Source organism: Lathyrus oleraceus, chromosome 7, assembly GCF_024323335.1.
Source record: "Lathyrus oleraceus cultivar Zhongwan6 chromosome 7, CAAS_Psat_ZW6_1.0, whole genome shotgun sequence".
NCBI classification, from domain to species: Eukaryota; Viridiplantae; Streptophyta; class Magnoliopsida; order Fabales; family Fabaceae; genus Lathyrus; species Lathyrus oleraceus.
This window is the reverse complement of record NC_066585.1, coordinates 34,660,233-34,731,177: the sequence shown is the minus strand read 5'-3', so window position 1 is coordinate 34,731,177 and position 70,945 is coordinate 34,660,233. Positions and strand designations below refer to the sequence as shown.

The 70,945-nt window shown below is 37.2% G+C and overlaps 4 protein-coding genes across 12 annotated transcripts; 1 reads left to right on the top strand and 3 right to left on the bottom strand.

Moving 5' to 3' along the window:
* Positions 1–33,545: 33,545 nt before the first annotated feature.
* On the bottom strand, positions 33,546–40,892 carry LOC127108438 (cytidine deaminase 1). The gene is made up of 6 exons (XM_051045907.1): positions 39,757–40,892; positions 34,920–35,452; positions 34,487–34,842; positions 34,248–34,306; positions 34,094–34,150; positions 33,546–33,996 (listed from the first exon to the last, which is right to left on the bottom strand). The coding sequence occupies exon 1, from the start codon at positions 40,834–40,836 to the stop codon at positions 39,934–39,936; it is 903 nt and encodes a 300-aa protein (XP_050901864.1). The 5' UTR covers positions 40,837–40,892; the 3' UTR covers positions 33,546–33,996; positions 34,094–34,150; positions 34,248–34,306; positions 34,487–34,842; positions 34,920–35,452; positions 39,757–39,933.
* On the bottom strand, positions 33,546–59,934 carry LOC127108436 (vacuolar cation/proton exchanger 3). 8 transcript variants are annotated; one of them, XM_051045904.1, is made up of 18 exons: positions 59,786–59,934; positions 59,510–59,681; positions 59,199–59,288; positions 59,006–59,115; positions 58,593–58,925; positions 58,305–58,510; positions 58,175–58,203; positions 57,888–58,084; positions 57,600–57,812; positions 57,378–57,512; positions 57,009–57,125; positions 56,808–56,861; positions 34,920–35,452; positions 34,730–34,842; positions 34,487–34,638; positions 34,248–34,306; positions 34,094–34,150; positions 33,546–33,996 (listed from the first exon to the last, which is right to left on the bottom strand). In XM_051045904.1, the coding sequence occupies exons 2-13, from the start codon at positions 59,583–59,585 to the stop codon at positions 35,429–35,431; spliced, it is 1,584 nt and encodes a 527-aa protein (XP_050901861.1). In that variant the 5' UTR covers positions 59,586–59,681; positions 59,786–59,934; the 3' UTR covers positions 33,546–33,996; positions 34,094–34,150; positions 34,248–34,306; positions 34,487–34,638; positions 34,730–34,842; positions 34,920–35,428. The 8 variants fall into 8 exon arrangements, with proteins under 8 accessions (XP_050901861.1, XP_050901860.1, XP_050901859.1 ...); XM_051045903.1 differs by having other exon boundaries at positions 34,487–34,842; positions 34,920–35,071; positions 35,225–35,452; XM_051045902.1 differs by having other exon boundaries at positions 34,487–34,842; positions 34,920–35,071; positions 35,229–35,452.
* LOC127101874 (heat shock 70 kDa protein 14) lies at positions 33,883–34,452 on the top strand. The gene is made up of 2 exons (XM_051039307.1): positions 33,883–34,014; positions 34,264–34,452. The coding sequence occupies exons 1-2, from the start codon at positions 33,883–33,885 to the stop codon at positions 34,450–34,452; spliced, it is 321 nt and encodes a 106-aa protein (XP_050895264.1).
* A 328-nt stretch (positions 59,935–60,262) lies between the features above and the next one.
* LOC127108439 (uncharacterized) lies at positions 60,263–61,399 on the bottom strand. 2 transcript variants are annotated; one of them, XM_051045910.1, is made up of 2 exons: positions 60,759–61,399; positions 60,263–60,410 (listed from the first exon to the last, which is right to left on the bottom strand). In XM_051045910.1, exons 1-2 carry the CDS (start codon positions 61,246–61,248, stop codon positions 60,406–60,408), a joined length of 495 nt encoding a protein of 164 aa, XP_050901867.1. In that variant the 5' UTR covers positions 61,249–61,399; the 3' UTR covers positions 60,263–60,405. The 2 variants fall into 2 exon arrangements, with proteins under 2 accessions (XP_050901867.1, XP_050901866.1); XM_051045909.1 differs by lacking the exon at positions 60,263–60,410 and having other exon boundaries at positions 60,594–61,399.
* Between the last annotated feature and the right edge of the window lie 9,546 nt (positions 61,400–70,945).

Genomic DNA, 70,945 nt, shown 5'->3' with positions numbered 1-70,945 from the left:
GCCGTAAAACCTAAAGGGATTTCATTAGAGCATGTTTATCTATAGTTTTCCCAAGTTCCTACATATTTACCGATGTTGCTGTGTCAGAAGCATTTGGATATTTGAGATTTTCCAACGTTCTCTCATTTGCAATGTCCATAAAGAAACACACGCTCCTACAATTTAAGTGGTTCATAAAGACACACAAATGCGCTGATGGATGAAATATAGCCGTAAAACCTAAAGGGATTTCATTAGAGCATGTTTATCTATAGTTTTCCCAAGTTCCTACACATTTACCGATGTTGCTGTGTCAGAAGCATTTGGATATTTGAGATTTTCCAACGTTCTCTCATTTGCAATGTCCATAAAGAAACACACGCTCCTACAATTTAAGTGGTTCATAAAGACACACAAATGCGCTGATGGATGAATAAATCAACTGAAATTGAAATTGAAACGAAAGGATTGTAATCAACCTAAAATGATTTGTAAAGCTATATACTATTCAATTTTTGATTTTGTAAAAGATGATGAGATAAGTGGATGAAGAAAATAAAACACATACATTTTCTCCTTTTGAATTTGAAACTCCGCCACACCAATGCATTGGCAGATGAAAATTGATTATTATGGGAGAATCAAGGAGATTTAGGGTTAATGGAAATAGTGAAATACATTGAAAGAGTAAAAGAAACCATAAAAAATGTCTTTGGAAAGATGAAATTGTGTTTATTGGTATTTATAATTGAAAGGGATACAATTGTGTTTATTGGGTTCATAATAATTAATATATTTTCCTTTAAAATAGAGATACAATGTAATAATTATTAACATTGGATTAACAAATACCAATAATGCAAAAATACAATTAGAGACTTGAATAACCATGTTTTATTAATTTTAATTAGGTTATGACGTAAATTTGGTAGTAATTAACTTTTATATATTAAAAGTAGATTTGATATTCACTTATCTAAGCAAACTAAGGTTTCCTATCCTAATAGTCTTACTACTATTATTATTATGCATGCCTTTTATCTTGTTTATATGGATATTTTGAGACATGCTAACATTGTTTCTATGGATGTTTTTTCTTTTTTTAAAAATCATTGTTGATGTTCATATTAGATTTATTCGGACTTTCTCTGGACAGAACTATCTAAATCACAAATATATCAAACAGACTACATTTTATTATTGTATGAAAAAGAAAAATTAGCTATCTTTATTTATATTAATACTCAAATTTTATTCTCTTCTTCCTATCCAATATGAGATTTGGATAAATATATTTTTTAACCCAACAAACTAAACTATATACTAGACTTCTTATTCAAAATTTTATAACTTTGTTTTCACACAATTTTATACTAAAACTAAAAGTATTAGAAATGACAATTGAGCTGAATTCCTCATGACTTCATTCTATAAATCATTAGGGATCCTCCATCAAACTTTTTGTGTGGAAACACCTTAGCAGAATTGTGTGGTTGAAAGGAAATATATGCACTTGCTCAATGTTAGTAGGACATATGCTCTACAACATGTCACCTTTTTAATTAACATAATTTGCACATGGTCTCAAGGTTTTTGGATGTTTAAACTATGCTTAAACCTTAATTTCTAGGACGACACAACTTGACCATAGGGTAAGAAAGTGCCTTTGTCTAGGATACAAAAACGGCACCAATGGTTTCCTTCTATTTGATCTTCATACTAGAAACATATTCTTTTTTGAAATGCTATATTCTATGAGTCCATTTTTTCTGATCTTGATTACTATTTGACTTATGACACCTATAATACTATCACTTCATTTGAAGACATAATCTTTTTTGACTATCTTGATAAGGATAATCAACAACATCATAGAAGTCATCTTTCCACTGCAACCTCCTGTGACATCCATAATATTTCTCATTCTACAACCAATATTGAGCACCTTCCCTTCATGTTTGCTTTAATCAATTCCATGGAACCATCATCTCACAAGAAAGGTGTTAAGTTTCAACATTGAATTCATGCAATGAATTTGAAATTAAAGCACCCAATCTCAATCACACTTGGAACATAATTGAATTTCCTAGAAACAAAAAGCCAATAGGCTGCTAGTGGGTTTACAAAACCAAATATAAAAGAGATGACTCCATAGAAAGGTATAACGTTATTAACATAAAGTTAACTTGAAAGTATGATGTATTTTATGGTTAACGATGATACATGATATGCCTTTATATATATATCATGATAATTTATCTTTTAGATCTTGAAAATATGATCAATCATAACAAACTAATAACAAATGTTGATATGTGTCCTCTAATAACTCTAACAAAAACGTAACTAATAACTAACTATTAAATTTATCTCTAATGTTCCCCCTCAAGTCGGAGGATGAGGATTATGAACACCCAACTTGAATATGAGGTCTTGAAAAACTTTCCCGCCTAAAGACTTAGTAAAAATGTCAGCATTTTGTTGTTTGGTGGGCAGGTAAGTTGTGCTTATGGCACCTGACTGTATGTGTTCCCTGATAAAATGACAGTCAATTTCAATATGCTTTGTTCTTTCATGGAAGACCAGGTTTGCAGCTAAATGAAAAGCTGCTTGATTGTCACAATGCAGAAGCGTGAGTTTGATGCATGGAACTTGTAAAGTCTCTAACAAATTATGTAGCCATAGTATTTCAGTTGTGACATGTGTCATTGCATGATATCCAATCTCACTTGTGGATCAAGAGATTGTGGCTTTTTATTTGTTTTCCATGATATTGGAGCATTGACAAGTTTCATTAGATAACATGAGATGGACTTTCTGGTAATGGGGCACGATGATCAATCTGAGTCACAGTAGCCAACTAATTGTAGATTATTATGTTATGAAAGAATGATACCTTGTCCAGGAGAATATTTGAGATATCGTAAGACTCACATAGAAACATCCCAATGGTCTTGGAGTGAAGTTTGTATGAATTGAGTTAGAATATGAACCGAGTAGGTTAATTCAGGCCTAGTGATAGTTAAATAAATCAGGCGTCTAATTAATCTCGTATACCTTGACAGTTATAAGAGTGTGTTGGTGTAAGCCCTAGAGGCCAATACTTTTGGTACTTGTATCGAATTATTTATTAATAATAAAAGGTTTTTTCTTTATTATGTTTGTTTAATAAAGTCCCTAAAATAGCTAGTCCGTTTAATGTATCAAGTGTGACTTAATCATGAGATCCCATTAAACATAAGGACACTATTCTTAAAGTATTCGTAGTAGAGCTTTATTGTGAAATGGGATAACATTAAAGTCTTAAGACTATTATGTATATAGACTGATGATCACATCTCATGGATCATGGATAAGGAGTTATCAAGTCTTAAACATAGGTATGAATATTAAGAGTAATATTTATACTGGATTGACCCGCTATAAGAATACTATATAGAATATTATGCAAAGTGTCATAAGTTATTCTCATGGTGATAATGGTGTATACCACCCTTCGATCTGAAACCACTATGGACCCTAGATGTAGAGTTGAGTGCCTTATTACTGATCAAACGTTGTCCGTAACTGGATGACCATAAAGACAGTTGATGGGTACTCCACGAAGCATGCTGAGGGACATGAGTGACCTAGATGGAATTTTCCCATCCTGTGTAACAGGATAAATATCTACAGGACCAATATTAAATTGGACAAGGATGGCATGGTATATGCCTTGTGTTCAATATAGACATAAGGGCAAAAGGTAATTGTACACATAAGTATTATCACAAAAGGATTTGTCAGATCACATGACATTTTCGTGTCTTGGGTAGCAGTGATGTGTTGCTAGATACCGCTCACTGTTTATTATGTTAAATACGTGATTTAATATAATTGCCAATGCCGCGAAAACCTACAGGGTCACATATAAAAGGACGAATTAATGAGAGATAAAGTAACTAAGGAACACCGTAAGGTACGATGCACTTAAGTGAATTGTAGAACATCGTAAGGTACGGTGTACTTAAGCAGAATACAAAATATGGTAAGGTACCACGCGCTTAAGTGATTTTGACATATTATAAGAAATGGGTCACATACAATTAAGTGGGCTTTTTAGCTTGTAGCCCACACAAGTGGTTCTATAAATAGAACCCTTGTGCAAAAGTATTAGTGCAGTTAATTTTGTTTCTCTCTATCTCTCACTCAAAGCCTTCATTCGTAGCAGCTAGCATTGAGATTGAAGGAATTCGTTCGTGTGGACTGAGTAGAGGCGTTGTCACCGTTCGACGTCCGTGGTCGCTCCGTAGATCTGCATTAAAGTTTTTCAATCGCCACAAGAGGTAACGATTCTATCACTCATCATGCCCATTCGTAAGGATCACTAAAGGAGAAATTGTTTTAAATTCTGTTGTGTTTTGGATCGCTCTTCTCCTACAGTGGTATCAGAGCCACTTACGAAACCATGCATCTGATAGCTGTTTATTTTTTGTATTTTTTGTATTAATACGATTAAAAGACATAATGAATCAAAGAATAAACGAGTAATTAAATTTGACATCATGTGTGTACGATTTGGATGATTGATGTTGATTATGCTTCGAAATCCGACGTTAGTATGGTAAAGCAACGATACATCGATCACCCATAAGTTTCGCAATTGAGATCGATCAAGTTATATATATGATATAAGTAATCCTGATGCAAAATACGGTATATATGATATATTGTTTCTGTTTCGTTCATTCAAACAGCTAATGATTGTTTTCCTCTGAGCGATCAATGGTCATTTGCTTCTTGATCTGACATTAGTATGGTGAAGCAATGATGTGTTGATCAATCATACTGAATTAACAATCGAGGTGTGTTTGACGGTCTGAAATTGGTGCATTAGGGTGCATGACGACACAAGGGTTGTGCTGTCAAAGAGTTATGCAATCAGGGTTGTGATTGCGCAAGAAGTGTGCTTTAAAGTATCAAGTGTTGATGAAAAAAACGACGTCAATTTCAAATGAATTGTTCATTAAAATTTTGCATCGGGGCGCTGCCTGGGAAGCGGAACCCCACCGTCCGCTGACTGGGCAGCGGAACCCCCGTCTGCTGACGGGGCAGCGGAACCCCTGGCTAACTCTGCGTAGTGTGATCGGTCGCCAAAATTTAATTTGGTTTTAATTAATTAACAGAATTTAAATTAATAATAATAATAATGTGTTTATTATTACTGTCTTGCGGTGATCGGTTATGAGCTTAGTTTTCCTTCTCTTTTTTTTGGGATTTTAAATATGACCTGCGTGTCGTGCCTCTCTTTTAATCTCTTAATGTAACTTCTTTTCTCATCTCACTCCATAGTATGTAAAACGAGTTTCTTTTATGTAATGTAATGTTATGAAGAAAGAGAAGAATACAATATCAAAGGAGGACAACCTTGAAGATCTTGCTTGGAGAAGCTTAGATCGTTATTAGGTTAGCTTAGGTTCTCTCATTGGCTTGGGAGAACAATTGCGCTAGGGGCCATAACTGTTTCAGTATGTATGTTGATGCATGTGAGAGACGAATTATATGATAAATAAGCCGGTGAGATCAGAATAATTGCAAATTCCCTCAAATTAAATATTAAGTTTATGCTTTCCAATTTTTAGCACTCGTCAAGACTAGTATCGAATAATGTAGGTTTCGCCTACGCGAGGTGCATATTCTATATTAGTAAGGTGAGATGGGATAATTATAATATCCAATTGCTAAAATAATGGGTCAAACTTAACTAAACAAATTATAATAAGATTATATATGTTTAGAAGCAAGAGTTGGAAATGATCCATGTGATGGATTGGAATAAGGAGTTATTCACCCAACTAAAATATTCAAGAGTTGCATTAGATACAATTGGAAGGAGTTCCTACCTAAATAACCTAGTTTTGTGTAATCTACCTACGCAAACTTAAAACAAAGTGAAATGTGGATCTCGACCCACTAGAAAATCTTCCAACGGGATTTTCCGAATCAAATGGTTAGGGTTATTTGTTTTGAGTAAAATAGTGGGAGCATATTTAATTAAAGGCCTGATTAAATATATTATTGATACTTACATTTTCATTATTTTCATGTAGATTACCATGACAACAAACACCTCTAACAACATTTTGCAATCAATCCTTGATAAGGAAAAATTGTCTGGGACAAATTTTCAGGATTGACACCGAAATCTGAGGATTATCCTCAAACATGATAGAAAGTTGTATGTCTTGGAGAAACCTGTTCCTGAAGAGGAACCTCCTAGTTCCGCACCTAAGGCAGAAAGAGATACTTATAAGAAGTATCTCGATGGTGCCAATGAAACTGCTTGCCTCGTGCTAGCTACCATGAACTCAAAGTTGCAAAAGCAACATGAGAACATGGCAACGTTCTATATGATTGAACACCTGGAGATGCTCTATCAAGAGCAAGCAAGGCATGAAAGGTTTGAAGTTTCAAAAGCCCCTTTCAAGGCAAGTTAGATGAGGGCCCCCCTGTAAGTCCCTATGTGCCCAAGATGATTGGGTATGTGGAGAACCTTGAGAGGTTCGGTTTTCCCCTCGGAAAGGAACTTGCGACTGATTTGATCTTGCAATCGTTTCCAGATGGATTCGGTCATTTGTCCTCAATCTCAATATGAATGATATGGACAAATCTCTTCCTAAACTACTAGCCATGTTAAGAACTGCTGAGCAGAATCTAAAGTCAAAAGGGAAGTCTATTCTGATGATCGGAAATGGAAAGAGACAGAACAAAAGACCCACCAAGCAGGCTGATAAAGGGAAAGGCAAGGAAGTTGCCAAAACCAAAGCCACTGCTCCTGCTTTGAAGCCTAGTGGAGGCATAGCAAAGGAAGGCACCTGCTTCCATTGCGGTAAGACCGGACACTGGAAGAGAAACTGCCCAAAGTACCTGGAAGATAAGAAGAATGGAGTAGAGACTTCAACTTCAGGTATTTTTGTTATTGAAAAGGAGTAGAGATTTGGCAAAAGGTGAAGTTGACCTACGAGTTGGAAACAGAGCAAAGGTTGCTGCTTTAGCCATATGAACTTATGTATTGACTTTACCTAGTGGTTTAGAAATTCAGTTAGAGGACTGTTATTATGTACCTGCAATTAACAGGAATATTATTTCCGTTTCTTGTTTGGACAAGTTTGGTTTTTCATTTATAATAAAGAACAATTGTTGCTCAATTTATTTGAATGATATATTCTATGCTACTGCACAAATGAACAATGGACTATATGTCCTTGATCTTGAAATGCCTATTTATAACATTAATACTAAAAGGATGAAACCTAATGAGTTAAATACAACTTACCTTTGGCATTGTCGATTAGGCCACATAAATGAGAAACACATTTCCAAACTCCATAAAGGTGGACTCTTGGACTCTTTTGATTATGAATCATATGAGACATGCAGATCTTGTTTAATTGGAAAGATGACAAAGTCTCCATTCACAGGAAAAGGTGAAAGAGCTAATGATCTTTTGGCCCTCATACATACTGATGTATGTGGACCACTGAACATACCAGCCAGAGGAGGTTTTCAGTACTTCATCACATTTACTGATGATTTTAGTAGATATGGTTATATGTAATTAATGAAACACAAATCAGAGTCCTTTGACAAGTTCAAAGAATTCAAGAATGAAGTACAAAACCAACTAGGTAAGAATATTAAAACTCTTTAATCAGATCGAGGTGGTGAGTATTTAAGCCTAGAGTTTGATGACCATCTGAAAGAGTGTGGGATCCTATCCCAACTTACTCCTCCTGGAACACCCTAATGGAACGGTGTATCTGAGAGAAGAAATTGAACCTTGTTAGACATGGTCCGATCCATGATAAGTCACGCCGATCTTCCAAACTCCTTTTGGGGACATGCATTATTGACAGTAGCTTACACACTTAACCGTGTTCCATCCAAAAAGGTTGAGAAGACACCATATGAGATATGGAGTGGTAAGAAATCACATATGTCTTACATGAAGATTTGGGGTTGCGAAGTTCATGTGAAATGACAAATTTCAACTAAGCTTGAGCCCAAATCTGACAAATGCTTATTTGTGGGGTATCCTAAAGAAACAAGAGGGTATTACTTCTACAATCCTTTTGAGGGTAAAGTGTTTGTCACTCGAACTGAAGTTTTCCTAGAAAAGGATTTTATTTCCAAAGGAATCAGTGGGAGGAAAGTAGAGCTTGAAGAAATTCAAGAATCACAAAGCATTTATACATCTATGGAGGAATTAGAGCAGGAAACACAAGTAGTTGTGGAAGAGTAACCTGCTCAAGTAGAACAAGACCATCGTAGGTCAAGCAGGATACGTCACCTACCTGAGAGATATGAATATCTCATAACTGATCAAGGTGACGTGTTACTCATGGATCAAGATGAGCCTGTGAACTACCAAGAGGCCATAACTGGTCCCGAGTCTGAGAAGTGGCTAGAAGCCATGAAATCTGAAATGGATTCCATGTACACAAAACAAGTTTGGACCTTGGTAGAGCCTCCTGTAGGAGTTAACCCTATAGGATGCAAGTGGGTCTTCAAAAAGAAGATTGACATGGATGGTAAGGTACATACCTATAAGGCAAGACAGGTTGCAAAAGGATATAAACAAATTCATGGGGTTGACTATGATGAAACCTTTTCACCAGTTGCAATGCTTAAATCTGTTCGGATTTTACTTGTTATCGCTGCATATCATGATTATGAAATACGACAGATGGATGTCAAAACTACTTTCCTTAATGGGAATCTTCTTAAGGATGTGTACATGACACATCCTGAAGGATTTGACATACCAGAAGAAACCCAAAAGATATGTAAGTTACAAAGATCAATCTATGGATTGAAGCAAGCTTCCGGAAGCTGGAATCTTTGTTTTGATGAAATAGTAAAACAATATGGATTCATCAAGAACGAAGATGAGCCTTGTGTCTACAAGAAGGTTAGTGGGAGCATGATCGCTTTCCTGGTATTATATGTAGATGACATATTACTCATTAGAAACGATGTCCCTACCCTGCAACAAGTAAAGTCTTGGTTGGGGAAATGCTTTTCTATGAAGGACCTAGGTGAAGCAGCCTATATATTAGGAATCAGGATCTATAGAGATAGATCACAAGAACTGCTTGGCCTAATTCAGAGTGCATACATAGACAAAGTGCTGAGACGCTTTAATATGCATGATTCCAAGAAAGGATTCATACCTATGCAATATGGCTTGTGTATATCAAAAATACAATCCCCTTCAACTAAGGAAGAAAGGGATCACATGAATAAGATTCTATATGCATCTGCAATAGGATCTATCATGTATGTCATGTTATATACTCGACCAGATGTCTCGTATGCTTTAAGTGCAACGAGTAGGTACCAATCTAATCCCGGTGATGCTCATTGGGTAGCTGTCAAGAATATCCTTAAGTATTTGAGAAGGAATAAGGACTCATTATTGATATATGGAGGTCAAGAAGAGCTTGCTGTAATTGGATACACCGATGCTAGCTTCCAGACAGATAATGGTGACTTTAGATCGCAATCTGGTTATGTGTTTTTCTTAGGCGCTGTGAGCTGGAAAAGTTAAAAGCAAGATACAATTGTTGATTCTACAACCGAGGTCGAGTATATTGCTTCCTCAAGTGCAGTAAAGTAAGTTGTTTGGATCAAAAATTTAATTAGTGAATGTCATACCCCAAAATTTGCCCGTTAATATTACAAGGCATTTTTCAGGCACCCAACTCATTTTGCAAGGCCCTGACATTAAAGGAACAAAAGTCCAGCTCACAACAGGCCCAATCCAGAAAATGGCCCAAATAGCCTGCTCGCTAGGCGAGCAATTCCTTCGCCTAGCGAACCCCTCGTTATGACACTCGCCCCAGCGAAGCGCCAGATCCAGTAAAAGCCCAAACTAGCTTGCTCGCTAGGCGAGCAATTCCTTCGCCTAGCGAAGCTTGCGAATATCAGAATTTCTGGGCTTCATTCTGAGCCCATTAGGTCATAGCCAGAGCACTATAAATAGCCAAGCCTTCAGTCACGAAAAGGGGAAAAAACGGAGACGGGAGAACGAATACGGAGACAGGAGAGCCCTAGTAAGCAAACCCTGATACTCACTGGAGGCAAACCCTGAAGGAGCACGGCGGCACCAAGGTCTACCTCTGCCCAATTCAATCCAATTTGCCGATTCGAAGTCACAACTCAGTTGCTAACAGGTTTACATTGCTATTATTGTCTTATGTTCTTAATTTGCATATGGCTTTATGATTAGATTTACGAAATATCTTAAGTTTGGCAGGTGAACTTTAGCATATACCTGAATACCTTAAATGATCAACCATACAATTGCAGTAATGAAATCCATAAGGCATAAAATTGGTTGAGATTGTACTGATATCAAATTCAAAACCAGCAGCCGCTCGCTAGCACATCGCTAAGCGAGCCAGTAGCGAGTACTCGCTAGGCCTTCGCTAGGCGAAGCAGGGGCGAACGGGACAGTGGCTGTTTCATTTCCTTGCTGTTCTATCTTATGTTTGTCTAATCATGATTTATTATAATTCTGCATCCTTTGGCCAGAGTTCATGACTGTTGTGTTTATTTTCTGGTGCAACTTTCAATTATACGTTATCTCGATGCTCTAATCCGTGTGTTGAATTGTGTAAAGGCCTACGTATTCTCGAAGAAACGGCCGGCTAGGTATTCCACCTTATGTGTGGGATACCCTTATGGAGATTCATTCTGAATTACTCAATCGATTTTAATGTATTAATGTTATGGCGAAGATCCACCCTAATGGCTTAATTGATTTTAATGTATTAACTTTAATGTGGACCTAATTACCTACTTGATTACGGCTACCTAATTAATTGTAAAATTTTGCCTTTAAATAAGTGAGCCCGGACCTCTCTTTGTTACCCCACGATTACGGTATCATGGTCATGTCCCGCGAATATGGGGATACACTTAGCAAAGACCCTTCGGTTAAATCATCGTAGTCCCTTGAATGTTGCCTTTGTCCCTCGACGACCCTTCGGTGTAGCCTACGGTTAAATGATGATAGTCCCTTCGAATGCTAAGGTATCCTCACAACTGTTGCCTTCGATGACCAATCAATGACCCTTCGATGACCCTTCTACCTCCAAAGGATAAAACTACTTACTTCTCAATAGTAAGGACAGTTTTACCCTCATAAGGATAGGAAGTGCCCGGAAAGACCTCGGACAGGTATAACCCTTAATTGCTCATTCATAACCTAAAATACTTTTCACACCTTACACCTTCCAAAACCTCCATTAGAAAATCACCACTTGGCATACATTCGCACTAGAATAATTGGGTTATATTTTTCTAAACTATTTTCAAAACTAAACGAGATAACCACTCTGTATACATTCATACAAGAATCATTACAAAGTTAAATTCTCCTTTTCAAAACATTTCCTACACATTTCTCAAACACTTTTTCAAACTAGAAAAACATAAATGATTGAGCAATTAAGAGCCCATGGATAACCATGGATACAAAGGGTGCTAACACCTTCCCTTTGTATAATGTACCTCCCGAACCTAAGAATCTAAATTAAGGTCTTTCCTGTTCTTTTCCACCTTTCCTTATGGGATAAAAGAAAAGTCGGTGGCGACTCTTGCTAACCGCGACATTGCGATTAAAAACACATTAAAGTCAGTTCACCGTATGACAGAACTGGCGACTCCACTGGGGACTACAAAGAGAGGTCACCTTAAAAAAAATCATTTATGTTTTTAAATTGTTCCTTCTTTTAAGGGTATTTTTTAGTGAAAGATCCTACACCCGGATCTAGTGTACCTTAGGTAAGTAGCAATAGATCATCGCGACTATCCGGCGTATACTGGAATGGTTAAAATGATGGCTACGGTTAATGTGACACTTTGGATGTCCTGATGTTCCTCATGTTCACTTGAGGAAAAATTTGGCATTCGCGTGGTGTCATTAAAGCATTAACCAGACCTTTAGAACCCTAATTGACTCATCCTAGCCATTAGAAAGTAGTGAGATAACTGACTTCGGTTCCGACTGAGGTTGGTTGAGACTCGATACTACACTCTTTGAGATTGGACTTTAGGGAAGCTTCGGTCAACCACTTGGTGTTGCACTGAAGTGGACTTAAAGGAAGGTCAATGATTTGAGATCCTTCTAGAACCCGGTTACTATTCTAGGACAGGTTGAACCAACCAAACTTCAGTGGGGAGGGTATTTACCTATGGAACTCATGCAAGCCTTAAAACTCAGGAATGATGGTTGTGTGAATTGCTTGTGCTTGTTATTTACTTAACATCATAACATCATAACATCATAACATCCTAACATCATGACATCGTGACATTGTACTAACCATTTCAAGGACTTTAAACCTTGAAAACATTTCATACATTGCATAGCATAACATCACATTGCATAACAGGTATTCTAAGGGATCAATGTTCTCACGGTTTTCCTCCAAGCAGAAAAATGGCCCTCGAACAAACTGTCAAAGATCTCCAGGCTCAGAATGCTCAATTCCAGGAGATGATGTTGAGCTTATCCAAGGGGCAGGAAGAATTGAAAGCTCTCTTGCTCGAGAAGAAGAAAGACCAGAAACCTGTGGGTTACATTAACCCAGGAAGAAGGCTTAAAAGACAGGCCGCGAGAGTCAAGTTTGGAATTCCGAATGGTCCAGAAGAGGAGACGAAAAATGATTCAGGAGAGGAAGATGTTGATCTCTTCAACCCTGAAGACGACGATGAAGATTATGAGGATGAACAGTACTCTCCAAAAGGTGACAAGTATAAACTGCTGGAAGAACGCATGCTAGCTATGGAGGGTCAAAAGGCGCCCGGTCTGGATTTCGGAAGCTTGGGACTGGTCTCTGATGTGGTCATTCCTCGCAAATTCAAGATCCCCACTTTCACTATATACGATGGGGCATCTTGTCCTCAGATGCATCTGAGAGCTTATGTGAGAAAGATTCAGCCGTATACCACTAATAGGAAACTATGGATCCATTTCTTCCAAGAGAGTCTGTTTGGCACACAGTTAGAATGGTACTATCAGCTCGAGAGCTCTGACATCCACACCTGGACTGACTTAGCGACAGCTTTCTACAAACACTACCAGTATAATTTTGAATTGGCGCCTACTCGGCTACAGTTGCAGAATATGACTATGGGCTCTAAAGAAAGCTTCAAAGAATATGCCCAAAAATGGAGAGATTTGGCTGGCAGAGTCAAACCCCCTCTGACTGACAGAGAGTTAGTAGACATGTTCATGAGCACACTTACTGGCCCCTTCTACAGCCATCTATTGAGGAGTTCCTCATTGGGTTTCACTGAACTTATATTAACAGGTGAACATGTTGAAAGCGGCATTCGAAGTGGAAAGATACAGGCGGCTACCTCTGATCCTCCGGAGACTCCTAATGTCATCATTGCTCCTCTGCCTAACCATGACGAGACTGTCAATGCTGTAGAAGATGCTGATAGCAATTGCAACTTGGATAGCTGGATTTTCCCAATAATTGGTGACGGACTCAATAATTGGAAGGCTGAAGACACTATCCCGATTTCCTTTAGTCAGGAGTAATTGTTATTGCTATTTTTGTGTTTCAAAGCATTGTGTCTATACCCGGGGCATAATAGCTAATTTTAAGGGTTTGTCATTTTCATAAGCATATTCATATTCAATAAATCAATGGACTTTTTGCATTCAAATATTGCGCTCTTTATCTTTCCTGTCATTTTTTTTTCAAACAAGCTATGTTTTCTTGCACACACTCACGTAACGAATTGCAGATCCATACCCACCCTGGATCCTGTTGATAATAGTTCTACTACTGTTCATTATGACTTTGAAAATCCGATCTACCAAGCCGAAGATGGAAGTGAGAAAGATTGTGAAGTCCCTGGTGAACTTGCCAGACTGTTACAGCAGGAAGAAAGGACTATACAGCCGCATGAGAAATCAATTGAAATTGTAAACTTGGGTACTGAAGTAGACAGAAAAGAAGTCAAAATAGGAGCAGGCTTGGAAAACAGTATCAAAGAAAGATTGATTCAGATGCTACGTGACTACGTAGAGATTTTTGCTTGGTCTTATGAAGACATGCCCGGATTGGATACTGACATAGTAGTGCATCGTCTGCCAATGAAGGAAGACTGTCGTCCTGTCAAGCAAAAGGTTCGCCGCATTCGTCCTGAAATGTCTGAGAAAATCAAAGCCGAGGTTATGAAACAATTCAATGCCGGTTTTCTAGCCGTTACTTCTTATCCTCAATGGGTTGCTAACGTGGTACCAGTGCCGAAAAAGGATGGTAAGGTGCGAATGTGCGTAGATTACAGAGATTTGAATAAAGCGAGTCCCAAAGATGACTTTCCACTCCCGCACATCGATGTTCTGGTAGATAACACCGCTCAACACAAAGTATTCTCCTTCATGGATGGATTCTCGGGTTATAATCAGATTAAGATGGCACCTGAGGACATGGAGAAAACTACGTTTGTGACGCACTGGGGCACTTTCTGTTACAAAGTAATGCCGTTCGGTTTGAAGAATGCAGGAGCAACATACCAGCGCGCTATGGTGGTTTTGTTTCATGATATGATTCATCATGAAATAGAAGTATATGTGGATGACATGATAGCCAGATCTCATACTGAAGAAGAACATCTCGATCATTTGTACAAATTGTTTGAGAGGTTGAAGAAGTACAAGTTGAGATTGAATCCGAACAAATGCACCTTTGGAGTAAGATCCGGTAAACTCTTGGGATTTATTGTCAGTGATAAAGGAATTGAGGTCGACCCGGCAAAGGTGAGAGCTATTCAAGAAATGCCAGTTCCCCGTACAGACAAAGAAGTCAGAGGTTTCTTGGGACGTTTAAATTATATTGCCCGATTTATCTCCCATTTGACCGCTACCTGCAAACCCATCTTCAAATTACTGAGGAAAAATCAAGAGATGATATGGAATGATGAATGCCAAGAAGCTTTTGACAGAATCAAGAAGTATCTCCAAGAATCTCCAATTCTGATAATACCAGTTGAAGGATGACCTCTAATCATGTATTTGACCGTGTTAGAAAATTCAATGGGGTGCGTATTGGGGCAACATGACGAGTCTGGTCGAAAAGAGCATGCCATATACTACCTTAGCAAAAAGTTTGCCGACTGTGAAACAAGATACTCACTGCTCGAGAGAACTTGCTGCGCTTTGGCCTGGGCTGCTCGCCGACTAAGACAGTATATGTTGAATCATACCACTTTGTTGATTTCTAAGATGGATCCCATCAAATACATATTCGAGAAACCTGCCCTCTCCGGAAGAATAGCGAGATGGCAGATGATCTTAACAGAGTACGATATCCAGTATACTACCCAGAAAGCAATCAAAGGAAGCGTGCTAGCTGATCATTTGGCTCATCAAGCGGTGGACGACTACCACTCTATGAATTTTGAGTTCCCAGATGAGGATGTCATGCTAATTACTGATCATGAGAAACCTGGACCGAATGAAGGACCCGAACCGGGATCCCGATGGACTATGGTGTTTGACGGATCTTCTAACGCATTGGGCAACGGTGTTGGCGTTGTAATCATCTCTCCCGGGGGTTACCATACACCTTTCACTGCTAGACTATGTTTTCATTGTACCAATAATATGGCTGAGTATGAAGCATGTATTTTGGGACTCAAGGCTGCTATAGACCGGCGAATCAAGTTTTTGAGTGTGTACGGAGATTCAGCCTTGGTAATCAGTCAGATCAAAGGAGAATGGGACACTAAACATCCGAATCTCATCCCTTATCGAGAGCGGGTGATGACATTAATCCCACACTTTGAAGAGGTTACATTCGAACATATCCCACGAGAAGAGAATCAGTTGGCAGACGCATTAGCTACCATGTCATCTATGTTCAGAGTCAGATGGGATAGCGAAGCTCCCAGGATCACTATTGAGCGGTTAGATGAACCAGCATACTGTTATGAACTTAACACTGAGGGAGTAGAGGAGAAACCTTGGTTCCACGAAGTAAAAAGATATTTAGAAGCTCAGGAATACCCTGAAGGGGCATCCATCAATGACAGAAAATTCTTGAGGAAGTTCTCCGCTAAATTCTTTCTGAGTAATGGAGTATTATACAAACGTAATCATGACTCGACTCTGCTTCGCTGTGTGGATAGAAAGGAAGCGGAAAGGATTATGGAAGACATGCATGACGGTATTTTCGGGACTCATTCTAGTGGACATACGATGGCCAAGAAGATTCTGAGATCAGGGTATTATTGGTCTACCATGGAAGCTGATTGCCACCATCACTCCAGAACCTGTCACAAGTGTCAGGTCTATGCGGACAAAGTACATGTGCCTCCTGCTCCATTGAACGTGTTGACAGCACCTTGGCCCTTTGCAATGTGGGGCATCGATATGATTGGAGAGATTAAACCTACTGCTTCTAACGGACATCGTTTCATCCTTGTTGCTATTGATTACTTTACAAAGTGGGTAGAGGCGGCCTCATTTGCTTCTGTCACCAAGAATGTGGTGGCACGGTTCATCAAGAATAGTCTCGTTTGTCGGTATGGCATCCCTGAAAGAATTATCACTGACAATGGTACTAACTTGAACAACAAGATGATTACTGAACTCTGCACGCAGTTCAAAATAAAGCACCATAACTCTTCTCCGTACCGGCCAAAGATGAATGGCGCCGTGGAGGCTGCTAATAAGAATATTAAGAAGATCATACAAAAGATGACAGTAACGTACAAAGACTGGCATGAGATGTTACCGTTTGCTCTCCATGGTTATCGCACCTCAATACGCACCTCGACAGGGGCCACTCCCTTCTCTTTAGTCTACGGAATGGAAGCCGTCTTACCTGTGGAAGTTCAGATTCCCTCTCTAAGGATCATGAAAGAGGCGGGTTTAGACGAGGATGAATGGATTCAAACTCGACTCGATCAGATAAATTTGATTGATGAAAAGAGACTGGCGGCTGTTTGTCATGGGCAGATATATTAGAAGCGCATGACCCCGGCATTTAACAAAAAGGTCAAGAGACAGGTGTATCAAGTTGGCGACTTGGTGATCAAGCGTATCATTCTACCACAAGGAGATCCCAAAGGCAAATGGACTCCCACATATGAAGGGCCATTTGTGGTTAAGAAAATATTCTCTGGTGGAGCCATGATACTTACTACAATGGATGGCGAAGACTTCCCACATCCTGTGAACGCAGACATAGTTAAAAAATACTACGCATAAAAGAGACCCGCTAGGTCGACGTACCTAGTCAAAAGTAAGGGCATCCCGGCGAACCAAAAGGGTTCGGGCAAAAATTAGGGATAAACATATAAAAATGTACACCCGGCAAGTCGAGAACCTGAAAAGGCGGCTTGGGCAAAAAGGGGTATCCTGGTGGACTGAAAACCTGAAAAGGCGGTCCAGGCAAAAATTAGGGATTAAAGCGTATGACCATGTCCCGTTCTCCGTCAGCTTCAACCAAGTTCAAGGGATTGAACAAGCCAATCACTTCTATCCGACAGCAGGAGATGAGATACTGGAAGACATAATGACAGTAGTGGAACTAGAATCGATAGGGCTTTTTCTGCATAGCTTTCTCTTGGTTTGCTTGACAATTTCCTCTTACTAGGATTTCTGTCTCCCTGTACACGAATTGCCTGTTTATAGGCCCTCTTTCAAAATCAATACAATTTTATTTCGAAAAAAATGTTGTTGTCTTACTTCCTCTGCTTTGCTTGCATAAACGTCCATTGATTTAATTTGAATTGATTTATGCATTTGAATATGATCAATGTTTACAAAAAATGCATGCCTAAAATAGAAATAGCGATTACCACTAGACTTCAGGGTCGAGGAGAAGGTCTAATCATGTTTTCCAATGAATCCGTTGCTAATCCCATCCCCAGCCAGGCTTTGTCGAATGTTTCTACCATCAGACAGAAATCAAATACCCCAGCTGAGACAGGGTCATCAATACAAATATCTCCGACCAGAAGACTGAGATTTATTTCCCCAGTAGAGTCCTCGGGAAGAACTTGTCAGATGCATAATTCATTCATTACATCATTTCACAGCATACGCATGCATACATTGTTCGCATTTACTTTCAGAAGCGTAAAGCATCTCATGCATCATGACATAGCATTAAGCTAACTCTATTTTTCAGGTTAATCGTCCTCCTGATACGGTCAAAGTAAAGATCCAGTCAAACAGATACTCCTATTGATTACATTCAAGACATTTGCTGCAAACACAACAAATACTACCAGATATAGCCTAGCGCACGGTTCATTCTGATTCAGCTCAACGTGTGACTCCTTCAACTCAGATGCGATCTAACGTATGATCCATTCTGACCCTCAAATCCTCTGATACTACCTAGCGTATGGTACATTCCGAGATATTTATTGCGGATACAACATGCACAAATACTATCAGATCTGGCCTAGCGCACGGTTCATTCTGATTCAGCTCAACATATGATTCCTTCAATTATTTCAAGACGGTCTAGCGTACGACTCATTCGGATATTCATCTCCTCAGATGCTACCTAGTGTACGGTACATTTCTGAAGTGTAGTCCAGCGTACGACTACCCCTTTCATCCTCAGACGCGGCCTGACAGACGACTCATTCCGCAACTCCAATGCGGCCTAACATATGACCCCTTTGGATCTTCAACTCGGATACGATCTAGCGTACGATCTATTCCAATTCCACCTTCCTCAGATACAACCTAATGGATGGCTCATTCTGCAACTCAGATACGATCTAGCGTACGATCCATTCTGATCTTTCATCCCCAGCAAAGTCATCCGCCTACTGAACAACTCACTCTAGTATTCGGATATGACCCAGCGTATGATCTATTCTGATCCTTTATCCCCAGCAGTATATAACACACTCCGACTCCCCAGCGAAGTCGATAGCATAACGGATGACTCACTATACGGTCTAGCGTATGACCCGGTATGACACCCATGTCTTCAGATATCGTCTAATGTACGACGCACTCTGAAGCTCTCATCATCAAACTGCCTGGATGGCATCTTTAAGCCCATCTCCATCAAGGCTAACCTTTGATTAACAAGCGCAAATTTTTGGGGGCATTCTAGTGTTCAATAATCTTCCACCTCCAGACCACGAACGACATACTTGCCATCCTAACTCTCTCGGTTCAAGAATATTGAACAGGGGCAGCTGTCATACCCCAAAATTTGCCCGTTAATATTACAAGGCATTTTTCAGGCACCCAACTCATTTTGCAAGGCCCTGACATTAAAGGAACAAAAGTCCAGCTCACAACAGGCCCAATCCAGAAAATGGCCCAAATAGCCTGCTCGCTAGGCGAGCAATTCCTTCGCCTAGCGAACCCCTCGTTATGACACTCGCCCCAGCGAAGCGCCAAATCCAGTAAAAGCCCAAACTAGCTTGCTCGCTAGGCGAGCAATTCCTTCGCCTAGCGAAGCTTGCGAATATCAGAATTTCTGGGCTTCATTCTGAGCCCATTAGGTCATAGCCAGAGCACTATAAATAGCCAAGCCTTCAGTCACGAAAAGGGGAAAAAAACGGAGACGGGAGAACGAATACGGAGACAGGAGAGCCCTAGTAAGCAAACCCTGATACTCACTGGAGGCAAACCCTGAAGGAGCACGGCGGCACCAAGGTCTACCTCTGCCCAATTCAATCCAATTTGCCGATTCGAAGTCACAACTCAGTTGCTAACAGGTTTACATTGCTATTATTGTCTTATGTTCTTAATTTGCATATGGCTTTATGATTAGATTTACGAAATATCTTAAGTTTGGCAGGTGAACTTTAGCATATACCTGAATACCTTAAATGATCAACCATACAATTGCAGTAATGAAATCCATAAGGCATAAAATTGGTTGAGATTGTACTGATATCAAATTCAAAACCAGCAGCCGCTCGCTAGCACATCGCTAAGCGAGCCGGTAGCGAGTACTCGCTAGGCCTTCGCTAGGCGAAGCAGGGGCGAACGGGACAATGGCTGTTTCATTTCCTTGCTGTTCTATCTTATGTTTGTCTAATCATGATTTATTATAATTCTGCATCCTTTGGCCAGAGTTCATGACTGTTGTGTTTATTTTCTGGTGCAACTTTCAATTATACGTTATCTCGATGCTCTAATCCGTGTGTTGAATTGTGTAAAGGCCTACGTATTCTCGAAGAAACGGCCGGCTAGGTATTCCACCTTATGTGTGGGATACCCTTATGGAGATTCATTCTGAATTACTCAATCGATTTTAATGTATTAATGTTATGGCGAAGATCCACCCTAATGGCTTAATTGATTTTAATGTATTAACTTTAATGTGGACCTAATTACCTACTTGATTACGGCTACCTAATTAATTGTAAAATTTTGCCTTTAAATAAGTGAGCCCGGACCTCTCTTTGTTACCCCACGATTACGGTATCATGGTCATGTCCCGCGAATATGGGGATACACTTAGCAAAGACCCTTCGGTTAAATCATCGTAGTCCCTCGAATGTTGCCTTTGTCCCTCGACGACCCTTCAGTGTAGCCTACGGTTAAATGATGATAGTCCCTTCGAATGCTAAGGTATCCTCACAACTGTTGCCTTCGATGACCAATCAATGACCCTTCGATGACCCTTCTACCTCCAAAGGATAAAACTACTTACTTCTCAATAGTAAGGACAGTTTTACCCTCATAAGGATAGGAAGTGCCCGGAAAGACCTCGGACAGGTATAACCCTTAATTGCTCATTCATAACCTAAAATACTTTTCACACCTTACACCTTCCAAAACCTCCATTAGAAAATCACCACTTGGCATACATTCGCACTAGAATCATTGCCGGGTTATATTTTTCTAAACTATTTTCAAAACTAAACGAGATAACCACTCTGTATACATTCATACAAGAATCATTACAAAGTTAAATTCTCCTTTTCAAAACATTTCCTACACATTTCTCAAACACTTTTTCAAACTAGAAAAACATAAATGATTGAGCAATTAAGAGCCCATGGATAACCATGGATACAAAGGGTGCTAACACCTTCCCTTTGTATAATGTACCTCCCGAACCTAAGAATCTAAATTAAGGTCTTTCCTGTTCTTTTCCACCTTTCCTTATGGGATAAAAGAAAAGTCGGTGGCGACTCTTGCTAACCGCGACATTGCGATTAAAAACACATTAAAGTCAGTTCACCGTATGACAGTGAACTTGGCATAGTTCCTAGCATGTGGATCCCATTGGTCTTTATTGTGATAACAATGGTGCTATTGCACAAGCTAAGGATCCTAGATCTCACCAACGATCCAAACACATACTTAGGCGTTATCACCTCATTCGAGAGATAATAGATAGAGGAGATGTGAAAATATGAAGAGTACCTACACTTGACAATATTGTTGACCAACTAACAAAGCCTCTTGCGCAGCAGAAGCATGATGGCCATACTATCATTGACAGCTATTGCTTCAATAATCCTCTTGATACTGTAAGACCCCAATTTTGTCCCTAAGATCCCTCATGGCATCATAACATTGCATTTGCATTGCCTCAAGGATCATAAGCATCTTGGTTCCCCTTACCTTTGGGTGGGACCTCTTGTGAGTGGTTTGAGATCACCAAGCATGCTTGAATTATATATTATTGCTTTTCTTATTTTGTTTACTAACCAAAAGCACAAAAATATGTCACTAACATTTCTTGTTTGTAGCTTGAGCAATCACAAAGTCAAGAGCTTCAAGGAGATCATAAGTACTAAGATATGGCCAAGAGAAGATGAAAGCAAGCATGGTAATGGTTCCAAAAGCTCTCATCCATCAAATATGCCTCCCTAGCATCTCAATTCATAATTTTTTTATCAAATCAAGTCAAAGAGTTCGAGGTTTGTTCCCCATGGAAACCCTAGTTCATCTGATCATCCACAATGCCTTGCTCTTGAAGCAACCTCAGCCCATGATCAAATACAATCAAGGGAAGTTCTTTAATTCATCATTTCATGCATATTTGAACTTATTTGAGTGTCATCAATCATCAATTCATCAAGATATGAGTCATGGACTTGAGAAGTTGATCAGTCAATTCATCTGACTATTTTGAAATGCACTGAGACCTAACTTTTTATGTGTTGGTCAAATGGAGATGATCCCAAAATCAAAAATGTTCTTAAGGCAAATATGAACAACTTTAATGTTCATAAAAAATTTATTTGAAGCTTGTAAGGTCATCATCCATTCCAAGACATTATAGGTCATTTTGATTGAAACCCTAATTTTGGGTCAACTTCCCAAGAACATAACTCATTCATTTTTTATGATTTTGAGGTGGGATCAAATGCATTGGAAAGATTAAGATGTCTACTTAAAATGTTATGTTGAACAAAATTTCAAAATCTCAAAGGAAATACATGTGATAATGCAAAATATTATAGGTCACTTTGGACCAAATGCATTGAAAGTCAAAAAAGTCCAACTTCAAGTGCCCATAACTCTTTCATCAAAAATCCAAATGATGCAAATGTTAAGTCCATTTTGATTGTCTTGAAAAGATCTACAACTTTGATGTTGGAGGTTATTTCATTTGGGGCTTGCATCATCAAAACAGAGGGGCTTGAACATTGGCCAAATTTGGAAACCTTGCCTTTGCATGTTTTGCACCTTACACTTTAAACTCAAAATTCACTAATTTCCACACTTCAAATGGATTTTTTCCCAACATAACATTTGTTCCTTACATCAAGACCTTTCCAACCATTACTAACATGCTCATGTTTGGATTTGGCAAATGGCATTTTCGAAGAGGAGAAGTTTTAGGCATGATTATGCATAACATGTTGAAATTCATCACACAAGCCAATTTACTCCAAACTACACGTCCAAACCATCTCACATTCATTTCAGCTTGCATTTGCACCAAGTTTTGGGCCTCACATGCGCCTGTATAGGCCCATGCATGGAGGACCCAATTCACATGCACACGAGTTTGATCATGCATTGCATCAGCTCTTGCTATAAATACACTTGCTTGCTTCACTTGAAATCCAACCTAATGGCGCCTGAGATGCTGTACAACTGAATCCATAACCATTACCAAAGGAACTATTTCACTTTTCTTCAAATTTTTCAGATCTGAAATTCAACTAAATCTGGTTGAATTTCTAGATCTAAAGTTCCTAGACCTTCATCCTTTAGTCCATTGTACTTATGTTTTTCAAAAGGAAGCAAAGAAATCAGCTCAAATACTCACAATCCAAAGGTATGGTCTAACTGATTTTTGCTTCGAATCTCCTTGTCCCATGATCTATTTGCCTGGCCAATGTGTTTTCTGAAGTCCTCACTTGAGAGGCAAGCCAGTGGTGGCTTTAATTTTGTATTTTAATGAACTGTAATTTTTGTACCTGAATCTTCCAACTCAGATTTCTTATTCTATAGAAAGTTTGAGTGCAATTCAAGGTTACAGGGGTGATGTACATCACCCCAACTTCATTTTGATATAAGGATCGTGTGGTTTGGTTAAGGTTTGAAAACCTGCAACTGGTGGCCGGATTCTGGCTTCTCACCGGAGAAGACGGTGGTTTCCACCACCGTCCACACGTGGATGGCTTCACAGCCCTTGGATCCATTGACCACGATCTAATCTCCACCTTTGTTTCTTATGACTTTTAATAATGCCATGTGTTTCGCTGCTGACTTTGGCCTACCATGGAAACGCGCTTCTGGACCATTAGATGTTGCCACGTCAATTAATGAGTTCCATCCGACGCTCCTTGTTTTTTTGATTTTTCTATTTTCTGATTTAATTTATTTTATTTCCATTATTTTCAAAAATTCATATCTTCTTCATTTTTAATCCAAAAAATATGGGACCAATTGCATTCTTCTCCAAATAATTTCTAGTTTCTAATTTTGATTTTTAATATTTTTTATTTTGTCATTTGATATTTTTTGTGAATTTTCTCTTTTCTAGTTATTTTTAATTCATTTTAAATAGTTTTTGATATTCAAAAAATACAAAAATATTTTCCTAACCTATTTGAATGATGATGGATCTATGAAAAATATTTTCATCAATTTTTTAATTGATTTGAGATTTATTTGAGATTTTAGTTCAATTAGGTTATTTTTATTCATTTTTAATTGATTAAAAATAGTTGCTGACTTTTAAAAATGCTGAAATTTTTTGTCAAACCTTGTTTGACCTTGTTGAACTTGGGATAAATCACTTGGATCTTTCAAGGTTGATTTGAAGTGATTTTGAAGTTTGACCTTTCTTTTATTTTTAATTCAAGTTTATTTTGATATTAAAAATGCCAAAAATATTTTGATTATTATTTGACCTCCAATCTTCATCCCATTTCTGGTTTCTCATTGTTTGACTTTGACTTTCAATGTCATTTGGTCAACACACATGGATTGGTAAATTCTATTTCACCTTATGCACTTTATTCTTTCCATTTCCTTTTCCATTATTCATCTCTTTCTTCTTCTTCTTCTTTTTTCTTTTTGATCAATGAGTTGAAGGTTGATAAGTTAGCATTGATTAGGGAGACTTAATCTTCCTTGATTCAAATCTAATTCATCTTGATCAATAATGGTTTTGCATTAAGGATAGGTTGTTTCCTAAACATGCAAAAGGCTTAAACCAATACAAGATCAATTCTCTTCTTCTTTTTGGCATGGCAAGTTGTTGGAACTTGGTTCACTAATCAAGACTTCTAACTTGTGTTGTTGCCTACATTATTATTGACCGGCCTCAGATAGTTGTGACTTCTACATAAGTCCAATTACGATTGCTTAACATAGCGCTAAATTTGCCTTATGGCACACTAACTACTAACACTAACTATTAACCATTAACATTTACTTTTGCTATTTACTTTTATGCAATTTACTATTCTTGCACATATTATTCATTTGCTTTTTCCTTTGCTCACTTGAGCACATGTTTATGTTATTGCAATTTGCCTTTTGCTCACTTGAGCACATACTTGTGTATATACTATTGTGTTTGTGTTTTGTTTGATTATTGTGAACCAAATGCCAAAAAATGGACAAAAGGACTTAGACTTTAGGACCTTCCCTATGCAAAATGGAGTCAAAGAGCAACTAGGCATTGGGCCTTTAGAGTGCTATAAATGTTGAAGAGGACTTTTGAAAGGACCAATTTCTAAACTCCTTGTTGTTCATTCTTTGTTTGTTGATAGGACTTTTTGATGTGTGTGCTCTTGTGCTAGGAATTCCAACATTGAGCCAAATTGAGGAACCATTGCCATAAGCTTCTAAGAGGGAGAGATCTAAAAGCCATTGGAAGATTCCTAGGAGCTTGTTTTGATTGTGTGCTTGATTGCTTGAGTATTTGCTTATCTTGCTTGCATATTCTAAAGGATGGGAGCTACTTGGATCATTAATATGATCTCAAGAGAGGAACTCCATTTGTGGTCTTACTTCCTATCCCTCATCTTTTGTATGACTAGGACTTTAGCCATTCTTCTTCTTCCCTCCACTCTAACCCAAGCCAAAACTTTTGTGCAAACATTTAACATTTGTTTTCAAACATTAGAAACCTAAGCCCTATGCTTTTGATTTTCAAACTTTCTTTTCATAACACTTATTTGGAATTGGACTTTTAAGTCAACTTTGACCATATTTTGTACATACTTTTCATTGGTAAATATAACCCATTCAAATGTCTTTTGTGGTTTCAATGGCCACTTTCTTATCAAAACTTTTTCATAACCTTTAGCTATTAGGTTTGAGTTATCCTTGAGGTAGATGTAATACTCACCTATATCCTTAGTGATGGACAATGAGTCTTCCATGCTTATTATATGGTTAACCCCTCACTAGCATGTTGAAGTTATCCTCACATGGTGGATTTGTGGTTTTGGGTCGAGTTTTCTCCCTTGGATAACAAAACACCTTAAGGCTTTTGGACCAATCAATTCACCAACTCATTTTGATATTTTTACCCCGAACTACGAGGTTTTGATCCTAATCTTTTTTAAGATGGTACTTAGGCAATGGGTTTATCCATCCAAACACAAAATGTAAATAAACTTGTATATTCTCTCCTCATCTCTTCAATCATGTTTGCACAAACAAATTTTTCACAAAAAAAAACAACAACCTTACAACAAGTATGAAAAGGGCTCCCTAGGAGTACCTAGGATGTTTTGGGTGCCTAACACCTTCCCATTGCATAACCAACCCCCTTACCCAGATCTCTGACTCTCTTTTACTAGTTTTTGATTCGATAAAACTTTTAGGTTTTTGTTCGCTTTCTAACCATTCCTTTGGATAAATAGAAGTGCGGTGGCGACTCGACTTGTATGATTTACCTTGGATTTAGTCAATATCTCTAATGGTAACGAATACCCCGCTACAGATACCAGTGGCTGTTGAGAAATTTGTTGAGCCACCGACTGCTGTATCAATCAACTATTTTGTTTTTATTTTCAGTCCATTAACGAACATCTGCATTTGTTCAGTCTAATCCATATTATGAGTTGGACATGCTACTAAGATCCTTTTGAATCTTTTGTAAGTGTCTCCCAATGATTCACCATCCTTCTGTTTAAAATTAAGAATTTCATACCTTTTTCTCAGGAATACTGATGCTGGAAAGTACTCATCTAAGAATGCAGTTTCCATCTCTTCCCAGGATGTGATACTTCCGGCAGGAAGAGAATAGAACCATTCTTCTGCGTCTTCAGCTAAAGTGAATGGGAACATTCTTAATTTTTTTGCTTCATCAGTATGACCATCAATTTTCAGGGTCGTGCTCATGGTTAGAAATCTTTGCAGGTGTTTGTTGGCATCTTCATTAACCTTTTCGGTGAAAGGTTTTCTTTCCAATTGATTGCTCGTGCTAGGATCTAGTTGAAAATTTGTCACATTCACCGGTTGGTTGACAATGGTCAGTCGACCACCCGGTGCATTTGCACCTCCATAGTCCCCCAGGAGTCTTTCCGGAGGTGGAATTGGAGGAACTTCAACCATTGGTTCATTGACTTCTGAGTGATCAGAGGTACTTTCTTCTGTATAATCCATTCTTTATTCTCTACGTCTTCGGTGAAGGGTTCTCTCGATCTCTGCGTCAAAAAGAAATTCAGTTGAGGGTTCTCCTTGCATACACAAATTAGTATATTATAAATGACAGAAAAATAATTTTATTGCAGAGCAAAAAAAATTTAATTGAAATTAAAATTAAACTCTATATTTTGGCAGTCCCCAACGGCGCCAAAAACTTGATCGGGAAAATAGCAAGTGTACTATTTTGCCTTTTATAGTAATAATGGGGAAAATCCCCGAATGTCGATCTCAAGGATTGTAAGTCAATATTGAGTTTAAGTTATCATTCAATTAAACAAAAAGTATTAATTTGGTTTTTAGGTGTAAAAATATAATAATAAAAGTAAGGGCAAAGAAGAATGAAAATAAGGGTTTAAAGAGAAAAAGGAACAATGCCGGGGAAGGTGTATGATTTATCCCTGTAACAACTCTGAGTCACTGTTGCATTAACAAATATCAATTACTACCAGTTCTTAAGAGTATTTTCTCTCAAGTCCTTGGTGAGAAAACCTTTAATCAATCTACCCTAATTTCTATGTTCATAGCCAATTAGGGTGAAGTTAAGCTTTATAATATCAAGAATGCTCTGGTTCATACAGGGTATCCATAGTCCTAGGTGATATCTACGATAGAGTAACCTTATGAAAACCTTATCAATGGCGGTCCAGCCTAATTGATAACCACAAATCAATCTCGATTGGTCCGAAAGAGAAAGCAATAAACACATCAAAAGGTTACAGTAAAAACAATATTATAAATGCAAATGTAAACTCAAATTCGTTACAATTCTAAATCAGGGTCACCCCCTAACATTGGGAGGTTTAGCTACTCATATTTTTCAAAACAAATTCAAGATAAAAATTACACATTACAAGTAATTGGATGACTTTGATCTTCAATCGCTCCCGCTCATGAAAACCTTCAGCTCTTCGAATGCCTTGATCTCTGTAATACTTGATTGCTTCACAATACTGTACTTTGCCGTATTCCAAGATGATTTTTCCTTTGGCAGAAGGCCCTCTTTTATAGTGAAAATTCCAAGCAGCAGTTGGACATGTCCAAAAATATCTCTGAAAAAGCCCGACGAACAAAAGCCCGAGAAAACTGAATTTTTGGGCTTAGGCTGACACGGGTGGCCGTGTCAGCCTACTGTCCTGGCTGACACACCCCTGGCATGGGTGACACGGTTGCTTGAGGTGCCTGACACGGGTGGCCGTGTCAGGCTACTGTTTTCTTCAACACGTCCTCCCTTGCCTAACACGGCCCGTGTCAGCTGACACGGGTGGCCGTGTCAGGCCTCCTGTACCGGGGTTTTCTGCTTCTCTGCTTGCCGAAATTTCGCATTGTCTCGTTCTGAGTTCCCTGGTTCTTCTACCTGGACCTGTTGGACAAAAACACAGTATCCCACGCATAAAATCACTAAAATATAAGTAAAACATAACAATGATTAAAAATGCCTAAGTATAATGACGGAAGTAAAACTAACTTGAAACGTATCATAAATGCTTGTACAATGTGTCAAAAGCCTCTGTTTCGTGTTGAATCAGTAACGAAACTTAATGCAAATGGTGACTGATCACTTGGGTTTCAAGTTGTTCGTCATTGGAATGACGGGTTAGGAGTTTTAACAGGATGACAGGCATCACCGTGGTGACGAGATACCCGTCATGTTGTTCAAAAAAGGTGATTTTGTCGAAGTTCGTGTAGTTCGAGTTGTTGGCTTGAAATTTCGATGTTGTTTTGTAGTTTGAATGATGATTGACTACTGTTTGGCCGTGTTGGTGTTGCTAATTAATTATTATGAGTTAAATTAATTATGGTGGAATTATCATTGTTGAATGCTAATTGAGTTACTTAAATATTGTTATTTACGTGGTGTAGCAATTGTATGGAATGCATATGATGTTGTTTTGTGATGTTATATGTTGCTAAAATGACTAGTATTGTTGTGAGATGCATGATTATATGGTGATTAACCATGTATTGTTGACGTGATGATAATTAGTTCATAAGTGAGAACTATTTGTGTGCTTGTATGCATTGTGTTATGATTGTTTAATAGTAGTTCATAAGGAAGATTATTATTGTGTGTCAATGCATGTCGGTCACGGCTAGAAGGGGGATCACATGCATTGATGTTGTTGTCACATTGATTTGTATTGACATGCATCATTATGTAGTTTCTTTGAAAGAGGCATGTATGCTAGATCAAAAGGGGGGCTAGTGTCTTATCCCAAACTCAGAAGGGGGCTTGGAGCTCAGAAAGGGAGCTCATGGTTCAGAAGGGGGGACCCTAGTTCCTAAGAGAACCAAATGTTAAGTTGGTGCCATATGCATAATGTCACGTCATATCGTGAGTCTCATTGCATATTTGTGTATATGCTTGTGGAATGGGTGTGAGATTGTAATGATGTTAATTGTGTATTGAGCGTATGATATGTTGTGTGTTTATCTACCTTTGAATTCTTTACACCATTATATCATGAAGATTATTTCTCACCCATTTTGCTTAATGTTTCCACTGTGAACTTTATTTATCATAAGACCTTGAAAGGCCGACACATTGTTTTGAACAGGTCGGCACATGCTCGTACAAGTCAGCACATGACTTAAACAGACCGACCTATACGACTGATTTTTGCATATTTTCATTGTTTTCTCAAAATGTCTTGCATTCCTTGTGTGTTACACTTACCCATGCATATATATACTCATACATGCATCATTCCCTAGTAAGGTTTCTAAAGTGAGTAAAACCTACATGAATCCATGATTTTAAAGCATCTCATCATCTTCAATTCAATCTATGCATACACACAATCAAACTATACATAATCATTTTTTGATCGGGTGCCATCTAGATTGGGATTGATAACGTCCAATTAGGTTTGTTGTACCGAAATATTGGGTTAAGATCTTTGAGGGATTCAAATTAGAAAACCGAGGCGGGGTTTTCCTTCAAGATCTTTAGGGTTTGAAGGTTTTGGACAAGATTGCGCAATTTGGATCCGATCGAGTGAAAGCCTTGAGACTAGGTGTGCCGTGCAAGTGAGTAGTGTGAACGGTGAATCATGTTGACAAATCTTGGGTTCAATAAGTGTGCGCTTGTGATTAATTCAGCCGGGTGAAATCCTTGATACAAGGAGGCCGTGCAAGAAAGTAGCAACAACAATTGAATTGAAGTGGCATTATTGGTGTCTTGATTAATCTTTGATCAATGTTTTTGGAGGTGTTAGAGTCAGTAACAAACTTAGGGTTTGTGAGATTTAATCTCCCATCTCTTGTATACATATATTTTCAAAGTAAGATTTATTATAATAATATCTCAATTTAAATTCGAATTGAGGGCAGACGTACCCATAGCTAGATCGATTGGGGATTAGCCTAAACAAATCCTTGTATACTCTCCCTCTCTCTCTCTCTATCTATCTATCTATCTATCTATATATATATATATATATATATATATATATATATATATATATATATATATATATATATATATATATAGATATATAGATATATATAATCTTTTATTTTTTGATTCGCAAATTGTCGATTGCTTTGATCACCGGATCAACATAGTTTGGATCACAATTTTGGTTACATTTGGAATCTTGTGTTTGTTGTATTGATCACTAACCATTTGGTTGTGATTGGATTTCTTAGAACAATAAACACCATATAAAATTCCAAACTTCATTTTTTGCACACTAAATGTTTTGACAAATTATTGACTTAGTTTTTTGTGTGTGGATATTATTGGAGATAGACTTTTACTATTGTAGAGTATTCAATTAGTTGTGCTTAATTGTTGTTGATTGATTTGTGGATTATTATCATAATATTGACACTTTTACGCATATCCGAGCTATTCAATAGTAGGTCCGGTTAGACGATTTTTGATCCGGAAAATATTTGAAATTTGCTTTCGCGCCATAAATTTTTCTAAGTCAAATTTTCAGATAAATTTTTAACTTGGAATTTAGTCACTCCCCTCTAGATCTAGGCATATCGTCTAACACATTTATCCACAATATGAGTTATTAGTGAATCTTGTTAGCGTGGGAAACATATTTGGGCGTCTTTTCCTAATAGTGTCAATAAATGATCAAATTCTTCACTTGAAATCGTGTTGTTGATAGTTGGGGTCATGGTTATATGCCCTCTAATTGGTACTAGGTTATTTTCAATGATGATTTTTCTTAATGAACTTAGATAACTTCATTGAAGAATCGTTCAAAATTATATGATGCATTTCAGACTTTTTATTCAAAGATAAAAACTTAATTTAGGAAAACAATTCCAATTTTGACAAATAATATTTTACTGCATTATTCAACTCATTAAGTATGTCTCATGGTATCATGCAACATACTAGTTTTCCAAACACACCACTGCAAAATAGTGTCACAAAGTGAAAACATCATCATCTAATTGATAGAGCTCACAGACCTTAGAGATTAAAGCTCGTGCACCTTTACAATTTTGGGGTGGTGATATACTTAATTCTTGTTATTTGATCATCTACATGACTGCATGTCATCCTCAGTATTTAATAAATGAGATTTCACTTTTTATCATACTTTTTAAGGAATCCTTATATTTTGTCCCTCTTAGAGTGTTTGGTTCCACGTGTTTTGTTCATCATCTTTCTCTTAATCGTGATAAATTGTTTGCACGAGTTGTTAAGGGTTTCTTTTTTTGATATACAAGAATTTGAAAAAGATGTCGATGTTATTCCATGTCCCTCCAAACGTTACTTTCTCTTCCGATGTGTCTTTCTCTACAAAACCAATTAATTATAGTCTACAACAAATGTTGTGACCCCTTAAATTATACTTATTCCTCTATTTGAAACATATGTATATATTCACATATTTTCACAATCACGTATCCGTCATGAGTTTCATCGTTATGGTATTACTTATCAGCGTTAACATTTTCGAGTTCCAAAGATTCCTTCTACAGATATGCGTGGTTTAATTAGAGAAACCACCATAAAAGGGAGGTACACATATCGAAATTGAATTGGTTGTGAAATTATTGTAAAATTTGAATTAACTAATTAACAATTGAAATTTTTAATTTCGGAAACAATTAATCCCTCATTCATGTCCTTTGCCCTTTTTTATGTGGTTAATCCTTGCTCGAACATGTAATGATTATTTTTATATCAAGAGTATTTTACAAAATAAATGCATGCAATGTCTCGTCTCACAACCCGCTTCGTCTAATTACAATCCCCCAATGTCTTGGGCAAAAAAGCAATCGATGAAGGTTTGGTTAATCGTGAAATATATATGCCACAAGACATGAGGGACGAAACTGTTATGATTTCTTGCCTTCTCCATTGCTCCATTGTCTCAGAGTATGCCTTTTCTCTCATAAAATTTGGAGTCCTAACAACTGAAATCATTTAGCAAGCTCATGCCTGGGGGTTGTGTAAAGGTCGGGGTTTATAACTTAAAGCCTATTTATCATCGACACCTCTGAAAAAAATACGTGTATGTTTCTGTGTCTATGTCAGACACCTGCACCGACACTTCTGACTACCTTTAATTTATTCACTTTTTCAAATTATTATCAATATCATTGTATTAGTGTCGGGGTCGTATTCGGAGTGTCTGTGCTTCATAGTTTAAAGCACTTCGCCCCTACACATCTTATACTTAAGGGACTGTGTATCGGAACGTATCATACCCCGATTTTGGTTCTGAATTTTTTCATTTTTTATTTGGCGCGTGGCCTAAAGTTCATTTGCATACATTCATGACCAAAGGCAACCGTCCATTCGCAAATCCATATTTTTTGATAAACATTGGTCATTATCTAGGCTTTTTGATCATGGTGTTCTTTGATTACAAAAGGGATTTTAGTTATTTGACTTTTTATTTGATTTTAATTTCAAAGTAAATCTAATTCCAAATTTCAAGTTAATCTTAAATGTTTTTTTTACTAATTATTCAAACTCTAATTGATTTTAATTTCCAAATAAATGTTAGAGTTGATATCAAAGTAATTTTAACAAATTATAGATTAATTTGATTTTAATTGGTTTTATTGGTTTTTGATTTAAAATTGACATTTTTATTAGTCTTGGATTATTTCTAAATTCCATATCCATTTTTATAACCAAATATCCATTTCCATAAACCAAGTTACAACCATTCTTATTCTTTACAATCACTTCAATCAAGTTCAAACTACAACCATAACCATACAATTCCTTCAAATTTTCAAAACTTTCATTCAATATATCCAATTCCATTCAATACAATTCAATGAACATTCATTACATAATCCCAAGCCACAGTTACATGTGGGATCCTATTACATAAACCATTTCAATTCACATGTTCAAAACCACTGCTCAATTCCAAAGTTACAAACAATTTCACACATATTACATAAACCATTCAAATTCATGGAGCTCTTTGTCTATTCAATCTCATTTTCCCAAATTTCCTGTAATTTGATTCCATACCATATTACATAAACCATTCAAATTTTCACTCACTTTCAATTACATATAATCTAACCATTTTACAAAAAACCACTCCAACAATGAAACATCCTAAGGTGGAGCAGCATGTCTAAGTGTTTTGACAGATGAAAATACTTCAAGGAGCTTTGAAAATCTTGAGTTAATAAGAAATGCTGGAGTAAAGTGCCCTTTATTGTGCAAAGAATTCATCATAGATGCTTGGCAACTCTACTATGATCAATCTAAAGGAGCAGATGCAGTCCTTCTAATTGCCGCTGTTTTACCTGATCTTGACATCAAGAACATGGTTAAAATATGCAAATTACTTGGATTGGCCGCCCTTGTTGAGATGCACGACGAGAGGGAATTTGACCGTATTCTTGGAGTAGAAAGTGTTGAGCTTATTGGCATCAACAACCTGCAAAATGATATTGCAGTAAGCCACCAATGAACCATAATCACCATCAAACCTACTCAAACTTCCATAGCATTCAGAAATCAACAACAAACCATACATCATGCAGTCAGCAAAGGAAAATTTTGGCTCACCATTCTCCAGCCATGTGCGCACCCTGCAAAACCAGAGCAAGAACTGTGAGTATACCTGCAAGATTACCACGGGATATCGAACCACATGACAAGAATAAATAACACCAGCATGACAGATACCTGCCTCATGCTACAGCTTGCCATGACAAATTCTCAAACTCACATTCCAAGTAAAAAACCTGAAAATGGTGGAAAAGAAAATATTAAAGTGAAAATTTGTTTGAATCTTCATGGGATTGTAACTGTTGATTCGGAAACTCTCTTCGGAGAGGAAGAAATTGAAGTTCCGGTTACCAAAGAATCAGCAGAGGAAGATTCAGAATAATAAGGAATTTGCGTATACGTAATTATTGTCATACCATAGTAAAGCTAATCTCCAAAGCCTTTGATCATGAGATTGTCGTGAGGGACCGCCATCGCTTTCATCACTTTAAGCATGATTCTTGTTCTTGCTTGGACTTTTGGTAGCAGAAGACCGCAAAACTGTATCAACATTTAATGTGAATGGCTCCTGTTGGTATAGAATGAGGGCAGCAGATCATGATATACTTCACAAGATACCAAATGCTGCAAGAATTCTAAATCGAGAGTGTAGTGAGGACCATCAAATTCGTTGCTCTAGAGAAGTTCCAGGTTCAATTTTAAAACGGCTAAGTTGGTAAGATGCGGTGCAAGTCCCGGACTCGAGGTCACAGGGAAACCCAATATCTTTCATCTGGTGCAAGAGGAAATATGAAAAATGTTAAGTGCTTTTCTAAAGAAGGATGAAAAGAAAGACTAGAAAGTTGTTACCTGCTCAATCTGTATGGAAGTTCCCCATAAAACCATCCTGCATTGGACCATCATCAATGCCACAACAGACCTTGCAACATGCAACATCAATAATCTTGCTGCAATAAACCAGTGCAACCTGCAATCAACATGCTTGCAACCTCATCCACAACCTGCAACAAACAATAAAGAACATGGCACCAACAGCAACTTGTAGCAGAAAACTCATAGCAGTCCCAAAAAAAAAAGATTACAATCATTTCTAAATTCCATCTACATTTTTTAACACAATACAAATAAGAGCTCCCTCTTTTAACAAAACTCACTTACTCACGGCGGGTTCGCAATGTCCAAATCGCAATTCGACCCATGATTCACAAAACCGCATCTTGACCATCAAGTCTACAAACAGCCATGTTTTCCAAGTGTAAGTCGTAGTTTCCGCTCATGCTAACATCAACCTTCAAGTCACCTGAAATTCCCAGCAACACGGGCTGCATTCGAACCAAGACTTATGCAGCTAGTCATCGTCACCCGCAGACATAGATGTAAACCTGCAAAACGTATCAAAAGTGTAAGCAAGACAAACACACACAAGGGCCAACCAGCCACTATTTTTGAATCAGAAGAGCAGGCTTTGCAACTGTCTGAAATTGAACATTTAGATGCAAAGTTAGCACAAGAAGTTGGAATTGAAGGTGTTCCTGATTTTTGAGGAAGCACTGGTGGAAGCAACCTACAGCATGCCATGAGTAAAACCAAACGCAAATTGTAACAAAAAATAGAAAGCAAGAAGAACAGAATGAGAGCCACGTAAAAAACCAAAGTTACTCATGAACGCTCCAAATTTCACTGCAGTAAAACATGAAGCGATTAGCAAAGCGTTAAAATTCAAGAAATAATCCCAAAATGGAATGGAGACAAAAGTTCAGAGGAAAAGCACAGGCTCAGATTACCGTTTCCAAATCTAGCATCAAACAAGACGATCCGATTCTGAGCACCGAAAGAACTTCGCAGAGTTACTTCTTGGATCACCAAAGACCAAATTGAAACCCTAATTTATTGGACATAAAAGGAGAGAAGAGAGTCAGAGGAGGGGACGAAAAATTGAGAGGCAGACAAAACACCACAAAAACCCTAATCCCAAAATCAAAGCAAAACCAGTATTTGAAGAGGCGAAGGGAGAAGATTCAAGCATTACCTGAGCCGTCGTCGTCGCCGAAGGTGAGCTTTTATTTGAGTCTCTTTGGAAACCATGGATTTGTGCATTTGTGGGTGAGGATAGTATCATGAGAGTTGAGGGTGAAAGCGGGATTGAGAGAAGGGAGATTGAGAGGACGCGAGGACGATGAGGGAGGAGAGCGATTGAGAGCGGTGAGCGATTGAGGGACAGGTTGAGAGCGAGATTGAGGGAGCGCTTGAGAGAAACAGAAGTTGTTGAGAGAGGGAGTGACAAAATCTGTTATTGTTGCTCCCGTTTTTGTTTTTCTTTTATTTATTTTAAGCAAAACAAACCTTTAAGATATTAGAAAACCATTTAAGAATCTAATACGTTTAGTATTCCTCTGCTTTTTTTTTATTATTATTAAATGGTGTATAGTATTTAATTGCTTTTTGATTCCCAATCCATTAGCCTCTAGAACCCAACAGCCAAGCGGCTGGGTTTAATTTCTTGTTTTTTTCTTGGTAGTCCAACAGACTTTTTTAATCTTAGTTTTTATTTTTAATTCTAATTTTTAATCCATTCTGGTTTACTTATCCGAATTAGCATTAAAATAATAACTAATCATAAATGTCCTAGTGGAGAGAGGGCAATTTCATGGTCTTTAGTGGAGCGGGTTCGATACTTGGGGATAGCCAATTTTTGTGTTTATATTTGTTATGTTTATTATTTTATTTAATTTCTTTTTCTATATAGTACCTTGCTATTTATTTTAATTTTAGGTTATTAACACCCATTTCTATACCCTTGTAAGTCGATTGCTTTTTAAGCATCGCCATTAACCTCACATAGCTTACTCTTGGGCTTTCTTACAATGAGTCAGTTCTCTTGCACTTACACTCATACATTGCATTATTTGTTGTTTGGGCCCGATTTAATTATTTCATGATTTTGAATCCCCATTTGACAAAATGTACCCCACTCCCCCGATGTGTAATAATTTTGTACTGTTTTATTTCTTTATTTGTTTGACTGTTTAGTTAGATACTAACACAAGAATAAAATCAACCATTTTCAAAAGATCAAAAAATAATGACTCGATCCAACGTCGAGTATTTTCTCAATAAACAAATCAATTCATTTCTCCCTCCTATTCTATTCCATTTCTTTCAAACTTTCATCAAACGCTTGATTCAACGTCAAGCCAGTTTTCTTAATAAAAACTCAAAAAATATTAATTCATAGTTAAGACCTTTTCAATAAGATGGAAGTGAAACGTGGTGTATACCGCGCACTCCTGAGATTAAGATTCGAGACGTATGCCTCCCCTATCTTAGCTCTCGCCATCATCCAAATTTATCCACTTTGTTTTCTCTCAAACACTCATTCAAATTTCTCTTAAACGTCCATCAATACTTGATCTAGTGTCAAGTCATTTTTCACAACAAAACTCAAAATACCTAATTCTTATTTAACACTTTTTCAATAAAGGTGGAAATGGAACATGGTGTATACCGTGCACTCCTGAGATTAAGATTCGAGACGTATGTCTCGCCTATCTTAGCTCTCGCCATCGTCTAAAATTGTCAATACGGTTTCTTCAAACCCTTTCTCAATCAAACCTAAAATACCTAATCTTTATTAAACACTTTTGCTAATAAAGATGGAAATGAAACGTGGTGTATACCGCGCACTCCTGAGACTAGGATTCGAGATGTATATCTCGCTCATCCAAGTTCTCGCCATCACTCAAAATACATCCAACCAATCAAATTCTTTTCTCGCCGCCGTGCGATTAATAAAAATTTTTTTTTCATAAACGAAAGATATATTGTCTTAAGGTGATGCAAAACAATGTTTCAGCCACGATTGTTGAGTAGAGATAAATGACGCTTTTCCGAATGTAGATTTATAAATCTGTTCGATGTGTGGTATGCGTCCACTCCTCATCTGTTTTGGGTAAAACAATGTTTTCGTCGATTGATACAGTATAGCTTTTGCTAAAATCGACCAACAAACAAACATTTTCTACCCAGAACTACGTAAGCCTTGATTTCTCTTTTGAGATACGTAGGAGCAGGATTTTTAAATCTTGTCAGGCCCACTAATAAAAAACTTAGGTTTAGTCCTTCGTCAAAAAAATCCAAAAACATTCTCTTCTCATCCTTTCTTTCTTTCCCACCTAATAATTCGAAAAGCCTAATATTTCAACTAACACTAACGCACACAACTAACCTAATGGTTCCCGTTGAGTACAACGGACGTGAAGGGTACTAATACCTTCCCCTTGCGTAATCGACTCCCGAACCCTGATATTGGTTGCGATGACCATATCTTATCCTTTCTTTTAGGGGTTTTATCGATATTTTCCCTTTCCCATTTTGGGAATAAATAAAGTTCGGTGGCGACTCTGTTCAGTCCATCATTGCGAGCGTGCGATCGCGCTTCGCTTTGAAGTCGTATCCCCATTTTTCGAGGTGCGACAGAACGTCTATTTTTACATAAGTTCGCTTAGCATTAATCAGACCAACCTTCTAAACAAAACGCTCACCAAGACCTTGAAGAAGATTCCAAAAGTGATAGATGGGCTCATGCCAATCTCAAATGGGATCGGCATTGCCTGCCATTAAGGGACGGGGGGATAACTTCCTCAGTTGAAGCCAAATTAGCCCTAAATTTCAGTGCGACCTACTGATTCAACAATGACTCGGATAACCACTTTAATAAGAGGCCTTAAAACATTTAGACAAGACAATTAATGACAAGTTAATGGAAATGATGACCATATGACAATGTCATTAAATGAAAATAAACTGATATAATCTCTCACTCGAGAAGAAAGAGACCCGATATAAATAGACGAGCATGCAACGAGGAAAGAAAGATATTCACAAAACACAAAAATGAGATTTTATTGATCCATTACTAATAGTGTAATGCTAGAATGACACCAAAAATTACAACATTGTATCTATATATGGTTAGATATACATTTTTTTAAAATAATTTTTTGTTTGCCTTAGTTTTTGTGTCAATGTTTAAATACTTTGAAATGAATATAATGTAGTAAAATTGAGTGTCAACATAGCACAATTCTTACTAATAAGGTCAAAGATAGTCTACTTTTTATAAGTAGAAATACAAATTAATTTTTTTATATTATTCAACTATTTAATCAATTGAATATAAAATTAAACTATAGTTGTATTTGAATGGCCAGAATTGGATGAAGCGGAATAATATTCTATTGTTTTGATGATTTAAAATCAGATGGGGCGTAGAGAAATAAAGTGATATGAACTCAATTTCATTCCATTAGACCCTAAATAATATGCCTCCAATTTGAGTGAATTGAACGACTTATCTCTTTTTTGTCATAAAATTTCCAAATATTAGAATAAAATATTCATTTTGCTCCCCCTTCATTTCCCTGCATTTTCACTCCAATCCACTCGTTTCATTCCCCCCCCCCCTGCATTTTCACTCCATTCCACTCCTTTCATTTTATGATATCCAACCGATAAAAAGAAAATGATAATTATTTGCTTGGAATCTAAGTATAAACACAATAATACACAAAATGAATCATTAAACTATGATTATAACAAAATAAAAAATACAGAGAGAATGTTTGAATCTTCTTGTAAATGTGAATACTTCGTTAATAAAAGTGAAGACGTAGATAATAATATGTACCTCTTGTTGTAAATGTTTGAATCTTGAGTTTTGACTCACCCTAGTGAACTCCATTACCCATCTTGTTTAAACTTTCTTTCAAACAAAGCAAAACATCAAAGACAGAACAAACAACAAGGTATCATCATTCATAATCATGATTCTTTTTCTGTCTTTTTTTTTCTTCCATTGCTACAATCAAATCGAAGACTGATGATCAACGTAACAGAGAAAAGTCTGCAACTCACACTTAGGAGAAATAGCTTCCATCAATAACCTAACAGTCCCCTCTTGTTTCACCACAGCTCCATTCTTCTCCACCAACACGGCACCCACTATCTCATCATACTCACCTCCACCGCCGGCAATAAACGCCACCACCGCAGCCTGAAGAGGACCCAAACTAGGATTAAACGCCGCCGATTCAACATAAGAACCTTTATAGATTTTTCCATTACAATCAACAATCGCCACCCCAGATGGTGAATTACTGTAAGGAGCGTGTGATTTATTCGCTGCCTCCAAAGCTGCAATCTTTAACTTCATATCTATAGTGTCACCGTTGCAAACGCCATTGGGTAGTTTCTGTGTTGGTAATGGAAGCAGTGTTAACCCGTTGTTACGTGGCTCCAAGAAAAGAGGAGTTTGTTGAGAGAGAAGATCGTGTGGACCGAATCTGTATGGGAGAAACCGAGACAGCGGAGTGGGTTTCGGGTCGGGTTCCGAGGTTACGATGATTTGAATGTCGGGTGCTCCGCGGAGTTCTTGGAGAAACTGTCGGCAGTGGCCACAGGGTGCGGCGGAGACGGCGAAGGACTGGAGATTTGGCTCATTGTTGAGAGAGAGATTTGTGAGGAGAAACTGTTCGGCGTGGATGGAGTGATGAAGAGGGAGACCTGGGAATTCGACGTTGACTCCGATATAGATCCGACCCGATTGTGATGTTCCGACAGCGGCGACACGGAAGTTGGAGATGGGTGGGCGGGCGAGGGATTGGGCGGAGTTGATGAGGGAAGGGAGGAGTTCGGTGAGAGTGAGGGATGAAGCTTCCGCCATGGATTTGGATTTGGTGGGTTCGATTGTGAATCCGGGTCGATCCATTTTGGTATCAATGGGATATGGGAGAGAGAGTAGTTTCACAACTATGAAACTTTATAGGTATATTAAGTTGTTAATTTGTTACTATATAGGGTTAATTACTACATTTATTATTTATAAATTAAAACATATTTTTTTATATTTACTATACAGTAAACATCAACAAATACTTAATAAATTTAAAAACAAATTTTTGTTTATAATAGCTAACAAGGTTGTATATTTAATCATTTTAATAAAGTTTATCCTTTCAATTACATTTTTCCACCTACTATATTTAAGTTTAAGATTTATTTAAGGAATCTAGTTTAATTCTACTTTAACCAATAAATATATAATTGTGTTATAGTGGTAGGTGGTTAAAAAGTTTACTAATTAAAATGGTATGATAAATTTTTAAAAACAACATTTTCTTTCGTTTCTAATGGAAAATGGACAAACATCTTTAACCACTCTTAAATATCCAATAAACTATGTCATGTGGTGTTTGCCACATGTAAGAATAAATATAAGCCAATGAACATGAATGCATTTGCATTTTTTTTATTTAAATATTCATGTTTTTTAATAAAAATTCTCAAATAGCTATCTTTTCTAATTAATTTTCAAAATATTTGTCTATCAAATAAAAAAATTGTGTTGCAAAGGACTAGCCAAGTCAATTGTCGACAAAATTGAAAAAGTAAAAGAAGTAGTCAATTGAATTGGCGAAATATACTAATCATATAAGTATTTGTCAATTAAATTGAATCATTTGTGTTTTAGATTTTTTTTTAGTATAAATAGGTGTGTTTTCCATCATTTATTTCTCTAAGATTTCCATCATTTTTTTGTATCTCTTCAGAGTCAAAGTATGTTGAGTCCAAAATTTGATGATGTCACACACCAAATCTTCAGAATCAAAACCTGTTAGTAAAAGCTACTCACTAAATAAAACCATTAGGGTACAAAATTATTCTCTAAGAAACAATGCATTATTATCATCAAAACTAAAGACCAAATGCATAACCAAATTTTGTTCTTACAATCTCCCCATTTTTGATGATGACAAAACCATGTATTTTGATGAACAATTTTTACTTGGTTTAATCACATAAAAACATCAGAGTGAGGTTTGTAAGTTCCCCTTGAATTTTATACTATTAAAATTATTTTTTCATCTTATAGTTTCATAGTTAGGTTTGCAAGTTCCCCCTGGATTTAAGACTTAAAATAATCTTAACACATATAAAGTATCTCAATCAGCATGAAAGAAATAACTTCCCAGAATGTAGAAACCTGGTTACTATGAAAGAAATAACTTCCCAGATTGCAGAAGCTTGGTTACAGAAGTATTTCAATTCTGAAATGACTTTACTTTGATTATCAAAAAGTCTGGTTATCAGCCTTATATCAGAGCATGATTTTTCAGAACTTGTATATGTTTAGTTGTTATCAGAACTTGTATGCGCCTGGTTCAGAACTTTGCCTCGTTTAGAACTTGTATACACCTGGTTCACTTGAACTGGGTTCAGAACTTGTATATGCTTGGTTAACTTGAACTTAAATTTGATTGGTTAAAGTATTCAGCTTGGTTATGTCTTTTGGTAAGTGTCTTAACTCCTAAAAAGCTTGGTTAACTTGAAACAGGATGAACTTATTCAAAGTTCCCAAAAAAGTTACCAATGTTAGAAATAATGTTAAAGACATGTTTGGGTGTCAAAGTCAAAATTAGGTATATCAAAATGAATCACTTTTCTCCCCCTTTGTCATCAATCAAAAAGAAAGAATAAAGACAAAGTAAAAATAAAACAAAATTTTCATTTCATTAAAAAAGCAGAGGTACATAATCAGAAATGATAAAGACTGAAACTAAGAAAGAAACAAGGTTTTAAAAACACAAGGGTTTTAAGAAGGGGGTGGTAGTCTTGATAAGATAGCATGAAACATCCATTCAATCTTGGTGTTTATTCCAGCTTAAGCCTTGAACACCTCATCCTGCTTGTCCAACCTTTCTCTGACCGCAGTATTCTCAGCCTTGAGATCTTCTAATTTTTTTAGAATGACTTCTTCAAAAAACATACTCTTTTGTACTCCAAATACACTTCCAACCTCAAAAGTCTTATCAGAAGTAGCAAGAGTCAGTTGTTCAAGTTGAGAAGGAGGGATCACTTCTGGTGCATGAAGAAGAAGTGTTGGAGGAACCTTCTGAAGCAAAGGTTCAACAATACCAGAGAATCTGGGATGTAAGTTCCTTTGAGCATCCCTCGAGCACAAAATCTCTAACTCTCTAGAGCTGAAGTCAATCCATCTTCTGAAGTTGTTACATATAGTACACACTTCATAGAGGTTTGCATTATAAGTGAAAATTCAGTGAGAATGTTTAATCTGGAAACAACCTCACTTTTAAACTGCAGTAACAATTCATCCAGAGGAGTAGGACAGATGTTGGTTTGAAAGGGTATTTGGTCATATTAGAAATGAGGTGTTCTGTCAGGGATGGCATTCATCTCAATATCTGACTCAAAATCAGAATCATTAGATTCTTCAATGACAGAGTGAGAGTCAGAATCATGAGGTTCATAGTGAGTGGTGATTTGTGGTTGTTCATTAGAAGGAATTTTTGAAGGGGGTTTTCTGGTTGACTGAGTTGGGATAAAATGGAGAGTGAATGACAATCTTATTTCCTATAACAAACGAAGTAAGCTAGAAAAATGAAGTCTTGGCATGAATCCAAAATTCTCTAACAAGATGAAATAAAACTAGACCTTGAAGACGGTCAAAATACTTCTCCCAACCTTGAAATTTCACAGCACTAAAAAATCAAATCCATTATCTTTCAAGTTGTCAAACTTAACCAAGAGTTCACAGAGAACTTCCAAATCATTTATAGGAGTAGTTAAAGGAGCTTGGGAGTTTCATAAGGTTGCTCAGTGAACACGTGTTGAGCAGATCCTGAAGCATATTTTTACGAACTGGTTTGGAGGAGATGAGGAGTTTGTTGTTATTGTTGTGATGAAGAAGAACTACGAACGTTTCTTTGAGAAGTTGCAACACGTTGTTATTGAGCTTGTTCTTATTGAGAAAATTGTTATTGAGAAGCCATTGTTGATGAAGAATAAGGGTTTTAGGTTGCAAAGAGTTTTTAGGCTTAGAAGAGAGAAAGTGTATGAAGTGAATGTAGCGAAAGTGTGTGAAGTGAATGAAGTGGGTTTATATAAGGGTTTTGCAATCATGAATAAAATCTTGAATATTGCAAAAATTATGGCAAGGGGTAAAGCGTGAAGATTTTACCTAATCCCAAGAAATTTATTCACCCAATATGTCACTCAGCAGTTTAGAAACAATTTTGTTTTCTAAGACAGTTGTCTTTAAAACTATTCCACTAACCAAGACTGATTGACAACTATTTAATGCAAAAATTGTTCAATATCCAGAAGACAAAACGTTTAACCAAACACGTTCTGACTGGATACTTCTAAACTTATGAAACCTTCTCACTTCAGAAGACTTAAATGTTCAGAGTCAAAATATCTCAAAGTCTCATTAAACCATTTTGAGAAATTAAACATTATGAGATAATCATCTTTTTCATTCTGGACATAAATCCATTTTTAAATTCTTCATAATGAAAACAAACATATCTTCAGCAAGGGGTTTTGTAAAGATATCAGCCCATTGATGGTCTATATCAATAAATTTTAAGATTAAAATTCCCTTATGAACATAGTCATGTATAAAGTGATGTTTAATCTCAATATGTTTAGCTCTAGAATGCAAAATGGGATTCTTAGGTAAACAAATAGCATAAGTATTATCATAAAGAGTAGAAATGTTACTCTCATATATCTGAAAATATTCTAGTTGACTTTTCATCCAGAGAATCCAAGTGCTGCATCCAGAAGCTGCAATGTATCCAACTTCAGTAGTTGATAGTGCGATGGTTGATTGTCTCTTGCTGGACCATGAAATCAAGTTGTCTTCCAGAAACTGACAACTTTCATAAGTGCTTTTTCTTTCAAGTCTGTCTCTAGCGTAATCAGCATCATAATAACCTACTAGCTTTAACTCTTTCGATTTTCTATAACACAAGCCAAGGCTAATAGTACCTTTCAGATACCTAAAGATCCTCTTAACAATTGTTAAGTGGAAGTCTCTAGGATCTGATTGGAAGCAAGCATACAAATAGATACTAAACAAAATGTTAGGTCTAAAAGAGTTAAGTATAAGAGAACCAATCATTCCTCTGTATACCTTTTGCTCTACCTTTGCACTTACCTCATCTTTCTCAAGGATACATGTATGATGCATATGAGTCTTTGATATCTTGTATTGTGACATGTCAAACTTCTTCAAAAGTTCTTTAGTGTATTTACTTTAATGGATGTATATTCCTTCTAGACTTTGATTAATCTTAATTCCCAAAAAGAACTTGAGTTCTCCCATCAGACTCATCTCAAATTTTTCCTGCATAGACTTAGCAAATTCCTTGCACAAAACATCATTAGCAGGACCAAGTATGATATCATCTACATAGATTTTAACAACAAGGATATCATTTTTTGAATGTTTTATAAAACAAAGTTGTGTCAACCTTCCCTCTGGTGAAATCATTTTCTAAAAGAAAATTACTTAGTCTTTCATACCATGCTCTAAGAGCTTATTTCAGACCATATAATGATTTCTTAAGTTTGACAACAAAATCTGGATTTTTATGATTTTCAAAACCATGAGGTTGGTGTACATACACTTCTTCAGTTGTGTAACCATTCAAAAATGCAATCTTAATATCCATCTGATAGATGATGTTATGATTTACATCAATGGAAGTTAAGAGATGAATAGACTCTAATCTGGAAACTAGTGCAAAGGTTTTAGTATAGTCAATCCTTTCTTGCTGACTATAGCCTTGTGCAACCAGTCTGACCTTGTTTCTTACTACCTCTTCTTGTTTGTTCAACTTGTTTCTGAATACCCAATTTTTTCCAATGACATGAGTTCCTTTGGGTCATGGAACAAGATCCCATGCATCATTTTTGGAGAATTGGTTGAGTTCTTCTTCCATAGCCAGAATCCACTATGTGTTCAGAAGAGCTTCATCAACTGATGTAGGCTCTATCAGGGACACCAAACCCAAAAGCGTCTCTTCAGAAGGGTTGAATGAGGATATGGTTTTGACTGGTTCAAATTTATCTCCCATAATCAATTTTTTCAGAATGTGGAGATCTTTGTATGTGCATCCCCAAAGGAGTCTGAACTTCAACAGCTTCTTGTTGAGTAGCTTTAGGGTCTTTTGACTCGACATATTTTGCTTCTGAAGTTTTACCTTCAGAACCTGAATATGCGATCTCCAGATCTGCAAATTTTTCAACTAGCTTTGACTTTTTAGAGTCAAGCTTATCATCGAATCTGAAATGGATTGATTCCTCAATAATTTGTGTCTTAGTGTTATATACTCTATAGCCTCTTGAGCTTTCAGAGTATCCTAACATGATGCACTTATGTGCCTTAGAATCAAACTTGTTCAGATTGTCCTTAGTGTTCAACATATAACAAGAACATAAAAAAGGATGAAAATATGAAATGTTGGGCTTCTGATTCTTCCGTAATTCATAGGAAGTCTTACCCAGAATAAATCCTATAGAGATCATGTTCTAAATGTAACACAATGTGTTGACTACCTCTACCCATAAGTTCTTAGCCACATTAGTCTCATTAATCATGGTTCTGACCATTTCTTGTAGAGTCTTATTCTTCATCTTTACAACTCCACTTTTTTGTGGAGTTCTAGGGTAGGAGAAATAATGGAAAATTCCACTTTCATCAAAAAAAATTCAAAATCTTTGTTTTCAAATTCTTCATCATGATCACTTCTGACTTTAACAATTCTAAGATCCTTCTCATTTTGCACTTGAGAGCAGAAGGTAGAAAATACAGAATGTGATTCATCCTTGTGTCTTAAGAATTTCACCCATGTCCATCTTCTATAATCATCAATAATGACTAGTCCATACTTCTTACCATTGACATAAGCAATTTTCCCTGGTCCAAACAAGTCAATATGCATAAGTTCCAATGGTCTTGAGGTAGAAGCAATATTTTCAGCTTTGAAAGGAGTTCCAATGTGCAGACATCAGTATTATTAATCTACAATTCACATGGTTTAACCTGGCGTGTTCATTTTATTTTTCGACTCCTTTTTTATCGCATTTTGATCAGCTTAAGCCTTTTCAACCGGTCATTTTTTACTGCAAAATTTGATCAAAACTTGTCTGTTTTACAGAGGTTTATGTTGTGCTGATCATTTTAGTGCATTCATTTTTATTTTTCGAGCATTTTTATACCCGATTTTTATTTATTTTGAGTCTTTTTATTTTTATTTTTTTTAGTCAAAATAATCTTTAGAATTAACTAGAATTATTTACGTGGTTAGTTTGATTTTTTATGGGGCGTTGTCTATTTTAATTTAATTAACAAAGATTTCTTTTCATAATTCAAATGATAATAAGAGAATAAAAGAAATTGCTAAAAAATAAGGAATAGTAAGGAAGCTCCCACATTTCGGTGACAACCGGCAGCGCCCAAGAGGGGACTTCTTGACTCCTATAAATCCTACGTGTGGCCCACTAATCCACAACCACTCAACATGATCCTCATTTGGTAGGGGAGAAGATTGTCTCCATTGGAATATGGTTCAGTGAAATCTGAACCACACACTAAAAAACAAAAATATAAGAAAATGAAAAAATAATAATTTTTAAGGGTGGGATCTTCAACTGCTCTCTCTCCGGTGATATTTACACGGGAGACCATCTGTGCCCATTTGGTAGATATGGATAAAAAACAAAAGAAGCAATGAGGGGAAAGTAACTTTTCAACTCATCTCTCTCTCTGTGTTACTTTTCTCCACTCACCTCATGATATCCCCAATCTCTATCCTCTCCAATTAAAATTGAACATGTGTTCCAGCTCATATCTCTCTCTCACGTCATTGAGAGAAGAAGAAACCCTTCCTCATGTTATAAAATAATTATGAGAACTCTCTCCTTAAAAAACTCTCAATACTCTTTTTCACCCTTCCACTTGAAAAACAACCTACAACAACATCTTCTTCCATTAAAACCTCTACCTTAGCACATTAAGAACCACCACCCAAAATACTCGTCCCTTTCCATTCCTCAACACAACAAATATCCAAACTCTCATCCATCTCCGGCGACCAAGCTACCCCATCAAACAACAAACTCCCACCGCTGGAATATTTTTTCTCCATCCATGTTCGTTCTCTAAACTCCACCATGTGACCCACTATCAACAACAAAAACCTACCGCCATACATCCCCTTCTCTTTTCTCTCCGCCTTCATGTGAGTAACAAAAAACTCCTCCATCTCCGGCGACTAAGTTGCAACCTCACCCTTTGGAACAACTCAAAGCATCTACTCTTCCACTAACCTTCTCAACCACTGATCCACTTCATTACTAACTGAAACTCTCATCTTCGAACCAAAAAACCACCATCTCCTTCTCTAACAACCATACACAACAAACCGTTAAAATCCATCTGCTTAACTCCGGCACCGATCCACAATAACTACCACATTAATATCCATCAAAATACACCACCCATCTCTTTCCACGACAAGTTCTATACACATCCCACACAACCACAATCTCCAACCAACATTTTGTGCGCACCAATAAAACCATTGAAACCGCAACAAACCTCCATGAAAACACCACCACGACGACATCATACAAAACCACAACAACCTCACTACTACAATCCAAAAACAAATGTCGTTTTTCTCCTTTATAAGCATCCACATTAACATTCCTTCAGTAACAACGACCGCACTAATTTCGAGCCTCCACCGCTAACAGTTAGATTTCATTTTTTCTGAATTTTCATGTTTGGGCTCCTACTGAGTTTCACATTTTGTTTATGAAGTTATCACATAAATGTTTTGCGTACAACTTTTTTTAAAATGGCCAAGCTATTATTATTTTTTACTATTTATTATTTCATTCTTGTTTGTTTATTCTAGAAAATTTTACTTTATACCGGTACATTTATCCATGTACTCCTACATTTTGTAAAAAGTATCAATTTTATCCTTATATTTTTATCTAATTTATTATTTTTTTTAAAATATTTTTAAAATTTTATTTTGCGTATCGGAAGAGTTTGCAAAAGAATTTCGGTAGTATTTTTTAACTTCTTTTGTGTGTACCGGAAGACTTTGCAAAAATGTTCCGGTCCACAAAAATTGACTACCGAAACTATTTTGTAAAGTCTTCCGGTATAAAAAAAATTAAAAAAATACTTGAAAAATGAGTACCGAAACTCTTTTGCAAAATCTTCTGGTACACAAAAAGTTGACTACCGGGACTCTTTTGCAAAGTTTTCCGGTACACAAAAAACTATTTAAAAAATGCTTGAAAAATGACTACCGGAACTCATTTGCAAAGTCTTCCATTACACAAAAATTGACTATCATAACTCTTTTCTAAAGTCTTCCGGTGCATAAAAATTGACTACCGGAACTCTTTTGCAAAGTCTTCTAGTACACAAAAAAATATTTTTAAAAATGTTTGAAAAATGACTACCGGAATTCTTTTGCAAAGTCTTTCGGTACACACAATTAACTATCGGAACTCTTTTGCAAAGTCTTTCGGTATACAAAAAAATATTTAAAAAATGCTTGAAAAATGACTACCAGAATTCTGTTGTAAAATCTTCCGGTACACACAAAAAATTTTAAAAAAATTTAAAAAAAATAATAAATTAGTTAAAAATATATAAGGATAAAATTAGTATTTTTAAAAATGTTTGAAAAATGACTACTGGAATTCTTTTGCAAAGTCTTTCGGTACACAAAAATTAACTATCGGAACTCTTTTGCAAAATCTTTTGGTATACAAAAAATATTTAAAAAATGCTTGAAAAATGACTACCGGAACTCTGTTGTAAAATCTTCCGGTACACACAAAAAAAATTAAAAAAAATTAAAATAAAATAATAAATTAGTTAAAAATATATAAGGATAAAATTTAGTATTTTTATAAAATATAGGGGTGTAGGGATAAATGTAGGGATATGAGGTAAAATTTTCTTTATTCTATTTTTTTATAGTTATATATGGTAAAATTGAGTTTGATGATATTTTGTTGTTGGGCTTGAGTCTAGGCTTCTTGATTAAGCCCATTTGACTTTTTTCATTTACACTCCGGTTTCACTTTTGTACCTCTTATGCTATAAATCATTTGTTTACTTTTGTAAATATTTTGTTTTGTTACTATTGTGATTATTTCGATTATGTTTTTGGGACAAATTATTCACATATATGTTGGATTGGTTATTTGAGAATTGTTGATGTTTATTTTCAATGTAAACCATAAACAATGTGAATATTTTGGGTGAACGTTATTTTATTTTATTTTTATTGCATTGTAAATTCGGAGCATATATTTGATTTTGCTTTTGAACATGTTTGAACGCATAAATTTTATTCACTGGCCTCTTATAGAGTGATTCCTACATGAATTACTTTACGATTGCTTAATATAACGCTAAATTCAGTTTGCTTTTGATTTCAGTTGGTTTCTGGTCCCATGACTTTCTCTTGCGCCTTCTTACAATGAGATCTTTTATTTACATATACTTGTTTAATGGCCTTGTATCTTAAATCACCTCTTTTTGGATTGCGTTGTTATCTTAGTTAAGTTTTAACTCAAGATTAAAATCAACCGTTTTCTCAAATAGAACAAAATAAACGCTCGATCCAACGTCAAGTGATTTTCCCAAATCAAAACCATTTTCACTTCCCAACTTCTCAACCATTTTCAATAAGCAAAATCCTTGGTCCAACACCAAGCAGATCTTTTTTCAAATCATTTCATCCTGTTTCAATTCAACGCGAATAAAAACCTCGATCAACATCGAGTGCCTTTTCCCAATTCAAAGTCAAAACACTTAATCATAACTCACACACAATTTTAAAGGATGAAAAGGGAGATGGTTTAGAGTCTTCGATTCCTCTCCTCGATTGCTTGGATACGAGTCCTCTTACTCGACCATTCGAGTAATCATCGTCCATTAAAAAACTTCTAATCTGATTCGTCTCAAACCACTTTATCAATCAAACTCATTTTCGTAATAAGTTAGATAAAAAAAGAGGTGGTCTAGAGTCTTTTATTCCCTTCCACGAGCACTTGGATATGAGTTACCTTAGTCAACCATTCGAGTACTCGTTGTCCAATAAAAATACATTAACAATATCCAAATCCTTTCGCAATTAAGGATGAAAAGGGATATGGTATAGAGCTTTCGATTCCTCTCCTAGATTGTTTGGATATGAGTTCCCTTACTCAACTATTCGAGCCATCGTCATACAACAAAACAATCAACACATCAAACCTATATTTTCTCGCCCCCGTGCGATCAAAACCAATCAAACCTCTTTTTCTCGCCCCCGTGCGATCGGAACCTTTTTTCACAAAGAACATTGTTTAGTCTGTTCTATTATGAATATAAATTAGCGTTTAAGCCTCCACCGCGAGTAAATAAGCCAATGTTAACCGTTAGAATGCAACCTAAACATTTGTTACTAAAATCAATCAACCAACACTCATTTTCTACCAAGAACAATGTAGCTTTGAGTTCCCCATCGCACCTGGGGATACGTAGGAGGAAGATTCAACGTCACGTCAAGCATTATAACAAAAACACCAAAATAATATTTTGTCTTGCACAGAACTATGTAACTTTGAATTCCTCATCGCATCTGAGGATACGTAGCAGGAAGACTCAAAGTCTTGTTAAGCACCCTAATAAAAACATTTTTGTGACCCTTTTTCTTTTCTTTTAAACTCTTCTATCATTTAAAGAAAATAATTAAGAATAGCTAACATTCAATCACAAATTTAACTTAAAGGTTCCTTTTGAGTACAACGGACGTGAGGGGTGTTATTACTTTCCCTTTGCGTAATCGACTCCCGAACCCGAATTTGGTTGTGACGACCATGTTCTTTTTCTTTTAAATGATTTTATCGATATTTTATCTTTCCTCTTTTGGAATAAATAAAGTTCGGTGGCGACTCTATTCAAACTATTTTTTCCGCGACTTCGTGAAGGATTATATTTTTCGAGATGCGACAGGTGCTATGGTGAAGGATATGAAGTCCTTGAAAAAGAATGAGACATGAGATCTTATTCAGCTTCCACGAGGAAAGAGAGTTATTGGTTGCAAGTGGGTGTACAAGAAAAAACCAACAGTAACAGAAAAAGAAAGGGAAAAGTTCAAGGCTCGCCTAGTTTTAAAGGGGTATTCACAGCGGAAGGGGATTGATTATGATGAGATTTTCAGTTTGTTCGTTAGAAACACTTATATCAAAGCAGTATTGGCCCTGCTAGCCAACAAGAATATGCATTTATAGAAATGGATGTGAAAACAACTTTCCTCCATGATAATCTTGTAGATGTTTGATTGGCTGCATTTTATGTTAAAACACTAACTGGAGTCTAATGTCTTGACTGATGTCATGACATGCTTTGTAGATGTTTGATTGGCTGCATGTTGTGCTAAAACACTAACTGTACTCTGATGTCTTGACTGATGTCATGACATACTTGAGTAGTATGCTGCAGGTTTAGCTAATACAGGATTTACTGAATGTCAACCTGGATAGTATGACATTCATCCCTGACAGCAGATACTGAGGTATAGAATAACTGGTTGGCTGTTATAACTCAGTATGTAGTTCAGTCTGTTTATCAAGGGAATAACAAACCTGGCATAAGGCCTACTGTCTGAATGTCAAACTGGATGTTGTGACATTCATCAGTGACAGCATATACTGAATAATAAGCAGGTTGGTTTTTCTGCTTCAGTTCAGTATTTAATTCAGTCTGTTCTTCAGGAGGATAACAAACCTGGCATAAGGCCCATTGTGAAAATGTCAAACTGGATGTCTTGACATTTATACTGTAAGCTGATACTGAAGTATAGACTGGTTGGTCTTTTACAGTACAACATTTAGCACAGTCTGTTTTCAGGAAAATAACAGACTTAGCATATGGTCTATGTTCTGGACGTCAAACTGAATGTTGTGACATTCATTCCTGACAACATATGCTAAATTGTAGGATGGTTAGTTTTTCTGTTTCAGGATTTTTCTCAGGCTATTCTTCAGGAATCCAACAGCTGATCTAAAATCCAGGAAACTAACAACTGAGCTACAATTAAGGAACCTAACAAATAGCCTATTTGTTAGCACCCTAATATGTGGAAATTAGGTTAACTTGCTTAACCTTAATTTTAGGAGCGCCTGTGTATAAAACTGAATTAGTTAATTCTGTTATGTGTTAACTGATTTAATATTCTGTGATTAGTTAGAATCCTATGTGACATTATTTGTGGAGGTCTTGAAGACTCAATCAGAATAAACAGTTTCTAAATATGGAGATATTTTAGGAACTAAATATGGAGATATTTTAGAAACTAAATATGAAGATATTTTAGGAACTAAATATGGAGATATTTTAGGAACTAAATATGGAGATATTTTAGGAACTAAAAGATTGAAGACCTTGATTGTAGCAGAAACTTTCTGCTGGCTTTGTAACAACAAAGGAGAAGTTTGCTGCGATTTCTGAAGGCCCAAATCCAGTTGGGTGCTTAGGTTATAAATAGCATAGTGTAACCTAGGTTTTGCAAGCCTCAAGAGAATGTAAAATTAGGGGTGTGTGAGGTAAACCTCCCAACCTGTGGGAAGGTTATCATGTGTGTCTCAGTGCTCAAAGCTGAGATTAGTTGTAACTCAAAGCCTGTAGGTAAGAGTTTGTTATGGTCTTGAACGAAGCTGTGAAGCAAGTTCAAGTTGTTTAGCATTACATTGTATTTATAGTGATAGGAATGGAAACTCGAGGTTTCTATCTAGGAGTTCCTAGGTATAGATTGCATTGGGTAGGGATTAAGTGAAGAGTTGTAAACGGGGGAGTTTAACTCTGAATTAATACTGCTGATAGTGGAGCTTCTTCCTGGCTTGGTATGCCCCCAGAGTAGGTGATGTTGCACCGAACTGGGTTAACAATTACTTGTGTTTTTACCTTCTGCACGTTATAATTCTATCTGTTATAAAATAAGGTCAACCTATAATGCTGTAACAGGTGATGTTCAAATCAATGGTGAGACATCATGCTGTTAACTGTGCAGGCTCAACAGAAGTAAGTGCTATGTTTGATCTCTGTTGTTTCGTTGTACCAGATGGACAGAACTGGGTGTTCTTCCATTCTATGGTGATATAGTAGCAGATGTCGTGACATCTGTGAATGTGTGCTTATCAGTACTGGGTTTTAATTTGTATAACTGTCTTGCTGTATTAGTAACAATGTTGGATTAGATGTCATTACTTGGAGTAGAACATCTGAACTATGACTACACCAGAATTTCAATTGGTATCAGAGCAGGCATCCTGTTCTGTTTCTGGATGAGATCCATGGGTGATACTTTATGGTATCTTGCAAGGAGTTATGTTAGTACTGATGTTGGAACCTGTGGAAGGTTCTGTGATTTCCCTGAATGGTCCCTTGAAGTAGGTGGATGGACTATTCATGACAGGAACTGTGTGTACCTGTCTCAGGAGGTTGGCAATTGGCCTTTGTGTGGGACAGTTGTGCTAGTATTGAATCATATTCAAACTTGGTATGTTCTTCGAGGCTGATCTGGTGAAGTGTGTGTTCATAAGTTGAGTTGTATTATGATTTCCGCTGCATAATACCTGGCAAAACTCAAACTCTGATGTAGTTTCCCCTCATGTGGATGAAAGGCTGCTGTATTCAAGATTTCATCATAATCTACTGAAGATGTCAAAGATACTTGAGTCTCCTCAAGTCCACTCATCATGACGTTCTCACTTCAGGATGGTAAGAATCACCTGATCACTGATTCTTTTACTCTCTTGGGTAGTGTATATGAAGACCTTGAAGACTTTCAAGGAGGGTTTGTTCCAAGGAGGTGGAACTAATGTTCTATGGGATGTTAGAACATGTTGTTCAACAAGTATGCAGCTGCTGGTTGAAGAGCAGATGTTTTTAGGTGTCAAACAAAGGGATACTTTTGTTTGGAACCTACTCCTGACCTGGAAGAGGAGACATCTGTGTGTGCTAAGTTGACAAGGGTAGGGTCAACTGTGTGTATGCTCAAGAAGGTCACTGTTAGAAGTCTGATCTCTAGAAGTGGAGTTGGTTGAGATGTGACATTGTGCAATTTCCTGCCGATTGTCTTATTCCTGTAGATTGATCAGGGTTGGATAGTTGTTCCCTGAAGTACTATGTTGTGTTGGAAGACAAGTCCTCTGGATGTTAGAAGTCAATAATGGGGTAACCTGATTTCTATTTCATTTAAGAGGATTGGGACCATGAATCTTGTTATTCAAACACCACGCTCAGAAGTGGCAGTTCTTTCAAGGAGTGAGAATATGAAGATTCAGAGGTTGGTTGAGGTAGTGTTCTCTGGCAATGCATATCTACTGTTGACTGGTGTTTTTTTTGTACTTATGGTCAGCTGGAGTCTGATTGGTGTGATTGGAGTATGTATATGTATAACTCATAGAGTTAGGTGCCACTGGTAGGGATGGTGTATGTCATGTTGAGACATTTGTGTACAATGCATGGATATTGGTGTGGAGTTTCCATGATTGTTAAATTGAGGGGGAGTTTTGGTTAACCTCCTCACGTTTGGTCAGCCTAGGGTCTGGTTGGTTGTTGACCTGTGTCACATGGATTTTAGGTGTTGTGTGACACATTTGCAAGGAAGGATTCATCTCTCTCATTCCTAAGGGTGAATCTAATCTGGGAAGATTCTCAAAACTGTTGAGGTGCTCGCAAGCAGAAGATGTTGACACAAGAAGAGTATTTTCAAAGTATTCTTATGGTGGAAGTATCTGAAAGGATAATTGGGAAAAGATTTAAGATCAATGTCTACTTGTGCCAAGTACAAGTATTTAATTGATTATCCTTGGAGCTCAAGATAATTGATGTTCTTAAAGATGTTGGAACATCTCTTCTTCAAGACCCTGTGCAGAATCACAAGAAGGATAGTACATTGGTTTATGATCTATCTCTTTGGTGGAAGCAAAAGCATATGACCTCTGAAAAGGTTTCCTGGCAAGAAACATGTTCAGCCTTGGTGTGTACAAGAAGAAGAAGACATCATAGTCTTGATGGTGGCTACTTGGATCAATTTATTTCTGATCTAGGTAAGGAAGTGCATTGGCTAATGCACACTGTGGAGTTAAGAATAAGTGGCATCATTCTTGACATCATGGAAACAGCCTTGCTTTAGGAAGTGGAATCACTACAACAAACAAGACCTTAGACAGCGCTTTTTTTAGCCTTAGACAGCGCTTTAAAGCGCTGTCTAAACCTCCGCTGCTAAAGGTTTAGACAGCGCTTTTTTAAATCTTAAAAGCGCTGTCTAAGCCCCCCCCCCCCCCCTTAGACAACGCTTTGGTCAAAAGCGCTTTATAAGACCCTCTTATTTTAAATTTTTTAGGTATACCTTAGACAGCGCTTTTGAAAAGCGCTGTCTAAGCCCCACCCCCTTAGACAGCGCTTTGGCCAAAAGCGCTTTCTAAGACCCTCCTATTTTAATTTTTTTAGGTATACCTTAGACAGCGCTTTTCAAAAGGCGCTGTCTAAGCCCCCCCCTTAGACAGCGCTTTTGCCTAAAGCGCTTTCTAATCCCCCCCTTAGACAGCGCTTTTTACAAAAGCGCTGTCTAAGGTATACGAAAATTTTTGAAGCTTTTGTTTTAATATTACACAAGTTTTTATTATTATTCAAATATAGAAAATTATATAAAAATAATTTTAAATTGCGGTCCACAACGATAAATATAACTCCCGTGTAAAAGATGTTAAGGTCACCGCATAACCGACGCTGTTTCAACCGCAATCTTTATAAATATAAAAGTTGAGAGTATGTTTATTTACCACAAACATGGCAATTTGAGTGGAAGAGCCCAATGCAACACCTAAGGAAATGTCCTGCAATCATGAAATCAGTTTAGCTTCACTAGAATAATTTTTTTTTCTTTCAATTCAACAACTTTATAGCTTGGAAAATATGAATTTAATCATATCTTAGATGAAAGGATTAAGCATAGAATTGATTATAAGTCTGTAAATTCTCACCAGCTTGTTCTTGAAAGCAAAAATGATTGCTCCTGCATGTTCAGCCGCATTGCCAACTATCGGAAGCAAGATTATGCTGAGAAAGCTCACAGATAAACCCCATGAATCTGATGCATCCTGTTAAGAATCGTTTATAAGCTATTTTCATATAACCTATAAGCTGTTATTATAAGCTATTCTGAAGAGTTTATGAAAATAAGTTGAAACATTACTATAAGCTCTATCAAACTGTCTTACAAGTACTTATATCAGTAGATATAATCAATTCAAACAAATCCATAGTACATAACTGCTTATATAATAAACACTTATTCAACAAGTGCTTAATTGAGCTTTCAAAATTAGATCTAAACAATTTAGTTGAATTACCTCAATTGTATCCACCACATATTCAGACAACAAAGCAATGAACACAGTCATTCCAGCCAACCAAGCAAATCCACTCCAGAATCCAATCACAGCCTCTTCTTCCGCTCCATTGTTCTCACCTTCCCCTTCCCCTTCCTGTTCAACAAAGTGCATAACAAATCACAATCGCAACAATTTTAACAATTCAACATTCTCATATACACCTCAATCAAGAAAACATACATCTTCCGCTTCAAATAATTGCCTATGCGTCCATAACTGAAAGATCAAGTAAGCAAAATACGCAACCAGCATAACAATGCTAGAAGCTCTCGACAAATACAGCGAAGGCTCTACGGTGAGTTCAGCCGAAGCAGCGCTGTACGTGAATAGCAACGGAAGCAAATGGCATAACAACGCCAATAGCAACATCAGCGAGTTCACATCCGCTTGTCTCTGCAAAATTATCAACATTAAAAATTCCCGTAATATAAAACAAAAAAACTTCGAAATTGATTTTTAAAGACTTACTCTGTCATATTTCTGCTCCTCTCCAATATTCGCAATTCCACCGCAAAGTAGAGAAGTTCCGAGAACAAGAAGAAGATTCGAAAGCACGGAACCTAAGAGAGAATACTTCACAACAGCAATTTTGTTGGTGGTAAGAGCAAATATTGCAATAATAAGTTCAGTTACATTCCCACATGTTGCATTAAGAAGTCCTCCAACTGTAACATTACACATTATATATAAAACTTTCAATTAGTTCCAATAATCAAACAGTAACTAAATTAGTACTAATGAAGAGTTTTATATACCTGTTGGACCAGTGAAAATGGCAATTTGTCTGCAACATTCACCAAAACATAGAAATTTAAACAAGAATTAGCAATTAATTAGTACTAATCAAACAGTTAAAGATGCAATGAAGTTGATTAGATTCCTTACTCTGTGAGAAAGCTCACACGTTCAGCGAGTGGAGTGAGGCCAAGTAAGCTCAATATGAAAATTATGGAAGGGTTGGCAACTAACTCAACTGCTATAGTTAGCCTCTTAAGTTGTTCGGTTGAAAGACCGTTCACGCCAGGCAAACCAACCAAAGAGTTTCTCAATGGATTGAGCTCCACTAGTTCCATTACTTCCTCAATGAACATCTACAACCATTTATCAGATATCTCGATTAATGAATCAAGTATAAAAGAAAATCGCAAAGTGTCCCAAGCTTTAAATACGAACCTTTCTTGTATTGTAATCAACTTCGGCTGGTAAGCGAAGCCATGCCGAGTAGAGCAATGACTCATGGACAGTAACATGAGGAGAATGGATGTCATTTTGCTCACAATAACCAGAGATTCGAGCAAACGTTTCTTGTTTTTTAGGGTAGCCAGAAATTTTGATGCTCCCGTCGATATAACCACCGGTTTTCCTACCAGCCAAAACATCCATTAAAGTAGTTTTTCCAGCTCCACTAACTCCCATCAACGCTGTGAGAACACCAGGCCTAAATGCACCACTAACACCCTTCAAAAGCACCAACCTATCCTCCATTACTCCTTGAATCTTCATTTCCTGCCAAATAGAATCTCAAGAGTCAAGGTTCAGAAAGAACCAAATCTTAAATTTTTTAACAAACTTTGAAATTTTCTTACCTGTGGCATGTCGACAGAATACACAACTTCGTCGAAGGTTATCGAATGTGGTTCGAAAGGAAGAACCATTCCTCTTTTCTGTCTGCGGCTAGAGGATTCTTCTGAACTTGCTGCATAACAATTGCAAGTTTGTTAAGGTTCTAAAGACATTATGAGTTGCGTTTTCACGAGTGGTATGATAACAATAGATCACCTATACGCGGTAATTCAACTTCTTGGTGTGTGCCATTTGTTGTGCTGTCTTCTGATTCTTCATTTATAGTTGCTTGTGCCTTATCAAATGCTGTAAAAATCATTCATCTTTGTTAATGAAATATTTTCACTAATATAAGAAATTTAAATAACCAAATATGAGGTTAGAGGATTCTCCAGTAACCCCAAATCCACCAGCTTTTGATATCCTCTGCATCATAATATCATCGCCAACGAAATCGAAAGAAACATTAATATGGAGTTCCATTATATGATAAAATGAAGCTTGTAAATTATGTTATTTAAACTCACTTCTGGACATAATGAAGCCACCTAATGTAAGAAGTGTGAGAAGTGCAAAGGACCCGAACGTGTTGGCGACAATCATATTTCTACCGAGTGCTGCAATAGCGCGAAATAGTCCAGAAGCCACTTGGTTTATCAATAGTAGCAGAAGATACTGCTTTAATAATCTGCACGAAAGCTGCATAATTTTCAACTCATTAAAGTTTTGTTTGGATAAACAATTTAATTAAGTGCTTCTTGGATAAGTGCTTGTTATATTACTAGTTCTCATTTTCGCAATACCTTGAGTACATAATCAGTTACCACACTTTCCTGTTGGCCTCCAGTTGATACTGCCTGTATATCCAAAGTCAATTTAATGTCATTCCTCCGACATAAGCTTCCGCCTCAACAGTTAGCCGCTCGTATCGAACTTCGATTGTCGGAACCTCAATCCCAACTCTATAAAAAAAACCACAAAGATAGCAAATGGTGAGAAAAATATTGGATCTATATTCTCTTATGTTATTTCGGTCGAAAACGAAACCAAACATCTTAATAGTTTTACCTATCAATTCTTTCCTTTAGCTTCAACAAAAACTTCTCATTACCCTCTTCAGCCACATTGATCAACCTATCCAAAAGTTTCTGTCTTTCTTGAAATCCAAGATCAGTTAATATATCAATCTCATTGGCAACACCGCGTGATGTCGCTAACAACCCTTTCCTCAAACGGTTGTAAGTAGGGAGTTTTTCAAGTGCAGCCCATTTAAGAGCTTCTTCATCATCTTCTAGTTCTCCACGTCGCGACGAAAAAGCCTCTATTCCACTGTTTCTCCAACCTAGTAGAAGAAGAACTTCTCGCGCGGAAACTCGTACTCGCTCCGTATATATCACTTCCTTCCATTGCTCCAACTCAACACTTACACTAGTATAATAAAAAGATAACAACTTTTGCAACTTAAGCTTAAACCAAACAAAACCCAGAAGGCTTTCTGCAAACTGATATGACAGACACCAGAAAACAATGCTATTTGTAGAAACTGAGATATGAAAACTATTAATATATGATTAGTGTAGTCATGATTCACACACTCTAGGGGAAACAAAATAACCCTCATAAAATTCATCTATCATTATTTTATTTCAATTAAAAAAAAGCATACCACAAAAATAAAAAGATAGATCTAAAATCTTATACAGAAAAGTTCAGTAACCCATTCCGAAATTGTATCAACTACCCAATTAAAAAAAAACTAAATTGAAGAAACGTCACCGTTTAAACGAAGATCATTATCGCAATCGAATCCGCATCCACACTGAGGGCATTCAAGGAAATTCTCAGCCCCAAAACTAGCAGAAGTAATACCCACAGAAAAATCAATATCATCACCACTCCGAGAAACCTCCACAATACTGAGCCACAAAATCACAATCTTGACGGAAATACCCTTGAGTTTATAAAGCTTATTCTCAGAAATCACGCCAGAGATAGTAGACTTGTAACTAAGCGTGTAACTTTCAATAGTGAAACTACAACTTTTTTCGAAGAACACTGAAAATTGCCCCGTTTCTCTGTTCAACGTGTACCCAATCGCGCCTTTCGGAAGAAGACCCATCGGGAAACCGTATTCCATGAGAAGATCATAAGCTGATAGATTGTTCTGTTGAATCAATGCATGCGATGATGTTGATGACGACGACAACGATGGTGATGATAGTGTTAGAGAGATTAACAAAATCAACATCAATTTAATTGAACACATCGTAGCGAAATCGAAAGTTGATTTTGATTTGTAAATTTGGTTAAAGGGGCACTTTAGAAGAGTTCAATTTTTGGGTTGTTTTTGTTTTTGTTGTTTGAAGATGCGGTGGATATCAAGGTGGAGATTCTTCTTATGTTTATGCTTTTTAATTGAAAGACTTTAAACAGCGCTTTCTCAAAAGCGCTGACTAAGGTCTATATTTAAAAGCGCAGCGCTGTCTAAGGGGGGGTCTTAGACAGCGCTTTCTAAAAGCGCTGTCTAAGACCCCCCCTTAGACAGCGCTTTCATTATTTTTTAGAACATTTTCCGTGTTTTATTTTTATTTTAACCTTAGACAGCGCTTTCTTTTAAAAGCGCTGTCTAAGATGCGCTGTTAAAAAACCTTTTTGGCGTAGTGAATCCTTGGTATAGCTGAAGGGTTAGTTTCTAACTGGTCCTTCTGAAGACTCATGCATCAGAGTGTCTGATGTCTTTGGAGAAGAAGCAGGGATTCATCAAGGTGTGAGCGTGGATGACTTAACTGCAAACCTGCAGGATGGAGGTTGTTTACTCAAACTTGGTTCCACAATCAAGTCTATGAGAGCGTTGAACTCTTGTTCTGTGTAGGGAGGAAGTTCTTTCAAGTGGCAGAAGAAGGAGCTGAATTCAACAGCTAGATGTTAAAACACAATGTTGTGACATTTGGTTCAACATCAGAATCTTAGTTGGTGAAGTGGCACATCAACTTAAGATAGAAGGGTCTACAGAGTTGTAGATTGGGTACTTCAAAAAGATCGTTCTCATTGCAGTTCTTTGGAGCTGCTGGATGGAGAAGATGTTACATGTTCATGTCTTAGAGAATCTAAGTTTTGTTTAACATGTAGCTTGAAGTTCAAGTCTCACTTGGAAGGTCAGAATATCTTTGGGAGAAGTCTGATAAACGTGGAGAGGTCAATAAGTGGCATTTGACTTTTTCATATGAGGATTCATGAAGGAGGTAATCAACCAGTGGCATTTGGTCCATCTCAGAAGTGAGTTCGAAGAATCAAGATAATCAACATATGGCAGCTGATTATTCTTGAGGAAAGTCTGAGACAAATTACTTTTGAGCAGAAAAGTAGTAAGTTGAAGACAAAAGGAGGTGTTTTCTATTCATCTCTTGGAGCTTGTGGTAGGAGTTCTGAGCTATCTATGGAAGATTATCTCTCGTAATGGGATGAGAATGTATATGTCCCAATTTATGTCTGGGTTCTTTTGGATCAAGCTGGTGACTCAGTGATATCTGAAGATTATCAGATGGCGTTCTTTGTTATGTTGTGAAGGATGTCCTAACTAATGTTAGAATATTTTGTGAAGTGGTTTTCTGTTCTGGTTAGAAGAGAGATTGACGTAGAGTATGGATGTGTTCAACCAAGAGGGTTGAACAGAGGGTGTGCTCTTGAAGACATGAAGATGAGTCTTATGTTTTCCATTCATCAAGTGGTCTGGGTTCTCTTTGAATCAGGAAGTATGTGAAGGTCCAACTTTGGGGTGTTGGATATGTTCATGTGTGATCTCCAAGTTTCAAGAGGAGAGTTGGTTGTTCATGACAGGGGGAGTTCTGTCTTTGTGCCGCAAGTAATCATCAAGCTTATGGTCTATGTGTTCTCAGATAACAAGGTATGGCACCTTGTTAGTTATTGGGATGATGTGGTGTATGTCAAGGCTGAGTGAGCAGAAGAATGTCTGACCGGATGTCATGACATTGCCTAGGACAATATTGTTATTTCCTTCTGAAACTTACAGTCATAAGGAAATATGGATGTGGTGTATCTCATTATGATGAGCCTGTATGTTACTTGCTGCAAGTGTGGTAACAAGATGTTAAGGGGATATCCTAACATGATACAACCTATGTGCCTGCTGGAGTTCAAGAAAGTGTTCATGCAGGAGTGGTTCAAGATGTCAGACTCAAAGTCATGGAATCTGATATGGGTGTACCTACTGTGAAGCAAGAGTGTGTGTCTACTTGATCAAAGTTGTGAAGCAAGATCAAGTGGGTGGTGCCTTGATTTAAGCTGTAAAGCAAGATCAAGAGGGGGTATTCTTGATTGAAGCTTTGAAGTAAAATCAAGATTTTAAGTGCTGCTTTGGAAACATTTTTGACAAAAAGGGGGAGTAACACCTGTACCCCAGGACAACAGATTATTTGCTATGTGCTTGAACAAATATTGAAGATCCTCTAATCCAGAGGTTGTGCTGCTGTTAGAAGTTTTTATTTAACTTTTGTATGTGTGCTGAGTGTGCTGCTGTTTTGAGTGTATTAGTTATGGTATTACTCTGCTAGGATGTGTGTTTTCCGCTGCTGTGAACTTTGTTGTGATGTCAAGTTGTTTTAGCCAAAAATTTGCCAAAGGGGGAGTTTATAGATGTTTGATTGGCTGCATTTTATGTTAAAACACTAACTGGAGTCTAATGTCTTGACTGATGTCATGACATGCTTTGTAGATGTTTGATTGGCTGCATGTTGTGCTAAAACACTAATTGTACTCTGATGTCTTGACTGATGTCATGACATACTTGAGTAGTATACTGCAGGTTTAGCTAATACAGGATTTACTGAATGTCAACCTGGATAGTATGACATTCATACCTGACAGCAGATACTGAGGTATAGAATAGCTGGTTGGCTGTTATAACTCAGTATGTAGTTCAGTCTGTTTATCAAGGGAATAACAGACCTGGGATAAGGCCTACTGTCTGAATGTCAAACTGGATGTTGTGACATTCATCAGTGACAACATATACTGAATAATAGGCAGGTTGGTTTTTCTGCTTCAGTTCAGTATTTAATTCAGTCTGTTCTTCAGGAGGATAACAGACCTGGCATAAGGCCCATTGTGAAAATGTCAAACTGGATGTCTTGACATTTATTACTGCAAGCTGATACTGAAGTATAGACTGGTTGGTCTTTTACAGTACATCATTTAGCACAGTCTGTTTTCAGGAAAATAACAGACTTAGCATATGGTCTATGTTCTGGACGTCAAACTGAATGTTGTGACATTCATTCCTGACAGCATATGCTAAATTGTAGGATGGTTAGTTTTTCTGTTTCAGGATTTTTCTCAGGCTATTCTTCAGGAATCCAACAGCTGATCTAAAATCCAGGAAACTAACAACTGAGCTACAATTAATGAACCTAACAAATAACCTATTTGTTAGCACCCTAATATGTGGAAATTAGGTTAACTTGCTTAACCTTAATTTTAGGAGCGCCTGTGTATAAAACTGAATTAGTTAATTCTATTATGTGTTAACTGATTTAATATTCTGTGATTAGTTAGAATCCTACGTGGCGTTATTTGTGGAGGTCTTGAAGACTCAATCAGAATAAACAGTTTCTAAATATGGAGATATTTTAGGAACTAAATATGGAGATATTTTAGGAACTAAATATGGAGATATTTTAGGAACTAAATATGGAGATATTTTAGGAACTAAATATGGAGATATTTTAGGAACTAAATATGGAGATATTTTAGGAACTAAAAGATTGAAGACCTTGATTGTAGCAGAAACTTTCTGCTGGCTTTGTAACAGGAAAGGAGAAGTTTGCTGCGATTTCTGAAGGCCCAAATCCAGTTGGGTGCTTAGGTTATAAATAGCATAGTGTAAGCTAGGTTTTGCAAGCCTCAAGAGAATGTAAAATTAGGGGTGTGTGAGGTAAACCTCCCAACCTGTGGGAAGGTTACCATGTGTGTCTCAGTGCTCAAAGCTGAGATTAGTTGTAACTCAAGGCCTGTAGGTAAGAGTTTGTTATGGTCTTGAACGAAGCTGTGAAGCAAGTTCAAGTTGTTTAGCATTACATTGTATTTGTAGTGATAGGAATGGAAACTGGAGGTTTCTATCTAGGAGTTCCTAAGTATAGATTGCATTGGGTAGGGATTAAGTGAAGAGTTGTAAACGGGGGAGTTTAACTCTAAATTAATACTGCTGATAGTGGAGCTTCTTCCTGGCTTGGTATACCCCCAGAGTAGGTGATGTTGCACCGAACTGGGTTAACAATTACTTGTGTTTTTACCTTCTGCACGTTATAATTCTATCTGTTATAAAATAAGGTCAACCTGTAATGCTGTAACAGGTGATGTTCAAATAAATGGTGAGACATCATGCTGTTAACTGTGCAGGCTCAACAGAAATAAGTGCTATGTTTGATCTCTGCTGTGTCGTTGTATCAGATGGACAGAACTGGGTGTTCTTCCATTCTATGGTGATATAGTAGCAGATGTCGTGACATCTGTGAATGTGTGCTTATCAGTACTGGGTTTTAATTTGTATAACTGTCTTGCTGTATTAGTAACAATGTTGGATTAGATGTCATTACTTGGAGTAGAACATCTGAACTCTGACTACACCAGAATTTCAAATCTAGATGAGCAAATCTATATGGAGCAGCCAGAGGGATTCAATGATATTGGACTTGGCAGACTTGTTTGCAAATTGAAGAGGTCTTTGTATGGCTTGAAGAAATCTACAAGGAAGTGGTACAGACGCTTTGATTCATACATGCTTCAGATTGTCTATAGAAGGTGTGATTATGATTGTTGTGTTTATATGAGTAACCTTGATGATGGCTTTTTTATTTTCCTATTACTTTATGCTGATCATATATTGATTGCTTCCAACCATTTGCATGATGTAAATGAGTTGAAGAACAAGTTAGGTAAGGAATTTGATATGAAGGATTTGGGTGCTGGAAAGAAGATTCTTGGGATGGAAATTCAGAGGAACCTAGGAGCTAATAAATTATGGTTGTCTTAGAAAAGCTATGTTGAATGTGTTTTGAGCTTTTTTGACATGAGCAAAGCAAATTCTGTGAGTACTCCAATGGAGAATAATTTTAAGCTCTCTTTGGAACAATATCCAAAGTCATACTCATAGATTGAAGGTATGTCTAAGTTTCCTTAGTCTAGTGTAAGAAATTGTTTGATGTATGTTAAGGTTAACACTATACCGGATTTGGCACAAGCATTTACTCAAGTGTGAAAGATCATGTTCAAGCCAGGGAGCAGCATTGGGAAGCAGTAAAATGGATCCTAAGGTACTTGAAGGGTACAACGGATTGTGGTATCATGTTTCGCACGGAGCTAGGTGTGCCATCAGTTGTGGGATATGTGGATTCTGACTATGCAAATGATCTAGATGATGAAAGGTCTACAACAGGGTATGTCTTTACTCTTGTGAGGGGACATATATGTTGGAAATCATCGGTTCAATCCATAATAGTTATGTCTACAACCGAGTCATAATACTTGGTAGTAGCTAAAGCTGCCAATGAAACATTGTAACATACATAGTTAGTGAAAGAGTTGGTGTTGATAAAGGTGGAGTTCAATTGTTGAAATTCGGGTATCAGATATGAGATGTCGAAGGTAATGTTACGACACTAATATCTAAGTAAAACAAGCAGGATAAAGATAAAGAATGGTAATGCAAAAGACACAAGCAATTGTTAACCCAGTTCGGTGCAACTCACCTACGTCTGGGGGCTACCAAGCCAGGAAGGAAATCCACTAAATAGAATTAGTTCAAAGACTCTCGGTACACTTCAACAAGTTACAGTCTTTCTCACCTAATCTCTACCCGTGCAATTTCTACCTAAGCACTCTTAGATATGAGAACCCACTCACTCCCCCTCAATCACACCTGTGATTTAAATAACAATTCCTTGTGAAAAGAAGACACTCTTCAATTAGACACACTTGATTTTACTTAGCAGTTTCAATCAAGTAGACACACACTTGATCTTGCTTAACAGCTTTGATCAAGTAGACACACACTTGATCTTGCTTAACAACTTTGATCAAGTAGACACGCACTCTTGCTTACAAGCTTAGAGTGACAAATTACAACTCACAAATCAGACAAATTCAATCATCTATGGATGAATTGAATGGCTTACAAGTCTCACGACTAAACAAGACACAAACCCTTATATTCTCTCAATATTTCGCTCAGTATTGGTTATGTATCAAATCAGGTTTTCCATGTCCTATTTATAGAAGCATTCAGCTGGGCTTGGACATCTTGAAAACCCTAAAACTATTTTCCAATTAAATCTTCTCATAACAGCTGGTTAGATCTCTTTGGAAAATAAGTAAATCAGGTTGTAATCAATGATTGAATGCGCCTGCAAATCCGATCTTTAATCATACATAGATTGCCATTAAATGCGCAATCACATAACACATAACATTCACCCTGAATGTTCTGTGTACAGGATGTCATGACATCAGGTCTGACATCCTGGAACAATCCTGCATAATTCCATTTATAATTTCCAGCAGGTACATAATATTAGATGTTATGACATCGTGTATGACATCCTGAAACGATCCTGTATAATTATGTTTTTAAACTCCAACAGGTACATAGATATCTTATGTTAAGATATCACATGCAACATCTTGTGAACACTCTTTGTTTTATCAAAATTGCTGCCAACACTTAGAACCAACAAACTCCCCCTTTGGAAAATTTTGGCTAAAACATATATTTGTCCTTTTTGTTCACAAGAAAAACTATCAGCAGTTAAACAACAGTTTAAACAGCAGCAGAAGCAAACACAGAATTACTAGTTATAGAAGCAACTAGTAAAACACACAAATGCACAAGGGTACTTCTTCTCCCCCTAAGTCTGTTTAATACAGACATCTCCTTTGACAATAACAGCACCTGTAATAACAACACCTGTAACAATCAGAGTCACCCTCTGACATCTTCTCCAACATCACCTGTGTACCACATCAGACATATCCTCCAACATCTGTAAACAGAACATCATTCTGTCTTACATTGAACACATCTCCTTCAATAATAGTTGTTCCTCTGTTCAGCTACACCAGCACATACATCTCCACACAGCTCCACATAAATAACTGCTCCACATAATCACTTCTCCCCCTTTTTAGTCAAAATTGACCAAAGGTGACCAATTAGACAAAATAAATGTCAATCAGCCTAGCAGAGAATGTCACAACAGATGTCATAACATGTAAAATGTTAAAACATAATTGTTAGGAGATACGAACCATAATTATACACAGCTGTGATAGCTGAGATAATTAGAAATCCATGGAACTTATTAAGAGCCCAAATATTACACAAAGACATCAGTAAGGACTGCCACAAATTACACACATTTCAACAGAAAAAAAACAAATTCTTCAGCCTCCAAAGTAGCCAAAACATCAGGGGGACCAATCTTCATATCAGCACACAGAACAGCCAAACCAACCCAGTCTTCATCACAGCACACAACACACACAGTCTTCAGAATCAGAGCTGCCACTAGATTGAGCATTGGACCTATCACTTGAGGTATTGGCATCTGAATCCTTGGTCTCACCAACCTTCTCCATCTCTTCCTTCTCTAAGCTATTTATAAGAACCTCCAAAGCCTCTTTCCTTGCCTTGGTAACCCTAATACCAGTATCCAACTCCTTACAAGTTTCCCTTAATTGATCAATCAAGCTACCTTGAGAGGCATGCTCCTTCCTTGTAGATGTCATGACAACATCATTGACATGGCTTCCTTCAAACAACTTGTAGTGGATGGATAGTGGAGGCTTTCTTCTGCTGGGAATATCACTTATGTTGAGAATGCCTGGTTGCTGGCTTAAGATAATCCCACAGATGATAGATGGAAAGGCAATGGGAAGCTTCACTACATTAGTGGAGGCATGTCTGACAATTTGATCAAACATAAACCTTCCAAAGTCAAAGTTTATCCTGGTTCCAATAGCATAAATGATTCTTCCAAGACTAATAGAGATGGTTGAGATATGATTAGTAGGCACCTAGTTGGCTGAACCAATCTTATGTAAGATGGCATATTTGACAGTTAGCTTGCCAGCTGATAGGTGATTCTTACTAGGCCACTCCTTAACTTGGCCATCAGTAATAGTCCTACAGACTTCATTGTCTGTAGCCTCTAAATCTATACCTCCTTCAGTTCCTCTCCCTAGGAACTTGTTGATTATGGTTGGGCAGAATCTCACACATCTACCTCTTACAAAAATCTTGCAGAATTCCTTGCTACTCTTTTCAGAAATATCCTTAGGGATATTCACAACAAACTCTTTTACTAACCCCTCATAACATTGGGGCAGAGCAACCACAGTCTTCATCAGTCCAGCAGCCTTAATCAATTCCATGACTTCCTTCACCTCTACAGCCTCCTTTCCTAGCTCTCTTTCAACAGCAACCCTCCTTTGAATGACAAATTTCCACTTGGCAGCCCCATCTTCTAGATGGAAAGAGATGTTATCTAAGTGCACAGCTGCAACTTTGCCTAGAGACTTCTTGACAGTCCGTCTTTTAGCAGGAGAGATGTCTGGGACATCGTCTTCGACATCATCATCAGAGTCAGAACTCTCTCTGACTTTCCTCTTCCTAACCTCAACTTTACTCCATGATTTGGAGGGTCCTACACCAACAACCTTTTTCACTCTTCTTGCTGTCCTCATTTCAGCCACAGTCTTCCCTTTTCTGGTCCTCAGTTTCTTTGCTACACTTGGTTTCACAAGATGGACCAAGGTGTCATCTTCTTCCTCAGAACTTTCTTCCTCCAAATCAATAACATTCTCAGTAGTTTCATGAGACACATCTGCTGGTTTCTTACTAGGTAAGGTTTTACCTAGAGAACATAATCCCTCAGCAACCACTTCTTTCTCTGATCTAGATGAATCATCATCTTTCTCAGCTTGGGTTTCCACCTCAGGTGAGGGGTCCCTTCTAGACAGAGGGGTAGAAACACGCTTGACTGCATGCCCTTCATTCAGAATCCTAGTAACTAGGTTCCTAATGGTACGATCAGTAAAGTGCATGTCATCCTTATGAAGGGGTTTATCAGGAATGTTACCTTGATTACTTCCAACTGTGGAAGAAGGGCCAGGGACGTCGCCTGGAATAACAGAGAGGGGAATAACCTCCAGAATATCTTCATCCAAAAACTCCATGGAGGGAGTCCTTCCTTTGTGGGTGGGTTTTGATCCTGATGATGAGGGATGTTGTGACATTTTGTTGGACTTTTGAAAAAAATCTCTTTGCCCTAGCAGAGGTTTTCTGAGAAGTTGGATGAAGATGGAAATGGTAGTGTTGAGGTAGCGTGTGGGAATGGCATAGATACTAGTTCCAATACTAGGTAATGATTTATCATTAATGTGGCTCTTTCTTTTAAGTGGGCAGACAATATTTTTATTACCTTTTCCACTCCACTTTAATTGCTATAACTTCACAAGAATCCAAATCCCCAATTTCCCTCTTAAATATTCAAACTGATTATCATCCAAAACCCTTGCAAATTTGTCAGCTAATTGCATTTCATGCTTTAGTGCTGTGATTTTGTCTTCCACAAATTCTCTAATGAAGTGATGACAAAATCAATGTGCTTGGTCCAGCTGTGCTGAATAGGATTTTTGGACACAGTTGTAGCACTCAGGTTGTCATAGTACAATGTCATGACATCGTGTGTGACATTGTATTCAGTCACCATTAGTTTCAACCAACCCTGTTGAGAACAGCTACTTCCAGCTGTTATATCTTCAGCTTGATATATAGCACAAACACCATTTTCATCTTTCAAATGTGTAGGAGCAGGTGTCCTTTCACTCTCCATCCCAATCTTCTTAACATTGTTCTTGGCATTTTTGCTTTGAGATAGACACATAGACCC

Coding starts and splice junctions, on each gene's coding strand:
- LOC127108439 (XM_051045909.1), bottom strand. CDS start 61,248: ATGTGTTCAATTAAATTGATGTTGATTTTGTTAATCTCTCTAACACTA.
- LOC127108438 (XM_051045907.1), bottom strand. CDS start 40,836: ATGGATCGACCCGGATTCACAATCGAACCCACCAAATCCAAATCCATG.
- LOC127101874 (XM_051039307.1), top strand. CDS start 33,883: ATGGTTAAAATATGCAAATTACTTGGATTGGCCGCCCTTGTTGAGATG. Junction 34,015..34,263: donor ACCTGCAAAATGATATTGCA/GTAAGCCACCAA, acceptor CTCATGCTACAG/CTTGCCATGACAAATTCTCA.
- LOC127108436 (XM_051045899.1), bottom strand. CDS start 59,585: ATGATTGTCGCCAACACGTTCGGGTCCTTTGCACTTCTCACACTTCTT. Junction 59,116..59,198: donor AGTTGAATTACCGCGTATAG/GTGATCTATTGT, acceptor ATTGTTATGCAG/CAAGTTCAGAAGAATCCTCT. Junction 57,513..57,599: donor AATTATTTGAAGCGGAAGAT/GTATGTTTTCTT, acceptor TTTGTTGAACAG/GAAGGGGAAGGGGAAGGTGA.